At 36.8% G+C, this 72,089-nt stretch overlaps 2 protein-coding genes and 2 pseudogenes across 2 annotated transcripts; 2 read left to right on the forward strand and 2 right to left on the reverse strand.

The window, feature by feature from the left end:
* Positions 1 to 11,709: 11,709 nt before the first annotated feature.
* On the reverse strand, positions 11,710 to 13,342 carry LOC108336793 (bZIP transcription factor 29-like; annotated as a pseudogene).
* Positions 13,343 to 23,294: 9,952 nt separating this feature from the next.
* LOC128193878 (cytochrome P450 76AD1-like) lies at positions 23,295 to 40,891 on the forward strand (annotated as a pseudogene).
* On the forward strand, positions 40,695 to 43,786 carry LOC108337169 (beta-glucosidase 24-like). Its single transcript, XM_052868992.1, has 10 exons — positions 40,695 to 40,962; positions 41,177 to 41,268; positions 41,537 to 41,605; positions 41,699 to 41,760; positions 41,870 to 42,115; positions 42,769 to 42,788; positions 42,882 to 42,940; positions 43,097 to 43,218; positions 43,307 to 43,394; positions 43,517 to 43,786. The coding sequence occupies exons 4-8, from the start codon at positions 41,741 to 41,743 to the stop codon at positions 43,214 to 43,216; spliced, it is 465 nt and encodes a 154-aa protein (XP_052724952.1). The 5' UTR covers positions 40,695 to 40,962; positions 41,177 to 41,268; positions 41,537 to 41,605; positions 41,699 to 41,740; the 3' UTR covers positions 43,217 to 43,218; positions 43,307 to 43,394; positions 43,517 to 43,786.
* Positions 43,787 to 50,535: 6,749 nt separating this feature from the next.
* On the reverse strand, positions 50,536 to 52,874 carry LOC128194139 (cytochrome P450 76T24-like). Its single transcript, XM_052868991.1, has 2 exons — positions 51,905 to 52,874; positions 50,536 to 51,292 (listed from the first exon to the last, which is right to left on the reverse strand). The coding sequence occupies exons 1-2, from the start codon at positions 52,796 to 52,798 to the stop codon at positions 50,690 to 50,692; spliced, it is 1,497 nt and encodes a 498-aa protein (XP_052724951.1). The 5' UTR covers positions 52,799 to 52,874; the 3' UTR covers positions 50,536 to 50,689.
* Positions 52,875 to 72,089: the final 19,215 nt, after the last annotated feature.

A 72,089-nucleotide genomic window follows, 5' to 3' on the forward strand; every position in this document is an offset into this window, starting at 1 on the left:
GTGAGGTTGAAAGGGGTTTCACCAGTGGTACCGTGCGGTGTGCAGCGGTAACCCCAAAGAACCTCTTGCAATTCATCCACCAAAGCTCCTTTGGTGCTTCCTAACCATTTCCTTAGTTCAGCCAATATCACCCATTTGGCTGCTTCCACCTGTCCATTTGTTTACGGGTGCTCCACTGAACTTGTGACATGCTTGATTCCTAAGTTAGCATAGAAATCTGTAAGTTATTTGTCAATGAACTATCACCGGTTATCAATGATGATCGTGCAAGGCAAACCAAACCGACATACGAGTGTGCAGACAAACTTTTGGACTTGTGTGGCTGTTATGGTAGCCAAAGGTTCAGCTTCCACCCACTTGGTGAAATAATCAATGGCTACCAAAAGGAACTTCTTTTGCGACCGACCGACTGGAAGAGGCCTGACAATGTCCATTCACCATTGTGCAAATGGCCAAGGGGATACCAAACTGTGCAATTTTACTGGTGGCAGGTTAAGGTTATTACCATGCTCCTAACACTTTAAACATTTCTACACGAACGTCTTGTAGTCTTTCTCCATGGTCGGCCAGAAGTATCCTGCTCTCAACGCCCTTGTCCTAAGTGCTCGCTTCCCGGTTTGCATTCTGCACACCCTTTCATGCAACTCCCTCATAACATATTTGGCTTCCTCCGATGACACTTCAGAAATGGTTCTGAAAACCTTCGCCTATAAAGGTCGCCACCTATGAACAAGTAATGGGCGATCTTCTTGGCTTCTGCCGCCCGTACATATAAGCCCTCCTCTTGTCTTTTTATCTGCTCTCCAATCTCCTTTCCCCAATCAGGTTGATCAGATACTTCAAAGACCGACAAACACTCCATAGAAGGATTCGTCATTACTTGCCTTATGACTAACGACAACTGACATTTCTCTTTACCACTAGCTAGTTTTGACAAGACATTAGCCCTAGTGTTCTCCTCCTTGGGCACGTGTTTGAACTCCACCGTTCGGAATTGCTTGACCAATTCCTTTGTCTTGTGATAGTAGCGGAGCAATTGGTCCTCTTTGGTGTTAGCAAAATGATGAAGATGAAGTTTTGATGATGTCCAAATCAAGAGAAATCAAGATTCAAGATGTTATGAAGACTTGTATTGCTTTGGAAAGCTTTTGTAATAATTGTAGTTTAGTGTCTAGGACTTAGATCAGAAAAAGAAAAGTGTTTTGTAAAATTACTATAGTAAATCATTGCAACAAAACACTATAGTACTATTCACATGAATAGTAACACTATTCACGTGAATAGTGACGGTTAACGGTAAGAGTATCGCACTTAACACGGACGTGGGAGAAACTAGTCGTTGAAGAAACTAGCCGTTTATGACTATTGAAGAAACTAGCCGTTTATGACCGTTGGACAAACTAGCCGTTTATGACCGTTGGACAAACTAGCCGTTTATGGCCGTTGGAGAAACTAGCCGTTAAGTTTGTCTTTTAGTAAATGGAAGAGCCTTTGGATGAGTCTATAAATAGAATCTCCTTTCCTCTCAAGAAGAACATCCAGAGACACAAAAACTCTTCCCTTGTGCTCAAAATACTCAGAAATTCTTGAGACTTGTGTGTTCTTGTTCGGCTTGTGAAACTCTTGTCTGTGGAGCTGGTGAAGTGCTACTACGGTGACAGAGGAAATAGCCGGTTCATCCTTGGTGTGTCTAAGGAGGTGTTCCGAAGAGAATCATCCTTCGTGAAGTATTCGGAGGAGGTGTTCATCCTTCGTGAAGTATTCGGAGGAGGTGTTCATCCTTTGTGAAGACTCAAAGGAGGTGTAGTTTCATCTCTTGTGGTATCAAGAGAGGTGTTTTCTAAACTCTTACAAATTGTATCTTTGTGATTGTAGTTTGTAATTGTTTTGTGTTAGTAAAAAGGTTTATCTTGTTTGAGATAAACGACTGGACGTAGGATTGGTAAGATCCGAACCAGGATAAAATCATCTGTGCAAATTTCTCTCAACCTTACTCTTGCTTTATTTGTCTTTGTTAATTGCTAAGTAAGTTTAATTGAGTAGAAATTAAAAGGCACACATTAGTATTAAAAACCCTCTTGGTTTGTTATTCCATGCTAACCATTCCGCTGCAGCCGCTCCTGACATTTGGTTTGAAAGCTACCTTCCAACTGTCCAACCACCAACTACGAGTCTGTCCGGCTATCAACGGAAGCCAGACCCAAGTCCTTAGCCAATTGTAGACCAGCAATTACTGCTTCATTCTCAGCTTTATTATTGCTAATCTTCAACCGGAAGAGAATGGACTATTCAACTAGTAATCCATTCGGGCTTTCCAAGACGACTCCCGCTCCTCCACTTGCCTGGTCGGACGAACCATCTAAAAAGAGTTTCAAAGGCCGCAAAGGCTCCTGTCCTTGTAAAAGTAATTATGCTGCGAAATCAGCTAAGTGTTGCCCGCGCACAGATCCGCGCGGTTCAAACTTCATTCCAAACTCAAACAACTCCACTGACCAACCTTCAATCCTCCCCGCCAAATCTGGTTTGCGCAAAATATTAGCAATCGGGTGGTCAGTTCTCACCACTACTTGATGACCTTGAAAGTAAGGTCTCAGTCACCGTGGGGCTACGACAAGTGCAAAAGCAATTGTCTCTACTTGCTTGACCTTGTTCCCGCATCCTACAGTGTTTTACTAATGAAGTAGATGAGTTTGAATTCAGAATTATCCTATACCAAATCCAAACTGATCCTTTCCTCCAAAATCGCCAAGAACAACTGCAAGTGGTGCTGGTACGACTGTCGCGGTCATACAAATTTTATACAGATTAAAATGCAGTATAGTCTAGGATTTGACTCCTAGGTCGTCTCTCAAAGACCAAACTGTTGGTTCGAGTTTTCAGTCAATTACGAATTGGGGGTTTTGATTGTTTTTGTGTTTTTTTATTCGTAGAAAAATTAAATGATGAAAGCCGTAAATTCACAAACAGTAACACAGAGAATAGTAAAAACGAAATTAAACAATAAAACCAAAATCACAGTGAAAATAGAATGCGAAACAGTAAACGACATAAAACGGTAAACTGATTATGGTGACGGATAAAAATTCAAACATATTTACACGGTGAAATTTTTAACAATAGCAAAACCTTACAGAATACACAATAAACCAAGATTTGAATTAAAATACCAAAAACAATATACGCACAGAAATCATACATTCATTGAAATTCAATTTTTACAGTGCAAATGCTTCCAAAAATCATCTCATGTGCCATGACTGATTTACTTTGGTTTGATTGAAAATAACATTTAGAACTCAGACATCAAAAACCGTGGCATTCAAACATCATATCAAATTCATTTTGCAAAGAATTAAGTGATAACACTCCTACACACTTCTTACCAATTTTGAAAAGAAAAATAAATTATCCAAATGAACACAATTCCAGCCAAGGTACTCTTTCTTAAAACAACAATTGAAAGACAAGATTAATACAAGAAAATGACACACATGGACTAAATGCTAATGAAATTTTAAGAAGAAAGAAGGTTGCTTTTCTTAAGAAAAAAGAAAGAAAGTGATTCACGTAAGTTTTCAACAATTAATTGAAACAAGAAAAACTAAAAAGTTTGACACTGGAAATGGATTGAAAACAACCGAAACTTCACTTGTTACACGTCCAAACAATTCAATTTCTTCTCCTACCAATTTTAATCCCCTTTTTTACTTTTCCTCCTTTTACTCTTAAGATCATTAACAATTATTCCTTACACCCTTAGTTAACCATGAACACACATGCACAAACCATACAATCAAAGTTTCATCAAACAAAAGTAAATGAAGAATGTAAACTAATGTACATTGCAGTGATTTTTTTTCAGCACAAAACAAAACAAAGCAAATATTCCACAATGAAATTAACTTGCACAACAAAGTCTAGATTACAATTTATAAAATACATAAAAGAGTGTAACAACAATTGAACAAAAGCATAAGAGAAAGATAAACAAAACCAGATTGGAATTCAACAAGAGCTCAAACTAGATCATCCTCCATTCCTTCCAGCAGTGTGGTTTCTTCCCTCTGCAGCAGTTGCTCACGGCTCCTCTCATTACTCAGAACCAGCTTTCAACTTCTCGGCCTCTCCTCTCTCTTCCAACTCAGTACAAAAGAAATTTACAAAAGGAAAACCAAAAGAAGCAAAACCCAAAAGAACCGAATAGAAAAAACACTCAAGAACTTGTACTCAAACAAAAGCTCAACTCCAAATTTGAACTACAACTTCAACTCAATAACTTTCCAAAAAAACAAAAAACCAACCCTGCAAAAACCGAAACCCAAAACTCATTCTCCAAAATCAGTATAATAGAAAAATGAAAAACCAAATGAAACCCCAAGAACCCAACTCCAAAACCGAACTACTCTCCCTGGACGTCCGTGACACCTATATCCCCCCCCCCCCTTCACTCCAAAAGATGATTGAAGTTTTGTCATTACTCCGTGTGTGATTGCTCCTTCTTTTCTGCATTATTCTGGTCGTGTGCCCAACTTCTTCCATTCTTCTTCAATCCCAACAAGAAAAGAAGGGTCCTCCATTTTTGGTGTTTTTCTGAATGATGCTTTACCGTGACTGTTTCTTCTTTCCAGCTCAACAAGGTGATGGAAATTCTTGTTGGATTATTGGATGGATGTTTGCTGGTTGGTGAGAAGGTGGTGAAGAATGAATCCGTGAGCTGCTTCCAATAGCCTTTGTTGACTTTACTCCAATGACAAACAACTTTTGGTGTGCTAGGACATGTGTATCTTTCTTTTAATAATGTCCACTTACATACTCCCTTTTTGTAATTTGTCAGCATTTATTTTGGTTTGAACGTGTCCCATTCTCCAATTGCTTAACCTTATTTTTTTAAAGAAACCTAATTCCTTTTGACTTGCTGACCATACTTCCCTTGCACTCCCACGTGAAACTTTAGTGTACCATGATCTTAGTGCTTTAACTTAGTGTCTGGACAGCCCACTTCTTCTTTTACTCCATTATGTATGTTTCTTCACGTGGTAGCACCAATTAATCTTCTATATGCTGATCAAAATACTGCATCCACTTACACGCCTTTGCTGCTGCTGTCCATCACGTGTGCACACATTCTCTAAACATTCCACTCATTTTTGGACACATCCTTTGCTTCTGACCAAAGCTGGTGGTTGAACGTTGAAGCTCCTGGACTGGACGGTGGCGGGTTGCTGCTGGACTGGATTGATGGAGTTGTTTCCAGCCATGAAATCTCTCAAGCTGGATGTGAAGAGCTGCTAGACGTTACTGCAAAGTGCTGGACCATGTTGAACGGTGATGTGCGTGATGGTGGTCTGCATGCATGGAGCTGCTGGACTTTAAAGAGCTGGAGCGTGAAGTGTTGGAGTTGGTGGACGTGTGTTCTGCTGGACCTTCCAAAAGAAATTAATCTACAAATTTTATCCAATAATTCCCTAATACAAATAATTACTTAAAATAATTCAAATTACTAAAAATAAAAATTACTGGTTAAATTAAACACAATTGTGAAAATCAGGAAAATATTGGACAGTTAAACATAATTCCCTGATTATTTCTAGCACAATAAGATAAGTGTAGTGAATAAAATATTCACTCATCAAAATAGACCACACTTAGTCTTTTGCACTCCTAGGCAAAATCAAAAACACAGATCAGGGAATAGTTCAAAAAGGTTTGAAGGAATTGACTCAATTTCAACACACAGATAAACAAAAATTCACAAAGAAACACATTATTTTACACAGTTCTCGAGAAATCTGGACAAGTTAAAAGTAGTAGACAATATCTAACACAGAGTCAAAGAAAACAGATACTCACAGAATTATTCAAGTAGTTCAAACATGGTAAAACGATTAATCAGATTAAAGAGGTGAATCAAAAATGACAGAACCTCACAGATGCACTTATCAGTGTTTCTCTCAAGTGTATGGGGTAAGAAATGTCAACTCGATATTCTCAAGAAAACAAACACAATTAGACTTGGCAAGCCTCTAAAATTAATTCTTAGAAACATGCATGTTTAAAGAGCTGGAGTGTGAAGTGCTGGAGTTGGTGGACGTGTGTTCTGCTGGACCTTCCAAAAGAAATTAATCTACAAATTTTATCCAATAATTCCCTAATACAAATAATTACTTAAAATAATTCAAATTACTAAAAATAAAAATTACTGGTTAAATTAAACACAATTGTGAAAATCAGGAAAATATTGGACAGTTAAACATAATTCCCTGATTATTTCTAGCACAATAAGATAAGTGTAGTGAATAAAATATTCACTCATCAGGTGCTTTGGATCAGGTCGACCCATAATGGGCGGGCTAGCCAGTATACCCTTTACCTCATTGAAGGCCTCTTCGCACCTATTGTCCTAGTTTGTCTTGACATTCTTCTTCATTATCTTTACAATCGATTTTATGCGTTCTGTCAGTTCTGGAATAAAACGAGATAATGAAGTTACTCGTCCCACCAAGCGTTGCACCTTCTTAAGATTTTGTTGGCTTCTCATTTCAAGCACCACCTTGCACTTGTCAAGATTTGCTTATATTCCCTTAGCCGTTAGCAAAAATCCTAGAAATTTTACAACCGGCACCCCGAAGGTACACTTTGTCGGATTTAGACGCATCCCATACTTGCTCACCTGGTCGTACACTTCTGCAAGATCTTTTACATCATCCTCCACCGAACAGTTGTGCACAACCATGTCGTCCACATAAATCTCCATGCATCGCCGAATTTCATGACAAAAGACTTTGTCCATCAAACGCTGATATGTAGCCCCTGCATTCTTCAATCCGAACGACATTACTTCATAGTAGTAATTGGACCGCTCAGTAATGAAAGTTGTTTTATCACTATCAAGGGGGTACATGGGAATCTGATTATACCCCGAGTAAGCATCCAAAAAGTTGAACACTTGAAACCCTGACGCCCCATCTACTAAAGCACCAATGCTCGATAGAGGATAAGAGTCTTTGGACAAGCTTTGTTCAAGTAAGTGAAGTATGTGCACATCCTCCATTGCCCATTTGACTTCTTCACCATAACAACATTCGCCAGCCAGGTGGTATACTTGACTTCACGAATGAAGTTTGTCTCCAGGAGCTTCTTTACCTCGACATCTACCATCAACCTTTTCTCCTCCCCGAGCCTCCTCTTCTTCTGCGCCACCGGACAGGCTTCCTAGAACAAAGCAAACTTATGTGACATGACTTTTGGGTGAATTCCCGGCATGTCGGTTGTGGTCCAAGAAAACAATTCTCTATTTTTCTTCAGCTCCTTGCCTATTAGCTTGGCATACTCTTCCCCCAACTCATTCCCAATGGAAGCTACCCGGTCCTTCTTGCACCCGAGACCGAACGGTCTGGTTTCTCCCAGTGGCTATATCTAGTCATCAGTATTGGCCCTTGGATCTAAGTCAACCATTATTATTTTCGACCGTTTAACCTTACGTCACGAGGTTGAAGGATCAACCCTTAGTCTTGCAATATAACATTCCCGAGCGATTCTCTAATCCGCCCGGACAGTGCAAATGGTCTCCTTGTCAGAAGGAAGCTTATGGGTTAGATGAGGCACCGAGGCGATTGACCCAAGAGCTTTTAGGCATGGCCTGCCTATTAGCACATTATATGGAGTGCTAGCTTCTACCAGTAAAAACCTAGTCTTCAGCTGCTTAGCACCCCGGCCGGTCCCTAGGCACATTCTCAAGTCTATGTATTGGGTATCTACTCTTTCTCTAGCAAACTCTATAATCTGCTCGTTGTAGGGCACGATCAAATCCTCCGACAAATCCATCTGCTAGAAAACCTTCTAGTATAGGATACTGACTGAACTACCTTCATTGATCAATACTTTGCCAACATTGTACCGAGCGATAACAGCGGTAACCACCATAGGATCGTCTTGCTCGGGATCAGGGGCATGAAAATCCTCATCAGTAAAGGTAATTGGTGGCATCGAGCGTTTCTTTACATCCACCCTATGCACACTCTCCAAATCCCTTAAATTCCTCTTCCTTGCAAATATCGACGATCCTCCTCTAGAAAAACCTTTAGAAATAATGTTAATATAATCGCACAGTTGTCAATCTTGGCTTCGACTTCTACTACGACGGTCCGAACGACGATCATCCCTGCGATCGTACCTTCCAGATCTCTCCCTCCTTAGGGGGCTCCTTCCCCGCTCGGTTTTCAAAAACCTACTCAAATGTACTGCTCTTAACAACTCCTCAACCTTGTCTCTGAGTGTTGTGCAGTCTTCGGTGGTATGCCTCATATTTTGATGATAGAGGCAATGCTTGGTACCGTCCGCATTCTTGGGCATTGATTTTTTCTTCAACGGGGGAAGGAGATGTGCGCTGAGGGCTTCTTAGAGTATTCTAGCCCTTGGTGCATTCAGAGGGGTGTACCGATTAAATTTGGGCCCCTTCAGGCCATCTTTGAACTTTTTCCCCTTCTTCCGTTTGTTTGGGACGAACGTTTTCTTCCCCTCTTTCTTCACTTGTTCTGAGGATGAAGCGTTTTCCTCACGCTGCCTTTTTTGGACAACTCGCATCTCCTCAATTCTGATGAACTCAACCGTTCTATCCTGCAAATCATCCATAGTCATGGTGGCCTTGCGAACAGGTTGTCCGCAAAAGAACAAGGTCACAAAGTAGTAGACAAGGTGCTCATTATGAACTTCTTGCCTAGACCCTTCACTTGTCGAGCGATCCGATTATATCGGTCAATAAAATCCCTCAGGCTTTCGCCCTTCTCCTGATTGTTTTTAGTTAGCTCCATGTATGTAATATTTCGCGTCTTACTAGAGGCAAATTGTCACTCAAACAGGTTTCTCAAGGTCGCAAAGCTGTCAATGGTCTTGGGCCGATGGGAGTGGAACCATGCCAAAGCCTCTCCCTTAACTGATAGGGAAAAGACCCTACACCACACATTCTCGTTAGGTGAGTAGATGGCCATGGCATCTACAAATGACCTCAGATGCTCCTCCGGATCCCCTGATCCATCATATTTTTCGAGAGTTGGGAGTGCCCTATCCGGCATTTGCTCCCCCATGATCGCGGTTGTGAACGGGTAGGACGCCTTGGCCTCAAAGGCATGAGCCGGACGGGCAAGACTCCTCCGGGAACTATTTTCCTCCTGATCATTGTCTTGGTCAGTGTCTTGATCAGTGTCCGCATTAGTCTCAAGGATTTCCACTATGGGCGGGTTCTGGGCACGTGCGGACGACTGTTGATTCGATTGATCCCCTCGCACCGCATTACGCTCCGCTCTTAAAGTTTCAATTTTGGCCTACATGGCTTTCATCCTTCTCTGCATGTCCTACATAAACGCTATCGGGTCCTGAGCCATCCTTATGGTCTTGTAAGGGTGTCTTCAAAAATACTCAGCCCCACGGTGGGCGCCAAAATGTTTCTATTGAAATGGGACGAGGATAGCCGTCTGTCTCCGCCGAACGTTCTCCTTGCTCCTTGCTTTAGATAACCGATCGGTGTAGGCAGGTGACCTGCAAAATACACTCCGACGCTCAAGTCAGAATTTTTCTCTATAGCTCTTTGTAATTAAATTGTGAGTCAAAGTGAGTTTACCTCGAGATTAAACCCTTATTTATAGAGTTTAAAAGAATATGACCAATTAATTTACCTCTTAATGAGCATTAATGCAAACCTTAACTGCTTAACAGTAGCTGTTGTGACATTAGTTACGCCTTAACTCTGCTCAACAGTTGTCGAGACAGGACGATTATGAGATGCTTTCTCGGCATGTCAACTGCTCGGTGCTATCCACTATTTTGCCACCTTATCCGATCGATTAGATATATGCCCATAGTAACAACATCAAACAAGTAGAGGGATCGATGTTTAATGTCTACTGACAAATGTCTTTCGCACTACATTTTTTAATGATTTAAACAAAATTAGACGCCACCCTTAACTATCCAAAGTCTAATGAGGTATAACGTTGACCTCTGGACTTTTCAACGTCATATTGTACAGGAAAAGGTCTTTTTAGTTCATCTTTTTAATGATTTAAACAATATTATACGTGTTAAGACAATATCGTCTAAGCAAACCTAGTTTTGAAATTTCACAAACCGTCCAAACAAAATAGAGTTGAACAACGGGAACCGTTTAGGATAAAAATGAAAGCGCCAAACATTATACATAAAAATTATCTTAAACGTTTTGTGTTACTCAAACAAACATGCGTAAACGCTTACTCATGTATTATGCCTAAATGACTAAGATTGTCTAATGTTTTATTACATTACGTAGTAGTACTCTTTGACCTATTAAAGATATTAAACATTATTTTGAGAAAAGACTTAAAACTCTATCCAACCCCTTCCCCTTTCTAGATTTTTCTTGTGCTACGATACAGTGGCCCCTCCAACCGTCGGACGTCATATGGGTATATGAAAGCTCTTTTCAAGACACATTTTTAATGATTTAAAATCATTAGACATTGACCACTTGACTATTTGACACCTAATGCCTTATGATGTTGATGCCTTGAATTTCCAAAGTCAAACTCTTCAAAAACCTTCTTGAAAGCCTACATCGCATGGGACGATGACAACAAAACAATTTCTGACTTAAGCAATTCTGATGAAGAAGCAAACATCTGTTTAGTGGTGAACAACGACGCTAGAAGCCAAGTAAGTACATCTAGCAATTCTAATAATTATAGTCAATATAGTGAAGATGAATTGCGTGAAACTTATGCTACTTTAATAGTAGAATCCTAAAAAATTAGATAAAACTCATAACAAATTGAAAAAGGATTTTAAAGAATTAAAATTTAACTCTGAAAATCTTTCTGAAGAAAATAAAAATTTAAAATCAGATTTTAAAAATATTCTTGAAGAGAATAAAAATTTTAAAAATAAATTTTTATTTTATGAAAAGGGTAAATTTACTAGTAATGATGAATGTATATCTTGCATAAATATGAATAAATTACAAGAAACAACTCATGCTGAAAGTAGTAAAAATAATTTAAATGTTAAAACGGTTGATAAAAATGTTCCTAAATATAATTATAATTACTACGATTATGATTGTGGTAATAAAATTGAAAATGTTTCTAAATATAATTATAATGATTATAATTATAAAAATAAAATCAAGTATTTTCTAAAATATAATCAAAATTATTATGATTATAATTATAAAAATAGAAGTTATAGGACCCAAATGATGTTACTTGTTTTTAGGGTTAAATATGTTTTTAGTCCCTAAACTATTGGCCGTTTCTGGTTTTAGTCCCTCTTTCAAAATAAGGTACAATTTGGTCCTCATTCTTTTTGAAACTTTGGTTTTAGTCCTCTAAAACTAACACCGTTAAAAATTAGCTGACGTGGCTAACGGTAGACTGGCACACGATTTTTTTTTCAAGTGTTTCTCACCTTTTCTCCCCTTCTCTCTCTTCCTTCCATCTTCCACCAAACTTCATCTTTCACAGCATCCCTAAATGGGTGAAAATGAAGAAGCGACCAATGACATGATGCAGAGGCTTCAATGTTCTTCTTCGTTTTTGAAACAGCCGTTGTGCGACCCCATTTGCTGCTGACGCGTCACCGGGATCTGAGAGTAGGGCGAAATGGGCAGGATCTGGTGCGGGTGCGAAGGTGGTATACCCGCGCGCTTGTTACTGTTCTCAAAAAAGTTAGTTGACGAAGGCTAATGAATGTTGCCCAGGAATACCCTTTAACGAGAGTGACAAGAATGAGACTCCTAACCGCTGGATAGAAAGTTATGGTATCATATCAAGAACCAACTCGCCTAAGAGTTTAAACAGTTAGGTGAAAAGTCGTGATAGATTATTATTTCTTAAAGGTTCATAACATTTTATAAAAATATTACTAACAACAAAACCACTCATCAGAAGAAGTAATAACGGAATGAGATCGTGTAAAGGCCTGGTTTTCATGCATATAATTTACTGGAATAAAATAAAATTGAGTAGCTAACTTAAACTAAAATCCCAAATTAGATTGAGAATAAAATCTACCGCAACAACTTGAAGGAGCTACGCGAACGAGTTCTATACACTACTGTCCATACTTAATACCTTCTCAATCTTAAGTATCATACAAGTAAACAATGGCCATTTTATTGACAATTGCATGTTGTTTCCTCCACTTTACAAGCCATCTGCAGAATTCTTTCACCCCTACTCTTGCACTCTTTCGCAAGAAGTATTCACCATGCACGTTGAGATGAAATATAATCTAAAATGTGAAGACTAGATCAACCAATACTATAAGTGAAAAATTAACTACTGATACCTAGCATAGATCAATAAAACAAAATGGAGAGAAAAAATGAAAAAATACGAATGAAAGGGCACTAATACCATCTCGGAGCTTTGCTTGTTGTTCCATGCATTGAAGGCGAAACTTCAACTCGCTATTCTGGTTAGTAAGTCCAGCAGAATCTCTCTGCGTTCACATAATTAGGACGAATTCAATCAAATTAGAAAGTAAAGCCATGGTGGTCACAGTACTAATCATTAAATTACCAACACAAACAAATTAGGCTCCCACCTATAAAAGAGTAAGTTGTGCAGATAGTGTGGTGGCTTCCGTCTGAAGTGTTTGAACCTTATGCTCTAGCTCTGATATGTACCGCATCTTCCGCTCTTTGGATCGTGCAGCCGATTGCCGGTTGGCCAAAATCCTGAAAATCACCCCAAAACCTAATCAATAAGTCAACTGGTCAAGGTAATCTCAGCAAGTTTTTCATTGGCCATAATTTTCTTCAATTCAGGCCCACTAAACTCCCCATTTCCAAACTCCAAGCTGAAGGCCGATGAATTGCCATCAACTCCACCAGCCAGCGAAATCAAACCAGTTTTCGGCCCCGGCGACGGTGGCAACTTCGGCGACTCATCACCAAAGTTTAACTTCGAAATGAAACTATCCATGGACACACTCCTATAGTGCCTGGTGGTGGGTGCAATCTCCCCACCCGCACTCCTCTTCATCCCTTCCCTCTTCTCACTCCCTCCATGCCTCGCCGCACCATCCTCACTCTCATTAACACTACTCTCAGCTTCATTATCACTGCTGTCACCACCATTAGTCTTGGTCCCACTCGCTCTACTATCCAAATCATCACGATTTTCAGTCCCGTTTTTGTCATCGGTACTAGAAGAGTTCAACGCATCAAAGCTATCTAAATTCATGTAAGCAGAGAAAAGATCATCAAAGCTATACCCGCGCGCTTGTTACTGTTCCCACCGTCGAACTGATGCTGATGCTTGGCGCGCATTTGAGAGGGATTGTACTGCGGGATGCTGAGTTGCTCCATGTTCAACGACTGTTTCAGAAACGAAGAAGAACAGTGAAGCCTCTACATCATGTCATTGGTCGCTTCTTCATTTTCACCCATTCAAGGATGCTGTGAAAGATGAAGTTGGCTGGAAGATGGAAGGAAGAGAGAGAAGGGGTGACAAGGTGAGAAACATTTGAAAAAAAATTGTGTGTCAGTCTACCGTTAGCCACGTCAGCTAATTTTTAACGGTGTTAGTTTTAGAGGACTAAAACCAAAGTTTCGAAAAGAATGAGAACCAAATTGTACGTTATTTTGAAAGAGGGACTAAAACCAGAAACAACCAATAGTTTAGGGACTAAAAACATATTTAACTCCTTGTTTTTATTGCATGAAAAATGGTCATACATCAAATAAATGTGAATAAAACATTATGGTGTTCCAAATGGAATATATGCATGGATTCTAATTATAAATTAATCTGTCTCTAACTTTAAAGGACCCAAATAAGTATTTTTGGGTACCAAATTATTATTTTTCTATTTTGCAAGTTATTTGAAAATTAAGGAAGAAACTTTTTGGGTTTGCACCAAAACTTGGTAAAGTATGATTTGTCAAATTAAGGGGAGTTTTTAACTTGAAAATAAAATTTTGTTAATTTTTTTTAACTACTTCTCTTTCTTCCTTAAAGAATCAAATGCAATTTAATTCTTTTTAAGTTACTCAATAAAGAGAAGTATTTGTTTATCCTATTTTTATTTATTTATTATGATTTCTAAATTTATTGTATTTTTTATAACAGTTGAAAAACTGTTATTTTCATGCTTAAAATTGATATTAAAAGCAACCTTTAGACTTAGAAACTAGCTTGAAATCAATGCTTTTATCTATATTTTCAGAAATAAGAGAGCTGGACAGGTTTATGCTTGATTTGAGTGTTTTTGTGCAGGTTTTGAGGTGAATTTAGTGAAAGAAGTAAAGAAGGAGAGAAGTGGAATTATAAAAGGAAGCAAAGAGTGCAAAAAGAGAAGTCGAAGGCACCGCTCAGCGGCATTTTACCGCTGAGCGGCACTCAGGAGGTTGCGGGAGTCACGCTTAGGGGCAAAATGGCCGCTGAGGGGAAGAAACGTGACGCGCACTCACCGCTGAGCGGCACTTTTTGGGCTTGGGCTTTTGTAATCTTTTGTAACTCTAGAATAGTATATAAGGACTTGCACGTCCTAGGGTTAGGTATCTTTGGCAGAACGTAGGCAAACACTCTCTCTTCCACCCCTTTGAAGGAGGATCTTGGATGCTCAGGCTACCTCTTCACCTTTATTGGGTTTATTCTTTCATCCTTTCATTATTGTTCATCTAGGTTCACCATGAATATGGTGAACTAAACCTTGTATGTTTGTTGGGGAATCAATGCAATCTCTTGAAGCTCTCATATATGGAATGTATGCTTGCATCTTAATCTAAGACTTATGCTTTCATTCATCATTAGTTAGGGTTTTTCCTCTTTGCTCAATGCTTGCATTGTTTAACTCATTCTATTGCATGATTATTGGTTTTGTCGATACGGACACGTACGGGGAAGTCTAGATCCGGGGAATTTCTCCCAATGTTATATTGGTTGTCGTTAAGCTCCTGCACTTATGAACTAATCATTAGGAATGCTAGGAATTGTATGAACTATTTGATTAGGGAGAAGCCATCTAGAATGGTACTTTAGAGAGTGGCATTAACAATGATGATTTGAATGTTGAATTCCTAAAATGTATGAGAGTGGATGAGATGAAATTGACCCCCAACAACATATTCATTCATATATTCCTTTGAAAGTGTTTATCTTTTGTCTTTGCCATTGATCAAACTTCATGCATACATGTTTAGTTTTTCGTCTTGCATATAAACTCCAAATATTTCGTTTGTAAGTCTTAGCTAATCAACAAATCACATAACTAAACTAGGTCGTGAGTCCTTTGGGAAGAACGATACTTGGTCTTACCAAGTTTATTACTTGAACGATTCGGTCATACTTGCCGATTGTGAAACAAGTTTGTGACATCATATTTTGGTGCTTACAAATTTGTCCATCAAGTTTTTGGCGCCATTGCCGGGGACTCGTGGTTTAATTGGTTAATTTGTGTGATTATTGATTATCTTTGACTTTAAATTTGAATTTTTGTTTTTATTTTTTCTGTTTTTATTTTATTTTATTTTTCTATTTTTATTTTATTTTATTTTTCTGTTTTTATTTTATTTTATTTTTCTGTTTTTATTTTATTTTATTTTATTTTCTGTTTTTATTTTTATTTTATTTTATTCTCTGAATCTTATATCTTCTCCTATATCTTTTTGTGCTAACAATTGTTTTTAGGGTTTTGTGCCTAATGTCTGCAGAATGCAATTTGGTCAAGAATTTAACTATATGGGCACTCAATTCTACCAAAGTAATCTCAACCACTGGTGGGAACCTCACTCAAGCATGGATCAAAGCCAATTTTGGCAAGCTGCTGGACAATTTGAGAACCAACCACAACAACAATGGCAGCAACAACCCTTTCTATCAGGAAGTTTGGATAGGTTGGAGGACACCCTTCAACGATTTTTGAAAAATTCCGACTCTACTCAAAAAAGCATTGAAGAATCATTTAAAAGAATGGAGATGCAACTTCATTACATCAGTCAGAGATTGAATGATGAGGTTAATACTGAAGTTAACCTTAAGGAGGAAGGGCAAATCATTATCACCGAAAGTGACAAGATTCTTGATAAGGAAAAATTAGAGGAAGATGAAGAAAGGGTAGAGAGAAAAGAGAAAGAAGAGTTGAGTGAGAAAAATAAAGATGAAGAAAAAGAGAAAGAAGTGGTTGAGAGAGAAGAGAGAAAGAAGATTTGTGTGAAAATAAAGAAGTTGAAAAGAAAAAGAAAAGGGAAGGAAAAAATGAAAGAAAGGAAAAAGAGAAAATTTAGGGAGAGAAAAAGGAAGAAAAAGAAGATGAGAGGAAAGAAGAAGAAATCATATGAAAAATCCCATCCTCATCTAAAGAAGAATCATAGCAAGGAAAATAAATTTAAGTGCTTAATGGAAATCTTCAAGAAATTGGAGATTAAAGTTCCTATGATTGAGACACTGCAACAGGTTCCTGGTTTGATCAAATTTCTGAAGAAGTTCAGTAGAAAGAAGAAAAAGAAGATGGAACATGAACTTTATTGGGTCAAGCTAATGACGTTAAAAGAGCGCTTGTTGGGAGGCAACCCAGTGATTGACAAACTTTTAATTTTGATTTGGTTTAATTTGTGAATATTATTTTGTAAATATTTTGTTGGAGATAGCATCTACTGAAGGATGCTAGGTGGTTAAGTATCTACTGAAGGATACAATGTTGTAACACCTACTGATGGGTGTTGGTAAGAAATTTTGCACCTATTGATGGGTGCTGGTAAGTTTGAAACACCTATTGATGGGTGTTGGTGGATTTTGGGTCAGGCTCGTGACGTTAAACAAGCGCTACCTGGGAGGCAACCTAGTTGATTGATTGTTTTGGTTTGTTTATTTTTAGTTAGGATTTGCATAAGCATTTTTAACATTGAATTGCAGGGAACCTATGAGGGACATGTAGGGAAGGCACGTAGGTCAAGAAAAGAAGGAGGGGAGCACTTCACGAAAGTGCCGCTGAGCGGCAATTACCGCTGAGCGGTACTATCGCAGATGGGCTTAAGTTCCCCTTAGCGGGACCCGAGCCCATTAGGGTATTTTTATACCCCAAGCTGCGTTTTAGGGTTTATTTTCTGGCTTCTCTCTGCACAAACACTTCCACACACATTCTCTTAGGTTTTCCACATCTTTTCACTCTTCCCTCTTTAGAAAATCTCTCTTTCACTCACTTTTTCACTAGTTTTCCATCTAAGTTTGGGGTTGGGAGAGAGCATCATTGAAGGGGCTGATTTCTTCATTATGGTTTACTAATGCTTAACAATGTATCTTTTGGTTTTGTGAATTATGTTTGATGCAGGGATGGCCTCCTCATCGGGCAAAAAGAATCAAGACTAAAAAGATCCAAGAAGAAGGAAGATACAAAGGACAGCTCAGACTGATGAGGAGCTGAGATAACATTTACTGATGAATGCTATCATATGATTATGCTTTTGTGATTTAAGTTTTCTGAACTTATTTGTTTTTGTTTTTAGATTAGGGTTTGATGTACTCTATTGAACACCTGGTTTGGTATGATGGTTTGCTATTAACTGTGATTGTGTGATAAGTACTACTTGATGATGCTTAGTGATTGATTGATGTTGAGATGGATGTGCACATTACAGGTGATTCACAAGCTTTGTGAACAAATGCATGAAATTATGATTGTGGTTGTGAGATTAAGCAGGATGTGTATGTCAAATGTGAATGAGCTTATATGTGAGGTTTTGAGCTCCAGAGTTTTTGGTATGATTGAATGCTATTACTTTGAAAACATGAATGATTTTGCCCAGGTTTTCTATGATTGAATCAATTGCTTGTTTTGCATCATATGATCAAGGCCGTGTTGTTGAAAACCTTTTTATTGGCCAAATACATAAAATTAGCCCACTAAAAGAGAACACTTTGTGTTCTATCCTTTGAACCCTTAGCCTTGAACATACACTGAAAACCCTTGATTGAAAATCTTTACCTTGAGTTAAGTAGAAGATCTTGTATGGTATTGTTAAATGTTCAAGTTTGGGGTTGTTGGGAAAACATGAAAAGAAAAGCATTGAGCTAAGAAGCTAAAAAGTAAGAATATGCAAAGAGAAAAGAAAAAGAAGTAAAGCTCAATGCAAATGCAAAGGTAAAAGAAAGTTGGGAATGAATAAGATAATTGTGTTGTTATGATTCTCTTAACTCAAGGATTTTGCGATCCAGAAAAACCAATTTTCTTGTTAGCCCAGCCACATTATAAGCCATTGAAAAGTCCTTGTGATGATGCATGCTTGTGAATGTTTTTGATTGTGGTAAAATGAAAGGCAAAGTTGATTCATGTGACATTGTGATAGTGGAGTGAAACACCTTACCTCTTATACACTTGTGTGTTGAGTGAAACACTTTACCTAGTGAGGAAAGATTCCATAAGCACATGAACATCCATGCTTAATTGATTGATCATTCATGAAAAATAGCATTTGTTGGAATTTAAATGACTTTGTGAACACTAAAGCATGTGCACATCTTGATTGAACTATTGGTCTTAAGTTTGAGTGAAGTTATTACTTATCTTGAAAAGAGGATTTTGAATGAGTGAATCATCATATGAATTGGTTGGAGATGGAGTTACATTTTGTTTGCTTGAGGACAAGCAAAGTTCTAAGTTTGGGGTTGTGATAACAGTTGAAAAACTGTTATTTTCATGCTTAAAATTGATATTAAAAGCAACCTTTAGACTTAGAAACTAGCTTGAAATCAATGCTTTTATCTATATTTTCAGAAATAAGAGAGCTGGACAGGTTTATGCTTGATTTGAGTGTTTTTGTGCAGGTTTTGAGGTGAATTTAGTGAAAGAAGTAAAGAAGGAGAGAAGTGGAATTATAAAAGGAAGCAAAGAGTGCAAAAAGAGAAGTCGAAGGCACCGCTCAGCGGCATTTTACCGCTGAGCGGCACTCAGGAGGTTGCGGGAGTCACGCTGAGGGGCAAAATGGCCGCTGAGGGGAAGAAACGTGACGCGCACTCACCGCTGAGCGGCACTTTTTGGGCTTGGGCTTTTGTAATCTTTTGTAACTCTAGAATAGTATATAAGGACTTGCACGTCCTAGGGTTAGGTATCTTTGGCAGAACGTAGGCAAACACTCTCTCTTCCACCCCTTTGAAGGAGGATCTTGGATGCTCAGGCTACCTCTTCACCTTTATTGGGTTTATTCTTTCATCCTTTCATTATTGTTCATCTAGGTTCACCATGAATATGGTGAACTAAACCTTGTATGTTTGTTGGGGAATCAATGCAATCTCTTGAAGCTCTCATATATGGAATGTATGCTTGCATCTTAATCTAAGACTTATGCTTTCATTCATCATTAGTTAGGGTTTTTCCTCTTTGCTCAATGCTTGCATTGTTTAACTCATTCTATTGCATGATTATTGGTTTTGTCGATACGGACACGTACGGGGAAGTCTAGATCCGGGGAATTTCTCCCAATGTTATATTGGTTGTCGTTAAGCTCCTGCACTTATGAACTAATCATTAGGAATGCTAGGAATTGTATGAACTATTTGATTAGGGAGAAGCCATCTAGAATGGTACTTTAGAGAGTGGCATTAATAATGATGATTTGAATGTTGAATTCCTAAAATGTATGAGAGTGGATGAGATGAAATTGACCCCCAACAACATATTCATTCATATATTCCTTTGAAAGTGTTTATCTTTTGTCTTTGCCATTGATCAAACTTCATGCATACATGTTTAGTTTTTCGTCTTGCATATAAACTCCAAATATTTCGTTTGTAAGTCTTAGCTAATCAACAAATCACATAACTAAACTAGGCCGTGAGTCCTTTGGGAAGAACGATACTTGGTCTTACCAAGTTTATTACTTGAACGATTCGGTCATACTTGCCGATTGTGAAACAAGTTTGTGACATCATATTTTGGTGCTTACAAATTTGTCCATCAATTTTCTATGTTTTGAATTATGCCTCCTGTTTCCCTTTAATAAAAATTATGATAATTGTTATTTATTTGTTTATGACTTATATTCAACAGGAGTTCTTATATTTAGGGGGAGAAATTTTTTTTATCATACATAGCGCCTTTTTAAAAATGATCAAAAAGGGGAGAAATATGTTTAAAGTCTTAATTATATTTATCTTTTGTCTACTAATCCATCTTCTTTAAGTTATGTATGAGTTACAGATCAGTACAGGTTAAAAAATGCTTTAAACTAAAATATTTTTGATTAACATCAAAAAGGGGGAGATTGTTAGCATAAAGCTAAAGAGCAAAAATTTTGATGATGTCTTAAAGTCAAGTCTTAAGTGCTCTTATTGCAGGAAGATCTTCATGAAGACTTGTTTTTATATTAAAGGTTTTATAATTTAGTAGATTTATGTATAGAATGTGGTTTATATTTGATTCTATGTATTGTTTGTCTTAGGTTGCGTTAAAATTTATTTTAAATTAGAAAACCTCATTTTATACTCAAGATAACTGATCATCAATTTATAATAATCGATTATCAATAATCAATTATAACTTGCCATAATTGATTACAATGAGCAATTATGAGAATTTTTAAGCAAGTTGTTTTACCGTTGTGCATTCATTAAATGCATAATTAATTACCATAATTGGATAATTGATTATCACACGTTAATTAGTGGACAACAAATTTTTGGTGGTATCCTTGAGTGAGATCTCTATAAATCAGATTGAGACTCTCATTCTAAAATACGAAATATAAAATACAAAATAAGTGTATTTTGAAAAATCTTATCTGCAGTGTGCGGTGATAAGTGCTCTAGGGTTTCCCGAACCCTTGTGTTGTGGCTTTGAGAACTTGACGTGTTGGCATAGAGCGAGAACTTTCACAGGGAGTGTGATTGAGTGTTGTTATTGTTGCTGAGTTAAAAGCCTAGCATCCTTCGTGAAGCATTCGGAGGAGGTGTTTTCTGAAGATTTAGAGGAGGTGTTCATCCCTTGTGGGTTACAGGGGAAATGACTTTCATCTCTTGGGGTAACACGAGAGGTGGTTTCTAAATTTTTACAAATTGTTTCTTTGTGATTGTAATTTGTAATTGTTTTGTGAGTAGTGAACTATTTATCTTGATTTGAGATAAGCGACTGGATGTAGGATTGGTAAAATCCGAACCAGGATAAAATTATCTATGCAAATTTCTCTCAACCTTACTCTCTTTATTTGTTATTATTATTTGCTTGGTAAGTTTAATTGAGTAGAAATTAAAAGGCACACATTCATATTAAAAACCCTATTAGTTTGTTATTCCACGCTAACCATTTCGCTGCAGCTGCTCTGACATATATAGACGTCTGACACTATGGATCAGACGTCTAAAACGTTGTCGTATTTGATAAGATCTTTTTCCGCTTGAGACCTCTCGGGTTGCTCCTGGCTCATGGTGATTCGAGTTGACAACTTTATATTTTAGTTGAAAAGAATCTATTGTACGTTTTTTTTTGTATTAGATGGTTTTAAAAACGTAGTGGAGAGAATTGCAGGAGTGCAAAATGCAAGAAATCGCCACCCAAGAATGCCTCCCAAGGACATGAGCAAAACTACACCAAAATCCAACGAAAACGCATTTTAATCGGTTCAAATGAAAGATAATGCATCAAAGAGTGATGTACTCAGAGTAAAATTAATTTAAAACGGTGGAAAAGTGAGAAAACGAACCTGAAGAGCGTAACCTGTAGGGAGAAAACGCGAGGAAGATTATGAACATTAAGTGCGTGTAACTGTTGCCTCGTGTTCGTGGTATTTTAGTGCAACCATATAGAAGTCGGTTCCCCTCACATCAGATGTCTATATGGCTGTAGAAGTCGGATTGGCGGGATCAGACGTCTAAATGGAGTTAAAAAGTGACTTTTTAGATTTAAAAAATGAGTATATAGAAGTCGGTTCCCCCCACACCGAATGTCTATATGGATGTACAAGTCAGATTGGAGGGATCGGACGTCTAAATGGAGTTAAAAAGTGACTTTTTAGATTTCAAAAATGAGCATATAGAAGTCGGTTCCCCCCATATTGGACGTCTATATGGTTGTAGAAGTCGAATTGACGTCTAAATGGAGTTAAAAAGTGACCTTTTAGATTTAAAAAATGAGTATATAGAAGTCTGTTTCCCCACATCAGACGTCTATATGGCTTTAGACGTCTATTCCCTCCAGAACAAACGTCTATATGGTTGTTTTATTTACGAAAAATGCCACCGGTCATTTTTTACGTTGGATATTCGAGGGTCAGACGTCTAAAGGATGATTTTAAAGGCCTTTTCTACACTAGTGTTAAGTCATCACGTGTGAAAAATTATTGATCAGTTGTAAAATTATTTGTATAATCTCCATAACAGACTACATTGATGAAAGAAGAGAAATTTGACATGAAGCTCAAATTTACTTATGAATGCATTAAACCAAAAGTATAATCTTCCATCTTACAATATAAGCGCCTATAACATAATATCTCACCACTCAATACCTAACTAATAATAGTAATAATAATACCTCAACCAATTATTATAAAAAAATTGAAACAAATTATAAACAAAGTAAAAGAAAAAAGCTTTGGAAAAAAATAAAATTGGAAAGTAATAACTGGATTTCGAAATTTTGTTAAGAAAGTCACCAAATTTCGAAATTTGGTTAAAATTTTACTAGATTTCAAAATCTGGTAAACTTTTAACTAGATTTCAAAATTCAAAATTTTTTTAACATGATTTCCAAATTCGGTGTTCACCTTAGTTAGCTTTCGAAATTCGATAATTTTCATAATCAGATTTCAAATTTTAGTAACTACCTAAACCAGATTATTATGAAATTCATTATTCTAACCAGGTTTTAAAATTTAATCAATTTCTTAATTAGAATTCAAAATTGATTGCATTGTAAATCCCCTTTTGACTTCGAAATGCAACAAAAAACAAAATATTAAGCGAACTTATACCTATGAAAAAATGAACAAGACCGCTAACAAAACTTAGGACTAAAAGACAACTAACAAAACTTACCACTAGAGAACCACCAGCAACACGACCAGGGACACGAGAGCAAAGCAACAAAGGAAGAATAATGAAAAATAACAAAGCACAGGAGAACGAAGGAATTGGACTTGAAAGTGCGGGAGTTCAATAAATATAGGCCAAAAATTAAATTACATTTGGTAAGCAATAATTATTGCTTACCTATTTTTTTTCTCATAAAGTGTAAAAGGGTTTACTTGGAAATGTAGGAAGAAGTATTGAAGGTGTAAGGAGTACTCCATCAATCTCTCATTTTCTGGTGCACACAAGAGAAGCAAAACAATGGAGTACTTTTTTCATCTTCTTCTAATCACCATGGTGTGTGCAACAATTCATGTACTCGTCTCAAGCTTCAAACCAATGAAAACCTCAAAATACCCTCTAGGACCTCATTCTTTTCCCATCATAGGAAGCATTTTGGAGGCTAGAAACCTGCCTCATCAAAAACTTGCCAAGCTTTCTCCAATTTATGGTCCTATTATGTGTCTAAAGCTTGGTAGCGTCGCCACCACAGGCATTTCCTCTCCACATGTTGCCAGAGAAGTATTGCAAACAAAAGATCAAATCTTTTCCAACAAGACAATCTCAGATCTGCTCGAGCTCTTGATCATCACTTAATTTCAATTGCATGGATTCCACCTCGGAACAATGGAGGATCCTTAGGAGGGCTTGTGTTGCCAAAGTGTTCTCTTTTAAGCAGCTTGATTCCACACTAGTTTGTCAACAGAGGGAGGTGCAAGAATTTATGGATTTTGTCAAGAAAAGATGTAAAAAAGGTGAAGCCTTGGATATTGGTAACGCTTCCTTCACAATTGTGCCTAATTCATAAATTGTATGCCTAATTCATAAATTGTATCTAACACTTTCTTCTCAATGGATTTTTATCATTCCACTTCTGACAAGTCTCAAGAGTTCAAAGACATCATTTGGGGTATCGATGAAGAAGCTTGATAGGTTTCTAAATAGGAAACCTATCTCAACTTCACTTACAAACTAAACAAACAGAAAAAATAGTAAACTAAGTAATTATGTATTGAATTTTGGTAACTGCATAGCCAAAACCTCCCAAGAGATCTAAGTTCTCCCTCCAAAGGATAAGAATGACCATGTCTATACAAAGTATACAATTCAAAAGTAACTAATACAAGATACATCAGTTCTTTTATATGAGCTTTGTTTCTCGCCCAAACTATTATTACAGTTATAATTCCCTAACGTCTCTCCCCCTCTATACTCCCTTTTCTCTTCCTTTCATAAACTCTCCATATCCTATCATTACTTACCGCTTGATGTGCAACCTTGTCCTCAAGGTTGAAGTCTGAGAATTGTTCTTGGATAGTTAGCATATCCTCCCATGTTGTTACCTCCTTCCCCCCTTCTTGCCATTCAGTAAATTTTTTTTTATTATCTCATCATCCCGTTGTTTCTTTCTCTTGTCAAGAATCCTGAGAGGCCAGAACATTGGGCCATCTGCTTGCAGTTCATCTGGCAAATCCCTCTCAACCTGTTTTATGCCCATTGCTATCTTTAATTGAGACACATGGAATACATAATGTATTCTTGCTGTGTCGGGTAACTTAAGTTTAAAAGCAATCTTTTCCAATCTGTTGTATCACTTTAAAAGGTCGAAAATATGGTGCTAATAATTTGGGATGCAATCTTGTTCACATGGAGGCTTCTCTATGGGGACTAATTTTCATATACACCCAATCATCAACCTTAACCTCTATTGGGTTCCTTTTCTTGTTAGCATATTTGGTCATCAAATCTTGTGCTCTTGTTAAGTGAAATCTAAACTGTTTGAGTGCCTCATCTCTTGTCTGGAGCTTTTGAGCCACTACTTCTACTGTAGTTTCCCTGGGTATGAAATGAGTAAGAGCAGGAAAAGCCCTTCCATAAATTGTCTCCAATGGCATACACTTAGCCACACCTTGATAGCTAGTATTATACCAATACTCATCCCATGGAAGAATTGTTTTCTAGATCTTAGGTTGCTCTAAACAGAAGCACCTCAAATAACCCTCCAATATTTTGTTCAATACTTCAGTTTACTCATCAGATTCTGGATGGTATACAATACTCATTTGCAGCTGGGTGCCCTACAATCTAAATAACTCCTTCCAAAATAAGTTCAAAAATAGAGGATCTCTATCACAGACCACTGATACTGGAACCCCATGTAATCTAACCACCTCTCTAAAAAAAATCTCTACAATGGTCCTAGCAGTATAAGGATGTTTTAAGGGAATAAAGTGACCATACTTGCTCAAGCGATCAACTACTACCAAGATTGCATCATGGCCTTGTGATTTTGGCAACCTTACTATGAAGTCCATGTTTACTTCTTCCCAAATGGCTTGCGGTATTGGCAAAGTTTGTAACAAGCCTTGAGGAAAATATGCCAAGTACTTGTGCTGCTAGCACACCAAGCAACTGGCCACAAAATCAGTAATAGACTTCTTCATCCCTACCCAATATAATGATTGAGCCATCCTACGATATGTCCTATAAACCCTTGAATTCCATCCAGTATTTGTTGTATGGAACTTAGCTAGAAGCTTGGGAATCCATACATTTGGTGGACAGCACCAGCCTCCCCTTCTAGTGAACTCTGTCGTTTTCCAAAGTAAAAGCAGGATGTGAATTGGAATTCGCTCTTACATCCTCCGTTATCTTCTTGAGAACCTCATCCTCCTCAACCTCTCTCAAAACCTCCTGAAAATCATGCCAATAGGGTCTCGCCATAATCCTTATTTCCATTTCCTCCTCCCCCTTGTCTTCTCCTTTTCTTAACAAAGCATCAGCCACTCTATTGGTTACCCCGCATTTGTAAACTATGTCAAAATCATATCCCAACAGCTTTACCAACCAGTTCTGTTGATTTTCAGTGGTTATTCTCTATTCAAGCAAATACCTAAGACTCCTCTTATCCATATGCACCACAAACTTTTGACCTAGTAAGTAGGGTCTCTAGTGCTAGATGGCCATCACCAAAGCCATGAGCTTCTTTTCATAAATCAACTTATATAGGGATCCCTCCGACAATGCCTTGCTAAAGAATGCGATAGGCTTTTTGTTTTCAGTGAGAACAACTCCCACACCACCCCCTGAGCATCACAATCAATGTGGAACTACTACCTGAAATATAGTAACGCTAGAACTGATGTAGTGGTAATGGCTTCCTTCAATCTTGCCATTGCTTTTCTTGCTTGGGCGGACCAGATAAACCGGGCTTTCTTCAACAATTTTGTCAAAGGCTTTGCTATCTTCCCATAATCCCTCACAAACCTCCTGTAATATCTTGTGAGACCCAAAAAACCCCCTCAAGGCTTTAAATGGGGATCTAAATGGGGATCCATGAAGGGAGCATCAACTTAAGATAAGGCTAGAAGATTGGAAGAAGAAGAAGGACTTTCAAGCTTATTCTTGCTTTCCCTTAAGCCTTAGAAGACATTGGACCTGTAATAGAGAGCCATGGTAAAAGAAGATGGAAGAAGAAGATGGAGCTTGAAGGATTCTACTCTTGTGGAGGGTCACATTTTAGTCTTCTTCTTTATCTTGAAACACCTTTTGTAAATATGTAAAATATTTGTTTAGCTTTGTTTAAGAAGCTTAATAGCTTTTAAAGTAAAGTAGTGCACCATAAACCTTGATGTAGGTGAATATGTGCCTAAAATGGGTCATAGGAAGCCTTTGGAACATGTCAACATCAAGGAAGGCTCCTAGACATTGAACTTGGACGGTAGTTACGGGGGAAGGCTCTAAGACATTAAACTTGGATGGTAGTTAGGGGGGAAGGCTTCGATTCCTCCCCTCTTGCCAAAGGAAGCGTTCCTTTCTAGTGCATTAAATGCTAGCCTACTGCTTCACCTATAAAGAGAGAGGTAACCTTGTATAATTTCTTAGAACTATTTTGAATGCTAGAGTTTCTTTGCCAAAGTTGCAAGTCTCCTTCTCTTTAGTTCTCACTCTAAGAAATGTCTTTCTCTAGACTTCAAGGTTGGCCTCACCTCCTAGAAGAACTTCTACCTAGACGAATGCAACACCATCAATGATACATCCTAGGAGATGTAGAGAAGTAGAGCTGTGAGATTGGAGATGCACGGAGACTTGGAAGACAGCTGAAACCAAGGTAGCAGTGGCGGTAGCAGCTGCAGATTGTTGTGCAGACTTGAAATTTCTGGATGGGATCTTTGGAGGTGTGGCAGCGGATTGTTGGTGCTTATGGTGAATGGAGATGGAGGCTAGCTTGGAGAGATGATTAACAACTCAGACGGCTTCCTAGAGTGGAAGAAAGTTGCAATGGAGATCAAGCTAAGAAGTGACTCTTGGAGAAGGAATTTGCTAGACATTTCAGCAGAAATTCTTTACTACAATCCAAAAGTAATCTACAAGCTTTGCCTATGAGATTTTATAGATCAATCTCAAGGCTTAAGCAAGCAATTTTCACGTTGCAGATCTGGACCCATGTGCTACATGTTTAGCTTCTAAAACACGTGAAAATTGAGTTTTATGTGAAGAAAAACAATTACTAATGCAGCCCCCATAGAAGGATAAGTACACCCCTTCTTGTATAGAAATGTCCTTTTTACCCTTCTCCATGTTTTGGCAGATTTCGCATATCTTCTTGTTCTCCAATTTTCCATCCAAAGATAGCAAATAGTACTTGACCTTGAGGAGAATATTCATCTTGGAGCTTTTTGGCCATTCCTCTTGTGATGGGTCCTATGGTGTTAGACCTTCTTGTATCATCCCCTCCCTCTTGAGAAGGATTTGCCCTCAAATCCAAAAGATCTTCATCTTCACTATCAAATCCTGCAAAAGGTTTAAGATCAGATATATTGAAGGTAGCATGAACACCATATTCAGGAGGAAGATCAAGTTGATATGCATTGTTATTAATCCTCCTGATCACTCTAAAGGGTCCATCTCCTCTAGGATTGAGTTTGGATTTTCTTAGTTGAGGAAATCTTTCCTTTCTAAGATGAATCCAAACTAAATCTCCTTCATTGAAGATTAACTCTTTCTTGCCCTTATTATGTTTCTTGGCATATTTCTCATTTTGTTGTTGAATTTGAATTTTAACCCTTTGATGTAAATCTTTGATAAATTTAGATTTAGATACCCCATCTTGATGAAGAAAATCAATAGAATTTGGAAGGGGTATTAAATCCATGGGTGTCAAAGGATAAAAACCGTAAAAAACTTCAAAAGGAGACAATTTAGTAGTTCCATGAACTACTCTATTGTAGGCAAACTCAACATGAGGTAGGTACTCATCCCAAGATTTGTGATTCCCTTTAAGAACTACCCTTAGTAAAGTGGAAAGAGATCTATTGACTACTTCAGTTTGACCATCTGTTTGAGGATGTCAAGTAGTAGAAAAAGATAACTTAGTCCCTAATCTAGACCATAAGGTCCGCCAAAAGTGACTAAGAAATTTTGTATCTCTATCCGAAACTATTACCTTAGGTAACCCATGAAGTTTAACCACATCTCTAAAGAATAACTTTGCAATGTTGCTTGCATCATCTACTTTGTGGCAAGGTATAAAATGAGCCATTTTGCTAAATCTATCTACCACCACAAAGATAGAATCAAAACCCCTAGAAGTTTTAGGAAGACCTAACACAAAATCCATACTTATCTCTTCCCAAGGGGTGGAAGCAACATTCAAAGGAGTATACAGTCCATGAGGCATTGATTTAGATTTAGCTTCTAAACAAGTTATACACTTAAAGCAATGCCTTTGAACATCCCTTCTCATGTGAGGCCAAAAGAATTTTTCTTTCAACATGCCAAGGGTCTTTTCTACCCCAAAATGCCCCATTAATCCTCCCTCATGTGTCTCTTTAACAAGGAGTTTTCTATGTGAACCTTGGGGAATGCAAATTTTTCCTTCTTTAAAAAGATACCCCTCTTTCACATAGAATCTTCCTTGAGGCTTATTGAGAAATTCTTCATAGATATGAGCAAAATCAAGATCTTGTGAATATAATTCAAGAATGTTATTAAATCCAAGAATTTGAGCTCCCAATGTGGCTAATAGATTAATTTTTCTTGACAAAGCATCAGCCACCACATTGGATTTTCCTTTCTTGTATTTAATAACATAAGTGAATTGTTCAATGAATTCCAACCACTTAGCATGCCTCTTTTGTAACTTGTGTTGGCTCTTCAAATACTTAAGTGATTCATGATCACTATGAATGATAAACTCCTTGGCAACAAGGTAATGTTCCCAAGTTTGAAGAGCCCTCACAAGTGCATATAGTTCTTTGTCATAGGTGGGGTAATTACAAGAGGCACCATGAAGTTTTTCACTAAAGTATGCAATTGGGTGTCCTTCTTGTAATAATACTACACCTATGCCAAATTCTGAAGCATCACATTCTAGCTCAAAAGTTTTGGAAAAATTTGGCAAAGCTAGAATGGGTGCTTGTATGAGCTTCTCTTTGAGTAGCTCAAAAGCTTTTTGTTGTTTATCCCCCCAATGGAATGTAACATCTTTTTTCACCAACTCATTGAGGGGTGAAGCAAGACTAGAGAAGTTAGGAACAAATCTTCTGTAAAAGCTTGCCAACCCATGGAAGCTCCTTACTTCTCCTACATTCTTTGGAGGAGGCCAATCTTGGATAGCCTTTATTTTTTCTGGGTCCACATGAACCCCATTTTTGGTGACCACAAATCCAAGAAATATGACACTATCAACACAAAAGGTACACTTGTCAAAGTTTGCAAACAATTTGTGTGTTCTAAGAATTGTTAAAACAACTCTCAAATGATTTTCATGAGTTTGCAAATTTTGACTATATACCAAGATGTCATCAAAGTAAACAACTACAAACTTCCCAATGCAATCCCTAAGGACATGATTCATAAGTCTCATGAATGTGCTTGGAGCATTTGTAAGACCTAAAGGCATAACTAGCCATTCATATAATCCAAACTTGGTCTTAAAGGCAGTTTTCCATTCATCACCTTCTTTAATTCTTATTTGGTGATAGCCACTTTTTAAATCTACCTTTGAAAATATTTGTGCTCCATGCAATTCATCCAACATATCATCAAGCCTAGGAATGGGATGTCTATACTTGATTGTGATGTTGTTGATAGCTCTACAATCACAACACATGCGCCACTTCCCATCTTTTTTTGGGACAAGCAACACTGGTACATCACATGGACTTAGACTCTTTTGAACTAAGCCTTTATCTAGCAACTCTTGGACTTGTGTCTCAATCTCCTTAGTTTCTTGGGGGTTTGTCCTATAGGCTGGCCTATTAGGAAGAACTGCCCCTGGAATGAAATCAATTTGATGTTCAATTCCTCTTATAGGTGGAAGCCCTTTTGGAATTTCTTGTGGGAATAGATCATCAAATTCTTTCAAAAGTTTTTGAATGGAAGGAGAAGGAGTTGAAGTCTTTGAATCACTAGATGTGCATGTAAGTGTCCCTTGACAAAGAAGAAGATATGAAGGTTGCTCAACTTGAAGTGTATTGATTAAAGTCTTTTTGTTTAAAATGACTTCATGGTGAGTGACCTTAGGTGGCACACTTGTTGCTATACCCTCCTTTCTTTTTGACTTTTTCTTTTGATCATGTTCTTGCTTTCTTAAAGACTTCATTTGTGCTTGATCCTTAGCCACTTGGGTAGGAGTCAAAGGATGAAGCACAAACTTCTTGTCCTTTTGATGGATAGTGATGGTATTGGTTAGACCATGATGGATAGTTTGATGATCAAATTGCCATGGTCTCCCCAATAACACATGACATGCTTCCATGGGAACTATATCACACAAAACTTCATCTTTGAAGTTCCCAATGGAAAATGCCAACTTCACTTGATTCTTGACTATTATATCCCCATCTTCATTTAGCCAATGAAGTTTATAAGGCTTTGGATGGGGTATAATATCAAGCTTCAACTTCTCAACCAACCTTGTGCTACAACAATTGCAACAAGATCCACTATCAACAATGAGAGAACAATGATTTTCTTGAATTTTACATCTTGTGTGAAAGATGTTCTCTCTTTGTGATATGTGTTCAAGACTTGGTTGGTTGCTAAGTATCCTTCTCACCATGAGCAGTTGCCCATCATCAGCATATATTTCCTCTTCCCTCTCTTCTTCCTCACTCTCACTTGTACTAGTTGGGGTGTCACTTTCACTACTATAAATGTCCTTGCCTTTCAAAATAATGTTTCTTTTTGTAGGACATTGAGTAGCTACATGATCCCTTCCTAGACATTTGTTGCATTTGATTTCACTTGTTCTGGTGTGTGAGGGTGTTTCTTTCTTGGGTCTCTCTTCTATTTTGGCTAGAGGTTTAAATGGCTCTTTTTCTTTAAAAACTTTCTTTTCAAAAGTAGGTTGAACTTGAATTCTTTTAGAAGAAGATTTTCTCAAGTTTTGTTGTTCTACCTTTATACACATTTGAACAAGATCATTCAAATCTCTATAAGGTAGAAGTTCAACCCTATCTCTTATGTCAAAATTGAGCCCACTTAAAAATCTAGCTAAAGTAATTTCTGGACCCTCCACTATGCCTGCCCTCATCATATACAACTCCATCTTTTGTCTATATTCCTCAACTGTCATAGACCTTTGTTGTAACCTTTGGAGTTTATCCATGAGTTCCCTATTGTAGTAGGAGGGAATGTGTCTCCTCCTAAGGGCAGACTTGAGATCATTCCAATAGTGGATGGGAGGGGCTTGATGTCTAAGCCTCTCTTTGACTAAAGCAGTCCACCAGTACATTGCATACCCTTGAAAGCTTAGGGTAGCTAGAGATACCTTCCTCTCTTCACTCACTTGGTGGCATTCAAACAATTGTTCTACCTTCATCTCCCAATCAAGATAAGCCTCTACATTGTCCTTCCCATGGAAGTGAGGCAACACAACATTGACTTCTTTAGGGGGTGGAGGTGCATGCGAATTTCTCCTATGCCTTCTAGAAGTAGAAGGCTGATGAGGGTAATAATCACCCACTTGATGCATCAAGGAGGATGCATAGGAGCAGATCTGTGAGACTGGAGGAAGCAACCAGCTCTGCTACAACTGAAGAATCAATGGAAGAATCAAGAAAAGCTTGGTGCAGTGCTGGATCAGTTATAGCCGAGAAGGCTCTCTGTTTTGGCTGGACTGAGTGAAATGTATGCAGCGGATTGAAGTGATTATGGTGAGGTGAAATGGAAGTTTGCTTGAGGGAATGGTAGACTATCTCAGGCGGCTACCACAATGGAAGAAGATAGCAATGGAAAAGCAAGCAAGTAGAGATGACTTTCGGATGAGAGAAAATTTCAAAGTGCAGAATTCATCTTCTATATATTTCCAAAAGTGAAATACATGCTTATCTCAGTAGCTTATATAGCTAACTCTCAACTCCATGCAATGCAATGTATGTGGGGTAAGGAGATCCACAAAATACGGATCAAGTGCCACCTTACCCACATGTGCAAAATGTGATGGGTTTTCTAGAAGCCTTATTATTCACGTGGCTTATTACATATGCGCATAAGGATTTGAAATAATCTAATACTACCCTTTAGGCTACTATGCGCACACCCCCCTCCCCCCCCCATGTGCCAAAGTCCACTTTTACCCTTCTCCATGTTTTGGCATCTTAAAAGCATCTTCTAGGTCTCCAATTTTCCATCCAAAGATAGCAAAGAGGGTTTGGCCTTTGGGAGAGTACTCATCTTGTAGCTTCTTGATCATCCCTCTTGTGATAGGTCCAATGGTGCTAGGCCTTCTTGTATCATCCCCTCCCTCTTGAGAATTTTCACTCTGACTTCCCCTAGACTTACTTTTCCTTATCATTCTCAACTCATCTTGAATAACAGCATTTTGAAGCTCTCTATTGACTTTTTCTTCATTCATTTCTCTTCTTATTTCCTTGAATTCATTAACTAAAGTTTGAAGAGAAAAATGTTCTTTTTCACTATCACTAATCCTAGGAGAATGCCTTCTAGACATTATGATGGACTTAAATGTTATTCTTGAAGTAAAGACTAGATCTTTTCACTTAAAAGCAATATTCCAGGTAAGGGAGGTGATTCACTAGGAATGCTTAAGTACCAAGCCTTATCCCTGCCAAATATGCTTCTAGTTACTTACTAGAGTCCTTAAATCAAAATCACTCTTAACTCCACTTAAGTCTTAAAGACAACAAAGAAAACACAAAGCAAAGAATAAACACAACCTAACTCTAAATTCGGACCCCTAAGAGAGCTTCCTATTCGCACAAGATATATGTTATCTATGCGAGATTTGGAAAAGCAATTAAAGTGAGGTTTCCTAGGTGAGGCTTAGACTTTGGATCTAAGACACACTCACCGACTACTCAATTTTAGGTTGTGAAACTTCTTTGAGTCTAGTTACAAATGAGGGAAGAGCACTTGTGAACTCTAGCACCTCACTTGCTTGGATTTGGAACTTACAACCAAAGAAACCAAAGGAAATTACAAAAGAAATTTGGTAAATTGTAAGAAAAAAAATGCGAATTGGCTAAGGGAAAGATGTGTGCAGCTTTGGCTTCTCAAAATAAAGAGTGAACTATGCTTAATTCACACCAATCCTCTCAGCTGCAAGTGATCACTCAAGAACACAACTCTGCAGCAACAATTCTGCTGGCTGCTGTTTCAGCACTTGCTGCAGCACATTTTGGAAGTGCAGAATTGTCACGGTTTTTCCATCCCAAGTACCCTCTTCTTGTCTTTGCTCCTCTTCATTGAACCTTCTTTGATGCTTCCAATTGTGATACACCTCCTAAGGTATAAACCACCTACCCAACAAGCCAATTAATCACTGAAAATATCACCTCAAGTGCTGTAATTTTTCACAACCAAAAGACAGCAACACCAGGAAATTTTTCAAATAGTTGGTGTGCAGAATGTAGAAAAATTTGAAAATCAAGCAATGAAAGTGTTTTCAAACACGGTGGCACCTCAAATAGATCCTAAGAAGGGTTCTAGATCAGATTTAAACACAAGAAAAGACTTTAAATCAGAATCACACACGAATTGGCTATGCATTGAAAATTGACAAAACTATTTGATGAAATGCCTGAATGAGTTACACCAGATTTCTGCACTAGTTTTTTTTTTTTTTTTTTTTACAGCAACACTACTATACACTTCAAACTTTCGAAACTGATGATGCAATGGTCCTAAGTGCCTTTTAACATATGTAATATCTCTTTTGAATTGTTATCTTGATATTCTAAATGGACCATGGCTTTTACTGCATCTAAATGTGATGAATCAAGCAAAGTAATACAGTGCAGAAATTGACAAAAACCAGCAGCAAAGTCAATTTTTCAATGCAGTAAAATATACCAAATGAACAGTACTGCACCTAGTTATTTTCCAATGATTCAAACATGTTTTGATGATGAATTATGACTTGTTGGAACTAATTGGATGCATCAAAACTATATAAAACAGAAAATCACTACTGCAGTACTAGATTTCAGCTAAATTTAACAACTAGCATGGTCAAATTCTGATTCAAAAGCAATTCTGATTTGAAAACAGCAAAGAGGAGTTAGAAATGGTATTTGAAAGTTGCACAAATGCAGAAATTCAGTGTTGAGGATGGTTAGCAATGATCTAATACTAACCACACATAATTAGGCAGAATTTACTCAAGGAAAACACATGCATTTCGGCTAAATGCTTGGACACTCTTGCCACATGACAAACTATTTGGAGTCAACTCATTTCATCTTCCAAATGGTTCAGACAATGGATCAATCAACTGTTGTTCAATAGAACAGTAAATGACCATAAAAACAGTGGCAATGCAGCACAAAAGAAAACAGAAACTGAAATGCTGTCAGATTTGAACAACCTGCACAGATTTAAGTTTGAATGGTAGATCTAAACACCTGAGCTCATTTCTGAAGTATTCATTGCTCTTAATTGGTGTAGTCACATTCAAACAACTCAGATTTTTGGTAAAACTTGGTTGAAAACCAGATTTGATAACAAAAATAGCAAAGTAACTAACAAGACTTAAGACAAAACCATAAATGATGTTTAAATAGTAAAATAGACTCAAACAACCAATAACAGCCGAATAAAATGAAGGAACACTCAAGCAAAGACAGCTAGTATCCAATGAAAGTAAGAGTAGATCCTAGACACAACAATGATTGATGAAAACAGTGCAGAATTTTCAGAAAACATCAAGAACAACTAGGAAATTTTTGACAGCAAAGAAATGGAAGAAATCTGGACTTATCTCACGGTTCTAACTTGAACCAAGGCTCATGATACCACTTGATACATCCTAGGAGATGTAGAGAAGCAGAGCCGTGAGATTGGAGATGCAGGGAGACTTGGAAGACAGCTGAAACCAAGGTAGCAGTGGCGGTAGCAGCTGCAGATTGTTGTGCAGACTTGAAATTTCTGGATGGGATCTTTGGAGGTGTGGCAGCGGATTGTTGGTTCTTATGGTGAATGGAGATGGAGGCTTGCTTGGAGAAATGATTAACAACTCAGACGGCTTCCTAGAGTGGAAGAAAGTTGCAATGGAGATCAAGCTAAGAAGTGACTCTTGGAGAAGTTACCCTTCTCCATGTTTTGGCAGATTTCGCATATCTTCTTGTTCTCCAATTTTCCATCCAAAGATAGCAAATAGTACTTGACCTTGAGGAGAATATTCATCTTGGAGCTTTTTGGCCATTCCTCTTGTGATGGGTCCTATGGTGTTAGACCTTCTTGTATCAATTAACCATGTCTCTTCATCTTGAAAAGCTTCTGCAACATTCATCATCTCACATGGAGTCCATCCTTTGAAGAGCTTCATCAACACACCTTGGAGAGAATCTCTTGTTGAAGAATGCATCACAATCAATGTGGAACTACTGCCTGAAATTTGGTAACGCTAGAACTGATGCAGTGGTAATGGCTTCCTTCAATCTTGCCATTTCTTTTCTTTCTTGGGCGGACCAGACAAATTGGACTTTATTTAACAATTTTTTCAAGGGCTTTGCTATCTTCCCATAATCCCTCACAAACCTCCTGTAATATCCTGTGAGACCCAAATCCCCCTCAAGGCTTTAAGGGTCCTTGGTTCTGGCCACTCTTCCACTGCCACCACCTTTTCTTTATCCATCTTTACCCCTTTTTTTCTGAAATTAAATGCCTCAAGTACCTGATTTGCCTCCTCCCGAACTCACACTTCTTCCTATTTGCTACCCATTGGTGTTGTCTTAAAGTGTTCAACACTTTTCCACGGTGTTCCAAATGCTCCTCCCACGCTTGACTATATATTAGGATATCATCAAAGAATACCAGCACAAACCTTCTCATGTATGTTCTGAACAAATCGTTCATTGTACTCTGAAAAGTGGCTGGCGCGCTGGTGAGTCCAAAAGGCATAACAAGGAACTCGTAATGTCCTTGGTGTGTCCTAAAGGTTGTTTTTTGGACATCTTCCTCCCTTATTCGAATCTGGTGATATCCAACCTTTAAATCCACCGAGAAGTATCTCGCCCCCCTCAACTCATCCAATAACTCCTCTATGACCGGTAATGGGAATTTATCTAGGATAGTGGTGTGATTCAGTGCTCTATAATCAATATAGAAGTGCCAACTGCCATCCTTTTTCTTAACCAATATCATAGGACTCAAATAAGGACCCGTGCTTGGTCGTGTGATCCTTGATAACAATTGAAAAACTGTTATTTTCATGCTTAAAATTGATAATAAAAGCAATCTTTAACACTTAGAAACTAGCTTGAAATCATGCTTTTGGTCATATTTTTAGAAATAAGAGAGCTGGACAGGTTTATGCTTGATTTTAGTGTTTTATGCAGGTTTTTAGGTGAATTTGGTGAAAGAAGTGAAGAAGGATAGAGATGGAATCAGAAAAGACATCAAAAACTGTAAAAGGAGAAGTCGCAACTACCGCTCAGCGGTAGTTTACCGCTGAGCGGCACTCAGAAACTCATGTTGGATCCGCTGAGGGGTGAAAATGCCGCTGAGGGGAAGAATCAACTGACGCACTTACCGCTGAGCGGTAGTTTACCGCTGAGCGGCACTATTTTGGGCCTGGGCCTAATTTTCTGTATTATTACGAATAATATATAAGCTTTAGGTCTTCCTAGGGTTTGTATATTTGGCTGGAGACGAAGGAAACACACACCTTTCCACCCCTTGGAGGAAGATCTTGGATGCTAAGGCTACCTTCTCATCGTTCTAGGGTTTTATCTTCCATTCTTTCATTATTGTTCATCTAGTTTCACCATGAATATGGTGAACTAAACCTTGTATTGTTGTTGGGGAATCAATGTAGTCTTGTGAAACTCTCATATATGGAATTAGTGTTTAAACATCTTATTTGAGATACATGCTTTCTTTCATCATTAGTTAGGGTTTTTCCTTTTTGCTCAAAGCATGCATTGTTTAACTCATTCGATGTCATGATTATTGATTTTGTCGATATGGGAACGTACGGGGAAATCTAGATCCGGGGAATTTCTCCCAATAGCATATTGCCTAGACATAGGAATATGAGGGTTGGTTGCCGTTAAGCTTCTACACTTCAGAATTAATTATTAGGGATGCTAGGAATTGTATGAACTCGTAATTAAGGATAGGCCTTCTTGCAAGGTGATTTAGAGAGTGGCATTAACATTGATGAAAAAAATGATGAATTCCTAAAGTATATGAGAGTGGATAAGATGAAATTGATAACCCCAACAACATACTCATCCATCTAATTCATTAAAGTGTTTGATTACCTCTTCTCCATTGATCAAATTCATGCATACATGTTTAATTATTGTCTTTTGCATTAAAAACCTACAATCAATCGTTCACAAGTCTTAAATAATCAACAAATCAGATAACTAACTAGGCCGTGAGTCATTTGGGAGAACAATACTTGGTCTTACCGAGTTTTATTACTTGATATGATTCGGTCACACTTGCCGAGGGTTAAACAAGTTTGTGGCTCCGTTTTTGGTGTTCATAAATTTGTCATCAATGATCCTTGCCTTCAACATCTCGGTAATCTGATTCTCTATCTCCTCCTTCATCAAATGAGGATATCTATAAGGGCGGACATTGAAGGGATCAGTCCCCCCTTGAGCATGATCCGGTGAGCCACATTGCGAATTGGGGGTAGGCCCCTAGGTTCACTAAACACATCTCCAAACTCTACTAAAACCCGTTGCAAATCCTCTGTCTGGCTCCGTGTTAGCCCTTGATTGGTTTCTTTGTCCTCTGGATTTATCTCTATCTTCCGCAAACTCCAAACCAACGTAACCTTTTCCTCCTCTCTCATTTTCAACAAAGCTTTTGGTTCTACTATTTTTCTTGCTAGCGTGGGGTCCCCTTTATCATCACTACTTTCTCTCCCTGCTTATAGACCATTGTTAATTCCCCCTAATTGATGGTTACTTCTCCTAGTTTAGCCAGTCATTCCATCCCCAAAATAAGGTCAACTCCTCTCAATTCAAACAAGTAAAAAGGCTCCACTACCTCCGTGTCACCAATATTCATTGAGATGTCCCTACAACACCCTCACGTTTGTTTCTTTCTGTCGTCCCCCAAACTCACCTGATATGGCTGGGTATCGTCCACTATCAAGTTCAGCTCCTCCACCAAGTCTTTTTGCTATAAGGTTGTGACTAACACCATTGTCAATGAGGATCATCACTCTTTTCCCCCTGATCCAACCTTGTAGCTTCATGGTCTTGTGTTGAGTAAGTCCTCCAGCAGAAAACGATGACAATTCCATCTATTTCTGCTCCTCTTCCTCCACACATTCCTCCTCTTCTTCACCTTCGACTTCGTCTTCCCCCAAGATCTCCACCCGCAATCTTCTCTTAGCGATGCCTTGGGCTATAACGGCCGCCATAGTGGAAACACCGCCCTTCTTCCCTCCTTTTGATGTGCCCGTATTCCCTCAAATCTCGTGCGACTTTCATTGCCGTCAACAAATCTCGTGGGTTATGAGGCCGGATTTGACTCCTTATTTTCCCTTTCAAGCTCGTGAAAAAATGTCCAAGGAGTTGGTCCTCCGTCACGCCCTTTGTATGAGCCACTAACATCTCAAACTCCTGGATGTATTCATCTATGGTGCCTTTTTGCTTGACCACTGCCAACCTCTCGAACATCGTCCCCCTGTCACAACCTCCAAATCACCTCACCAGGACTTCCCTCAATCCTTCCCATGATGGCGTCTATGCTTTCTCTTTCAGAAATGGAACCAGTAACTTGCGGTTCCCTCCATGCATACGTAAGCCAGCCTGAGTTTCTCTCCCTCCGTCATGTTCTGAATCTCGAAGAATTTTTTCCTCTTGTGAAACCCATCCTAATGGATCGATACCTTCGAAGGTGGGTAAATCGATCCTCTTCACCCAATTAGGTTGAGCGTCGCTCCGATCGAAACCCAATTCATCACTGGCGCTCTCTCTTCTTCCTCCTCTGTTTTATTTCACCGAATGTTGACTTCCCTCCTGATGGATATCAACGTTTCGCACTCGCCCTCCAAGAATTCACGTAATAAGTTCCCTGATTTCTTGGCATAACCCCATTGTCTCCGCTTTAAACCCATCCACCGTCGTTTCAATTGCCTCCATTCAACCCTCCAACATGTTCATCCTTCCCTCTATTCTTCCTTCTAACGCATTCTCAATTTCTCTCCATCTCACTCCTGTCTCTCGATGATCCGACAAGTAGACCAAATTGATAAGTTTCTGAATAGGAAACCTATCTCAATTTCACTCACACACCAAATAAATAGAAAAGATAGTAAATTGAGTAATTCTCTATTGAATTTTGGTAACTACACGACCAAAACCTCCCAAGAGAGCCAAGTTCTCTTTCCACATGATAAGAATGATCTTGTGTATACAAAGTATACAATTCAAAAGTAACTAATACAAGATACATAAGTTCTTTTATATAAGCTTTGTTTCCGGTCCAAACGATTATAATAGGTATAACTTGCTAATGCCTCTCCCCTCTTTATTTCCTTTTCTATTCCTTTCATAAACTCTCTGTATCCTATCAAAGCTGGAAGACTTAATGTGGTTGACTTTATTTTCAAATCTTTCGCCTGCTTGATCCACAAGGTGCATGGAGAAGAATGAAAAGTTACTTGCAATTTTTAATGGACTCAGAGAAGAAAGGTTGCGTTTAAGGACATTAAATCACGTCATGGCATGCGAGGACGTGTTGGATTCTTTGTTGGAACTTATGCTTGAAGACACCCCACAACTGACTCGTCCAAACGTTCTGCACCTGGTTCTAGTAAGTATATATATATATATATATATATATATATATATATATATATATATATATATATATATATATATATATATATATATATATATACATATATATTGACGCTTTCATTTTTCTCTTACAGTTCAACTTACTACTTCATATATTATTATTTTATTATAATATTCTATTTATGTTTATTTTTAGGTTTAATAGGTTCGGAGGTTCCTATACACTACAAGAAAATTGCATTTTATATACTGATTATTATATACGGATTTGAATCCGTATATAATAAAAATGTTACATACGGATATTATATACGGATTCGTTATATACAGATATTATATACGGATTTATTATATACGGATTTTATATACGGATTTATAATTAATTAATAAATAAATAAAATTAAGTTATTTTAAGTCGTCAACCCTTTCTTTTTTTTCTCACTCGCGATGCAACCATTTCTTGTTTGGAAAAAGGGTCGAGGCACTCCCACCACCAAACCTATTCTTCTTTCTCTTTCACTTCAACCCTTCCTAAATCAGTGTTCTGGTCGTGGTTCTCTCTCGTCGAGCCCTCCTTCCCCTTCTGTGGAGCCTCGGTTCTCTTTCGTTGAGCTTTTGTAGGTCGCGCATTGAAACCCTAATTTTCCCTCATTCGAACCATGATTGTGCGGCCTTGGTACCATGGTTAATTGGTAAGTAATGTTTAATTCTCATTGAGCTAAATTTTTGAATTGCAAAAACCCTAATCCTCTTTTTCTCTCATCCATTTTCGATTTATGCAATTCCTCGCGTTATAAGGTTCTATTTCTTCCCCGCAAAGCTATTTTGCACGAATTTCTTTTTTCTACATTTATTTCCTCTTGTTAATCACCCAAGATTTAAAGCTTTTGTTGCACTAAAAAATAGATACTTTTCGTGCTTGCGTTTTGATTTTCGCAATGGCCTCCAAAGCTCCTAGATCGAGGATTGGTCACAAGAGTAGAGCCAAACTGCAAAAGGTTAGTTTGCGTGTTCATCTTCTTCATAGTCGTCTCTCGGCTTTTTAATTTGTTTTTGTTTTTTGTTTGGATAATTCCGGCTTTGAATGATACTGCTGTTACTGGTTGAGAAATTAAAAAGAAACTTATTAATAATTATTTAAATAACACTTGTGGTGATTGAAATTGACTAATAAGAAAAAGAACGGTAACAGAAAGAATAGTAAATATTTTATTCTTTTTCTATGAAATCTATTTTCAAGTTTTTTGTCCTTTTCATTTGGCACAGAAAGAAGCAAGACATAATCGACAGGCACTGTAGAAGATTGTAGTTACAGACATGCCGGCTTGAGCATTGGTATTCTTAGTAATGAATAGGAAACCATAATTTGTGGAATTCATATTCAGAGCTCAAAGATATGCATAAATAACAACTTGGTAACCATAACAGGTTTGTAATAAGCTGCATATCAGTTCATAGTTGAAACTGAAGATGGGGGAAGCTACAGAAAGGTATTCTTGCTTTTTCTCTCACAAGTTTGAGATACCAATTATATTGTTGTATTCAAAATATACATTTTCTGAGTCCCTTTGACCTTTGGGATGTGGTTGAGTTGATCAGGTATGCAGTGGTGACAGGAGCAAATAAAAGGATTGGATTAGAGATAGTAAGGCAGTTAGCTTCAGAAGGAATAAAGGTGGTACTCACTGCAACGAATGAAGAGAGGGGTCTTCAAGCATTGGAGACACTCAAAGCCTCTGGTCTTTCTCATCTACTATTGTTTCATCAGCTAGATGTGGCTCATGCTGCAAGTGTAGCTGCTTTTGCAGCTTTATCAAATCCAAATTTGGTAAACTTGATATTCTGGTAAAATCAGACTTTCATGCTTCTCTCTTTTGTTTGTTCTAAGTTCAAGTTTGTCTCATAAATCTTCCGTGCTTAAGCTTCACTGAATGAAAACTTTAAAGACAAAATTATTTTATTATAGTTTTTAAGATGGTATCAGTATAATCTAAAACTTGTTTTGTCGTGCCTCTCTTATCTTCTGCTATCATATTACTCACTAATATCAAGAAGTATGCTTGAGATCTTATATTTATTAGAGATAAAATAAATTTATTATATATAAATGGAAACAAATCAAATTTTTCCAAGTTTGTTTCATTAAGACGTTTGAATATTTCTTATTATTTCTCTTTCTAACTTTTCATGAAAATCTCATCTCCAACCAAAGTCTTCTGTTTTTTGCTCATTTGTTAAACGAATTCATTGGGTTTGTATAAAAATTGTTCAAACCTGTTGGTGTGTGCATTAACCATTACTTTTAATGATACTTTTAAGACAGTAGAGGCACTAGAGGTTAAAAAGAGATTTCATTGAATCAATTTGACAGATTCCTTTTACATCTAGTCATCATTTGATTAAGATAAATTTTTGTAATGGCTTGAAGGGAATCAATTCTTTACAAATGGTAACCTTTTGTTTTAGCATGTTTCAATATGAAATGTTGTTCTATGCAGGTTAACAACATTTACAAATGGTATATATTTTGTTTCCCAGATATATTTATCTATGGTTTGGTTAATATCTTAAAAGGAGTTATATAATTTACAATGTGTGAATTGACTTGCAGATAAGATACTGGACAAAAGCAATGGAGATGTGGCTATAGATACATATCACCGTTATAAGGTATATGATTTCTTCAAAGTAGTATTTTATTAAGTCATTCTTAAGATATGATAAATTAATTCTTACTATATCTTGAGTATTGTGTTTGTTTTTAGTTTATTCTATTTTAATCGTTGATGCAATATAATAACATTTACATTATACATAAATTTACAGGAAGATGCTAAATTTATGAAGAATATGAACTTGGATTCATACAGATTCTCGATTTCTTGGTCCAGGATTCTACCAAGTAAGTCAAATGCTGAACAATGTCATCAACGAACTATTGGCTAATGGTAAGGTTCAAACTCAGATTTCTTTTATCTCATCACATTCTTCTGTTATCAATGGTGGTATATGACAATTAAATATGAACATTTGTAGGTATAAAACCACTGGTAACTCTTTTCCATTGGGATCTTCCCCAAACTTTAGAAGATGAATACGGTGGCTTCCTAAGTCCTCTCATAATGTGAGTTTTGATTCCAAAGTATTAATTACTTTACTCTTGGAAAATTCAATAGCTAGTTTTGTTGATCAAACACCTGTATCATACTGGATTGAACTTCATTAAACTTTTCTTTGTCATTGCAGGTTGGAAAAGCTATAACAAAAGATGATAAAGCTCAAACATAATTGTTCTGGTTGTGATTACAAGTTGCTAAATTAGTATTGAAGTCCAAAGTGTTATTACTACAGAGAGGTATATGATTCAAATGCTACATAAATATTTTATTGTATTAGTTGGTTAAAATCTTGTTTAATATATATTTGTATAGTGTGGATGCAGGGCATATATATTTATTGTATGGGATGTTAGTCATGATTGATATATTGTTATATATATTACATTTATTACACCTCTAACAGTAGAAGTACAACTAACAATGGAAATTCAAAATCAAATGCAGACAGTTTAGATGCATTGAGAAAGGATCCTGAAGCTGTCACCTCTAACAATAGAAGTACACAATTCCTTTTTTTGATGTTTTGGTCACTCAATTGTATGGAACTAGTAATTAGAGGAAAAAAATTAATAAGAGTAAATGCATATTGTTGCAGTGACTGCAAAACTGTTTGTCCACTTGATTAGTATGCCAGAATCAATTGATGTCTGATTCACAAGAAATGAAAAACTTGTCAATTTCCAAATTCAAAACGATAGAATTTATAAACACACCCTAATGCCTATTATTTCGAAATTATAAAAAACTAATCAATCAATTTGTGGAAATTAGTTAATTCAGATGTTAAAACGTTTTTAACTTCTACATCTAACTTTTACTGCATGACATCACTAAAATGATAGCATTCTGTTTTTCAAGAGTTGAAATATTACTTGTACTTTTAATGTTTTTTCATTTCACAATTTAAGGGGGCTAAAATCCATTGGTTTGGAGAAGTTTGTTGCTTGTTAATATAATAAAAGAACTCCATCGATACAGTTTTTGATTGGGTTATACCTTTTAGTATTAAATAAAAAAAATCATGGTGGGTTATTACTTCTATAAGTTTTGCCACATGTACCTGTTTGTATGTTGAATTGGAGACTGATGCAAGCTGATTGAAATTGGAAGTAATTTAACATGTTGTTATTTATACTAATTGTTGTTTTGTTTTTCAAACAAGAGTACATAATATCAACTATAAAACCTAGACCCTGCTGTTACACATTTTTACTATATTAAATGAAAGTGTTTCATTTACTCTTGGAAACTGTTGCCAAAACTTCCTTTTACTTCATACACAATATATTCTGAGTGGTTTTTGTGGAGGTTAACAATGTAAACTAAGAATGTAAACTAAGAATGTAAACTAAGAATGTAAACTAAATGAAAGTGTTTTATGGAGGTTAACAATGTAAACTAAGAATGATTTGTCGGATAATATATATTCTGAGTGGTTTTTGCAATTTTCCTATGCAATGATTAAAAAGTAATTGGTGACAGTAGATTCTTCAAAGTATGTTGTTGTGGAGGGAGAGGAAGGTCCTGTAGAAGGGCACTTTGATAGTTAATATTTGGTTTAGAAAGTGTAATATGAATAGTACGTAGAAATGCATATGCAAGTGGCTGAAACTCTGTTTATAAAGGAAAGTTTATAAACACCTTAATCAATTTATGTGCCCAAACCACCTTAATCAATTTTCTACTACTCTCTTGTTAATCTGTCATACAGAAATCTCTTTTTATATATAATAGTTCTATATTAGCATTCTCATTTTTGTTTCTTTTACTTTTCTCTCATGCTGTTTTCAACATTCACTAGTGAGAAGCATAGTAGTATGATAAAACTCGCTGTTGAGTTTGGAATATCATGCAATTACAAATAACCCCATATGTCTTTCTCCATTATATGTCATCCTCATGGATCCTGTGTGACTTCGTTGTTGATTTCTCCATCCTTTTGTAATATAAACTGATCAACTTGTGGAATGCCATGTCCCATTTTTCCTACTTAAGCGAAAACACTTTTTTTCCAAAGTCTATCTCCAAAGTTCAAGTTTAAAGTTAATGTAGGATTTGTTGAATATGTAAAAGCAGTAAAAAGGTTCTCTATTTATAATGATCAAGAATGCAAAATAAGGAAACAAAATAAAGGGTAATAAGGGATATAATCATATAATCCCTGATCTCGAGCTATATATCTAACCATATCTTGAATATTAGCCATGCATACTTTTCTAGTTATACAGTATCATATCTATAACATTCCCCCTCTAGATGGAGTATATATCATGAAACTTATAATAGGGTATCATATCTTTAGCACTCCTCTCTTAAATTTCAATTTGATTATTCCTTGTTCTCCTTGGTCAAGTTCCAATGACCATTGAGGAAATAAAAGTGTAGTTCTTTAACAGTTACAATGATATGGCATATAAAATGACCGAATCAATTAATCATGCATTGCACTGCATACATAATGTTTCAACATTGAAGATTTGGTTTACAATAGTTTGCCATGTTATTTAACATCTCTCATCTGTACAATCAAAATTTAAATTCAAATTGACCTTATGAACTCGGGTAAATGCCTATTGAAAGCTGCCATGCCATTTACTTGCTGTAAGAAAAAGAAGTTTGTGCAATCCTAGATGCATTATTTTCTTAAATTTAATTTTGGTCAGTGCTCATCCTTTTTTTGGTTCTATGAATTTGTTTTATAAAATTATAAAACAATTTTTAATGTGTACATCTATGGGAAATAAGCATTTCATATTTCCCAACTTTAAAGCTTAGGCCCTTACAATATGGTTTCATAGGTGCTATAAACATCTATTACTGGAAAGATGATGAGTGTTAATCTATCTTTCATGAGCGTCTTGCAAATTATTGACTGATTCTTGCTACAAAAATGCTTGAGAGGGAGAAAAGTTGTCAGAACAGAACAGTCTAAACTACGAGAGAAATTTCTTAGCATCTATGGGGAGAACTGTCAGAATTTAGACAGGTGAAATTGGATTGTTTACTCTGAATTGTTGCATGACATCTATTTGCTTCCTTTCACTCGGTTTCTCTAAAAATTATTTATTTATTTAGTGTAGTCTGACCCAAACTCTGCACTATTAAAACTGAAGTTAATGCCACTTTATTTGCATTCAGGAATGCTTTTGGTCCAGATTCAGATTTCCTCCGTCAGTTCCTCTATTTCTTTAATGCAGTGGCAAAAATAGCAGTGGTGCTGCTATCCAGGAGCTGGATTTGTCCAGCAACTTTTTCAACGGGACACTTCCAAATTCTTTGCTCGAGAACTTGGCAGCAGCTGCTGCAGTTGGAGGAAGTTTGGTGTCTTTGAATGTTAGTAATAACAGCTTCATAGGTCATATTCATACTAAATTTGATAGGAAGTGTTATGTTCTATTTAATTTATCCTTCACTAATAATTTATTTCAAAAGTCATATATATGTTGATTAATAGTGTTGGTGAATATGCATTAGGGATAAGTTGTATTATAGTGTATATACTGTAAGGTCTGCTTGTATATTGTGCATGGGAAACTGCTATAAACAGGGTATTTATTTAGCTCTTCTGAAACCATTATATACGGATTTATCCGTATATAAGTTATATACGGATGAATCCGTATATAATTTCCATATATAAGTTATATACGGATTTATCCGTATATAACTTATATACGGATAAATCCGTATATAATTTCTGTATATACGTTATATACGGATTTATCCGTATATAAATCTAGCTACGACAGTATTATATACGGATTTTTGTTCGTATATAATCCGTATATAAACACGTATTATATACGGATTTCGGGTCTTATATACGGATTTTTGCTGTATGTAATACGATTTTTTCTTGTAGTGATATTTGTGTGTTCGTTTCAATTGGGTCTTCCAATTTTGAAATTGATCAATTGGGTCCCTAATTTGGTCAATTTGATTCAATAATAGCCTTTTCGTTAAATACAGTTAACGACGTTAACCTTTTTTATTAGGCGCCACGTCATAATTAAAATAAAATAAATTATATCCCTATGCGCCACGTCATAATTAATTGATTCGTCAGCATGCCACGATACATTAAATTTAACGCCGTCCACTAAAATTAACGGTAAGGGCATTATTGGTTCAGTTTTACCAAATTAGGGATCCAATTGATCACTTCCAAAATTGGAGGACCCAATTGAAACAAACACACAAATATTTGTTGACCTCGAGTGTCATGTGCCATTGTATATTGCTTTAAATGATGCACTGGAGGTAGTTGGTGGAGAAAGAATGGTGAACATTCCATGCAGACAACTATGATGCATGTAAGTTTTTTAATTGTTATTTCACTTTTTGAATATTAGTATTATTAATTTTTAATAAATATACTTAACTTTATTGTTATAGGTACATGGACACCATCATAGTGGAACAAGGTCGGGCAACAATGTTTGACTTTCTTGAACCTCAGACCATTCAACCATCTAGAATACATTAGATTCGAGACAATCACATATGCAAACATGGATGACTGAGTCTAAAAGAGAGTTGTATATCGCACCATACATTGATGGGTATGTGTTACTCAATATTGTCAACTTTTATAAAAATTTAATTAATAGACTCTCTAGTTGTTGGTACATGTTAGGGGCCATTGGCAAATGATGGTGATCATTCCAAAAAAAGCATAAGTTGTATAGTTTTGTTCTCTTCAAATGAAGATGAAATCGGATTTGAAGTTCTTGTTATAAACGTAAGTATTACATTCATTCATATCAATTTATTATGATATTAATATATTAATTTATCATTCTAATGTTTCAAATGTTTCAAATTTGTTTAGAGTTGTGGGTAGGCCTAGAGCACAACAGATTGAAATTATATATCCTAAGGTTGGAATTCGTTGATCTTTAACTTATTAATTTTCATAGTCAAATTTAAACCATTACATTTGACTATATTCTTTCACATGTTTAATGTAACAAGTAGATAGATTCTTGAGCATGTGGCTACTACATCATGTCATGGATGAAGACAATCATCCGACCAAGAATTAGAGTAGATTGGACTGAGGTAAAAACTTACATTTGAAATCTTACAAATCTGAATAAACTGTTCAACATTTAGAATGAATATAATAATAAAGGTTTTCCTTGATTTTGTAGCAGTTCAACAATTCCTCTTCATTGACAGATGTCGTAATAGGGAGGGTTAGACAAAAATAGGCAGGATATTTGAATCAACATTTTCATTAGCTTTAGCTTTAGGTTTTTCCATTAAGTTCTTTTTGTTTTGATCATAGTATTAGCTTTAGCTTTAACTTTTAGTTTTACTTTTGATATGATTTAAACTATGAATTGATGAATTTTGTGCATATATGAATTGGAAAAATGATTTATGTATTTCAGGTTTGGTTAAATGAGCGAAAACGAAACAATTTAAAAAAAAACCTTTTAAGTTCTTTTTGTTTTGACGATAGCATTAGGTTTAACTTTAACTTTTAGTTTTACTATTGATATGGTTTAAACTGTGAATTGATTAATTCTACGAATATATGAATTGGAAAATTGGTTTGTATATTTCAGGTATGGTTAAATGAGAAAAAACGAACCAATTTTTTTTTTAAAAAAACAGAATTTAACGTCGGCCTATACACTGAACGACCTTAATATATGTATGTTGACGTTGTCCTATACACTGAACGACGTTAAACCCCTTTCAGTGGCCAACCATGGAAAAGCACCGATGGACGAGCTCCTCTGTGGCTCAGTGAGGTTGACGTCGGCCCCGTTAGCTATATTCGACGTCAATGTTACGTCTCACCCCCTTCAGTGGACGCCAAATCCTCCTTTACATCCAACTGAGCAGTGTGGATATACATATTGTGGTCTCGTGGGGATAAACTCGACATCAGTTTTACATCTCACCCCCTTCTGAATTGACGTCAAATCCACCTTTACATCCAACTGAGCATTGTTCATTTAGTCACATATTAGACGTCGACTTCTGTATTGGCCAACGTGTTCAGTAAACAGTTGATGTTAGCCTCTATAATTTGATGTTACCTTAACGTCTTCCGATATGACGTCGACCTCGAGTTTGCTATTAAAAGCCCAAAAGCACCGTTTTATGCGGTTTTTGTACTAGTGAAGAGATTCTCTTCGCCATGAAAATAGGCTTCCCATAGATTTTGTAAAACATGAAAAGATAGACTAGTTTTCAAGGTGTTGTTGTTTGGTGACTATGCAGTGGGGAGCGCAGATTGTAACGAGGTTTGCGAGGAATGAATTTAGCTTGACTCCATGTCCACCATCGATCACAAGATCGTTAAAGCTCAAATCTAGGACATTGCTGACCAAGGTTTGTTCTTGGGTTTTATCTTTCCTGAATGGTGTTTGAGTGGATGGGTGTGAGTTTTTCATGGGTAGTGATTGAACCTTAGTCCCGATTTGCATCCTCTGAATATCAGATTGGCGCACGTGCTCATTGGGACGAGTGTATATGAATGTGTACTAACTGATTTTGGTTGAGGTTTTCTTTTGGATGATAATCTTTTCATAGTACCATTGGTTTCCCTCTACCAAAGCTCTCCCATCTTTTCACATTTTGTACCTCTCTTATCCTAGTTTGGATTGGCTTGTCAGGGAAATCATCTCTTAAGATTGTGAACTAGTACAGGCGCCAACTTTGCAAGCATTAAGTCATCAACATATATCTTCTACTTTGTAATTAGTCGACATCCCTTTGTATTACATCCAATCATCAGAAATAGGTGGGGAAAAGTTGTTTCTGCTGACCTTTTGCATGTGTAACAGTCCTAGAAATCTGCAGAGCTACTACTTGATTGAAAGTGAGTTCCATAATTAACAGTCCTAATAAACCCTCTATTTAATATTTAAAAAGTGAAAAGTAGTGTTTATATAATATAATTATAATTATAATTGAAATTTATGTAATAAATTTACAAATTTATGACATTATTATTATGTTGGAGTCAGGTCAAAGAAAAAAAAAGTTTTTCAAATTAGACACTTTATCTATATGTATTGAGTGTCGGTATTTGATATATCAGACATAAAACACATCATTTATGAGGTGTGTCCAAGCTTTATAGAGTGCGACAATGGTGGATTTTGAGTTGTGGAGAAGAAAAGAATGGTGAAGGCAATCATAACAACTTAGATTATCATATAAGAGAAGAGAGAATAGACGAAAGAAAGAAAAGATAGGGAAGTAACACTCAAAGATAACTGAAGAATAGATTGGAACAAATTCAGTTTATAATAATACTTATTATATAATGTTCTTGATCTTATGCTTGGATGGGAATGATCAAGAGAGGTTGAGCCTTGTGCGAGATCAACCCAGATTTCTCTTGCATATCCATTTTCTCATATTTTTCTCCATCCTTGAGCTTCCAATCATAATTGCATAGAAGAGAGGCCAACACAATGTGAATAGTTCTAAAAGCCAATGGTAACCCAGGACAGATCCTTCTTCCAGCTCCAAAAGGTATCAGCTCAAAATCCTTCCCTTTAAAATCAATGTTACTTTCAAAGAATCTTTCGGGTCTAAATTCATTTGGGTTTGTCCAAATCCTTGAATCCCTTCCCATGGCCCATGCATTGATAAGAATTTGTGCACTTCTAGGCACCATGAAGCTACCTATTTCAACATCAACTTCTGGCTTGTGTGGCACTAACATTGGGGCGGTTGGATGTAGACGAAAGGTTTCCTTAACCATTGCTTGCAAGTAAGGAAGCTTTAAGATATCTGATTCTTTTAGTTGTTCACCTTTGCCAAGAGTTTGAATCTCTTTTCTAACTTTCTCTAGTTTTTCTGGATTATGGAGCAACTCAGCCATCGCCCATTCTATTGAGCTTGACGTTGTGTCTATCCCAGCCGCAAATAAATCCTGACATCAATAAGTCAAGTCATATAGGATAAGAGATATGTAATTTACAAGATTTAAGACATTTTTTATTAACCCGCACAGACTCTATTATATAACTTACGAATGGTTGAACTTCTCACGTTGCATAAAAATAAAAATAAGAAAAATTTATGTATATAAGTAAATTGAAATTAAATCTTGCAAGTTGAATTGAATTTAAATTTTATTTTTTAGATGGTATCAAAAAGAATCCAAAACCTATTTTACTAAATTTATTATTAGTCTGGTCTATTGTATCTTTATATCGAACCATGATTAATGTGAAATATATATATATATATATATATATATATATATGTCTTAACGTGAAATTTATATATTAAAATTCTCATATTGAATAAAATTAAAAATAAGGTGAATTTATAAATTGAATTTCTAGAGTTGATTAAGGGTTAAAATTCACTTTAGTAAGATTTAAGAAATATTTTCAAAATGTTATTAATTAGGTTGAGTTGATTGAAAATATAGCTTAATAATCTTTTATGACATTTAACTTCAAACGTACATCATGAATTTTATTAAAGCCTAAGAGTGTCAAAATAGCATTTATTGTAAAAATATACATATACTTACTACAAACAGGTGCAGAACATGGGAACGAGTCAGTTTTGAGTTGTCTTCAAGCATGAGTTCCAACACAGAATCCAACACGTCCTTGCATGCCTTGTCTTCATTTTCTAATGCCCTTAAACGCAATCTTTCTTCTATGAGTCCATCAAAAAACGCAATTAACTTTTCAAGGTAACCATTCATTCTTCTCCGAGCACCCTGTGGATCAAGCATGCGAAAGATTGGAAAAAAGTCAACAACATTAGGCCTTCCAGCTTCTTCCATGATGCCCCAAATGATGTCCTTGAACTCTTGAGACTTGTCAGAATCGTAATGAGCAAAATCCATTGAGAAGAAAGTGTTAGATATGGAATTAAGCACAGTTGTGAAGGAAACCTCACCAATATCCAAGGCTTCACCTTTCTCACATTTTTCCTTGACATAATTCATCAACTCTTTCACCTTACTTTGGCGAATAGCTTCTGTAGAATCAAGCTGCTTAGAAGAGAACACTTTGGCAACACAAGCCCTCCTCAGGATCCTCCATTTTTCTGAAGGTGGAAGCCATGCAATTGAAATTGAGTGATGATCAAGAGCTCGAGCAGCATCTGGGATTGTCCTGTTGGAAAAGATTTGATCTTTTGTTTGCAGTACTTCTCTGGCAAGATGTGGAGAGGAAATGACTATGGTGGTAATGCTACCAAGCTTGAGACTCATTATAGGACCATAAATTTGGGAAAGCTTGGCAAGTTTTTGGTGTGGCAGGTTTCGAAGCTCCAAGATGTTTCCTATGATGGGAAAAGGGTAAGGCCCTGGAGGGTACTTTGAGGTTTTCATCGGTTTGAAGGTTGAGATGAGTACATGAATGGTTACACACAGTATGGTGATTAGAAGAAGAAGTGGAAGAAGGTACTCCATTGTTTTGCTTCTCTTGTGTGCACTGGAAAATGATACTGATTCTTAGAGACACCGAGTTATTCAAAACTTAAATTCACCTAACAAAATATATACTGAAATACATGTGGAAACGTGTCCTGCTATTTGACAAAAAAAATGATTACTGTTCAGAATTCGCTTTACTTTATGAGATTCATTTTATGCAACAATTCCGTCACGATAAAGGAAAATGACACCGGTTAATTTTGCTTATAAGTAACGATTCTGCAACCGAGACATATAGAGACGAGGTAAAAAGAATAAGTTTAATACCTCGGTTGTGAACTGAGTCAAAAAGAGTTTGGTTTTTGTCTCGATCCTCTTTTGAACCGAGACCGTATCTTAGAAAATTTTAATAAAAAAAATCAAAAAAGTGTTGAACCTGGGTCCTTTTCCTCTAACCTTTAATAGTTTAGAAAATCACTCCAGGATTCAATATAGAACATCAAAGTTCAAATACATACATTACAAAGCATATAACAAAAGCCAGTGGGATGAAAGAATCAATGTTCATATAACAAATGGAAAAAAAATCAGAAAATAGAATCCGAAAATCATTATAGAGTATCAAAGTTCAGATACATCAGAACATCAGAAAATCATACTTCAAATACATTACAGAGCTGGAAAAAAAAATCAAAGAAACCACTGGCACCCGACGGCAACCGGGAAGCGGGAAGCGACTCCCGACAGCAAGCGGCTCCCGACGGCAAGCGGCTCTCGACGGCAAGCGGCAAGCGGGTGCTAGGCTAGCGACTCCACCAAGCGGTCCACGAACAGCACCATCTGAGAAACAAAAAGAAAAGGGAGAGAAAGGGGATCGCGATCTGGATCTGGATCTAAAAGCCGCACTCGAAGCCGTCGCACACGACGAGGTGGTGGTGGCTCCCGATGGCGGCGAGGCGAAAGGTGGCATGGAGAAGGAAGAAAAAATCTATCGATGCGTGGTCAGGGCCTCCATGGAGTTTGGATGAGAACGAAGGCGTTGTGGTGGCGGCTTGCGGGTTTGCGCGTGGTGGCCGGCGGCGTGGTTGAACGGCAGTGGTTGCGGCGACCGTAATGGATGGTGATGGTGGCGGTCTGATGATGGGGTTTGGTGGAGAGAAGAAATCGTGACGGAGGGAGGGAGGCACAAATAGCGAGAGATAAGAGCGCGAGAGATGAGAGCGAGAGTCTGCGAGAGGGTTTTTGATTTTAACCTAAGGGTATATGCCTCAGTTATATTTAAAACTGGTGCCTAAACCCCTTAAGTACATCAGTTACACAGCAAACCGGTGTCTAAACCATTTAAAATTTATATTATATGCTTCGGTTGGCCTTCTACTCGAGATAGTAACATCTATAGACATCGGTTCAAATATAACCGAGACATATAACTGCTCAATATTTACCGAAATGCCACTGCACTTTTATATGCTTCGATTTCAGTAGAACCGAGGCATATATACCGCATTAAAAGAGCTTTTTTTACTAGTGCGTAATAAAATTAGGAGCCCTTCAGGAAAAAAAGAGTGGAAGTTTGAGAAGGATTTACTTTCAATTTAGTTTATATAAAAAGTTACTATCATTATAAGGTTTATATAAAAATCTTATTTATTTACATAAACTTTATTCACATACGTGCATTTAACCATCGATTTCCTTTCAGACATAGAAAATCAAAATCTTAAAATTTGTATTACCTCAAAGTGCTACACAGATTCAATCCGAACATTCATCCTTTAAACATCATTTTCACAAAGTCCTTTTCAAAACCAGAGAGATGTTGTAGACTATCTTAGTCTTTCTCTTAGACAATCTTGTCTTAACATTTCTAAACCTTGAGGAAGGAATAGTTGATTTTCCTCTGCAGTTTGTACAAGGACACTCTGGGGATCACTCCGCTCCCATGAGGCCTAAGCTCTAAGACATAAGGCTACCTCCTCATCCCTTCGCAGTACACTGGCCTTGTGTTTATGTCATTACTCTTTTCTCCATTTTTCTTTCTTCTTCTCAATTTTGTTTGGAGTTTATATTTGTGTAGGTTTGGAGATTGAGAGTTATTGTCATTTTGCAACCTCTAGAGTATGTAAACGTAAAACTCAAAATTTGGTGACATTTCGATGAAGTTAATCTTGAAAATTAATGGTTAAAATCTGATGTTCTGATAAGTTCTTTGTCAGCATTTGTCTTTGCCATTCCCTTTATTTTCACGTACTTATTATCTTACAATGATGCCACATTAAGACTGACAATGATATCCCTTTAAAACTGACTAGTTGGGATCTTATTTCCCATTTAGCAATGTCACAAGAAATTAAAAGAGGCTATACAAAAGTAACAAAAAGAAGTTGCATAAGAAACATGATCTGTCTATTGTTTAAATGTTTTCCCTTTCCTGTTTCGCTTGCCCTCTTTTGAGTAGAGGAATTAATCTTTTGTTGTTTCTATTTGTGATATACGAAAATAATCTTTTGTTAAAAATGACAACTCAGTTTGAGCACTAGTGATTGAAGTTTGTCTAGTAACTTTTTTAGGTTGAACCGTTGCTTGCTTTTAACTTGTTACCATGTTCAACCTTTAGGTTATTCCTTCTTACTAATTTTGTTAACAAAAAGAAAATAGCTATTTTGTAATAGATATATGAAGTATCTAACAATCATAACTACCAGGAATATTTGAGATTAAAAGCAAGTGTAGAAGTCTTGCAACGTTCACAAAGGTAATTAACATGAGAAGAGATTTCATGACATTAATGCACCTTGTCAGTACCAGCACTAGTACACTAAGAGGATACTGCACCAGTTACTTTTGCTTTTAGGCACCGATTTTACAACCGAGGCATATATCGACGAGGTAAAAAGGGGTAGGTTTTATGCCTCGGTCGTGAACTGAGTTAAAAAGAATAGGATTTATGCCTCGGTTTTTAAGCTTTAGGATGTTGTTGATGTTTGTTCTTATGCATCACCCATCTTCCACTGCCATCACCCATCTTCCACTGCCACCAGCATGATTTCCCACTACCAACACAACAACGCAATTCCACATTTTTAGTGAAACAAGAATGATTCAGCTCTGCCGCCACTCAAAAACTCCAATCAAAAATCCAAAAATTGAAACTCCAATCAAAAATCCAATGAAAAACTCAAGCAGAAACTCCAATCAAAAATCCAAAAATTGAAATCGGAACCCTAGACAAATCGGAACGACCAATGCGCCCCGCCACAGATCGCCGCAGTCCGTCCACAGATCGCTGCACCGGAGCAACGAAACCAGACCGGGCACCGCACCAGACTCGCCAATCAGGGCACCGCTGCTCCTACGTCCGCTCTGTTCTTCGCCAACAGCCTCAGCTTCGCCGTCGTCGATCGCTTCACCGCCACCAACGAAGAATGCAGTCCGTCGACGCAGATCTGCCCTCCGTGCGCCCAGATCTGCCTTCCGTCGTCGCTGCGTCTCGTCGCCGCTGCGTTCTCGGTGTCGCGTCCTCACTGTCGCCGTTGCGTCCATCGTCGTCGCACATCGCACATCGTGGAGGAAGGGAGCGAGGCGGAGAAGACGCAGAGAAGAGGCAGAGAAGAAGAAGAGGAGAGGTGCTTCGGGGGAAATGAGCAGGGAAGCGTGATTTAAAGCCTAATATGCCTCGGGTGTATGCCAACTGAGGCCGATTTAGAGTCCAATATGCCTCGGGTTCATGCCAACCGAGGTCGTATCTTTGCTGCGTTAGGATTATGCCTCGGTTCACTCTGATAACCGAATTAGTATTACTTTTAGACACCGGTTGCTTAACAACCGAGGCATACAATGCTTTTAAAATTACGAGACTGCCACCGCGTTTTGATATGTTTTGGTTCAGTAAAAACCGAGTCATAATGTACGAGTTAAAAACGTCATTTTTTACTAGTGGAGTGTATTTAGTCTTAAATCTCATATTGAATCTATTATTTTTTTCTTTCAGCTCTTTTTGTTGTCATTACTTTTTTTCACTTTCCAATGTGTCTCTCTTCAAATCGTCAGTAAAAATTAATCTTTCATTTTCCGCACTCCAACTCAGGTGAGAAGACAAGTTTTTCTCATCCTATATGGAGAATAGGTTTTATAACTAAGCATATAAGCAAACTCCCATTTGCTAAAAACTCAATATACATGTACCTGTAATCAAATCATATGACCAAACACAACCTTAAAATTATCAATGCCATCACTTGATTTGTTCATGCCTCCAGTTGTCACTTCAACGAATCATTTCTTCAATGCACCAAAATATTTAATTTCTATATTTCCAAGTATGATGAGATATTATTATTTGAAATACATTACTTTTTATAAAAAGAAAGAATAATAACATCAAAATCCAAAGATAATTCAAAATAATAAAAAAAAAGTTGGTAGTGGTGAATAATGAGACATAATACTATTTTGTTTGGCTTGCAGAGTCTCTTCTCTCTCTCTCTGATATATTATTGGTCTCATCAGAGCACTGACAGCCCTTCTCATTATAGCCTTTGTTCCCTTCCTACCGTTCATTATCTTTATCATGGCCACGCAAATCAACCACTTCTTTCTCTTTTAGATTGCAACACAAATTCTTATAGATTTATTCCTATTGTGCTCCCCCTATCAACAGTTACATAACAACAAACCAGATTCTAACGGTGATCCACGATGAACTACAATGTCATATGGAAGATGTTATCGAAGTTGAGGTGAAAGACTCGATCAGTCTCGCTGACAGTAGGAATTACATAGGGATAAAATATTGTTCTTGGCCTCCAATAGGTTTGAAACTTGCTTCCCTGTCACCCAACGTGCGGCTCGAAGTCTATCTTCATCATAATTTTACAATAGATGTCTCCTTTCCATTTTAGGGAAGTGCTGATGAATCCAACTTTACAAAAAATTAATAATTATAGGTATGTGAACAATGAAAAAATAAAGGAAATTAAAGTGTAAGATTCAGATATCAATGTGTACCTATAAAAGATTCGGATATCTAGCCATTCTTTTTTGAAAGCTGGCATCTTTGAGTTCTAACTGGATCAGGGCAACAACTCCTCAAACTCCTCAATCATATCTGTCACATGCATAGAAGTCTCTAAGGTGCTCCAAGTAGGCTACACAGATCAAGATGGCGTTCTTATCGATGAAAATAGTACATCCAACTAGATGCAACAAGTAGGCTACACTCATCATAAACATCTTATAACCAACTGAGCTTAACTTTGGGATCATGTGCTTGTGTCATCTCAGCTTCAACTCTCGTACAGTCCATGCCCAAAAACTCCATGATAGCAGACTGAACTTGGTCAAATTTCAAATTGCACAAAATCAAAACAAAGCTAGATTTCCCACTAATGAAGTATAGGGATAACTTAGATATGAAACTTTGGACTCGATACAATTAAGTTTAAAGTGTTTGGTTAATTTTTACTTTTATTCTATTTAGTAACTACTAAACAAGTGGGGACAATTAATATGGGGACAATTAATATGAATTAAACTAAAAAGGACAAGAAAAATCTAAACTAAAATATGTTTAAAAGAAAAAAGAAATTGAAATGCAATAAAAGAAAATAAAATAAAAGTCTAAACTACTCAAAACAAAAATACAACCTAATTACTATAACTACCTAAAACTAAAATAGAAACATACATAATACAATCTAAACAGAACTCAAGTTCTAAATGAATTAATCAAAAAAATAGAAAAAAGAAAATCTTTGAAACTTAAATACATAACAGAAGAAAAATCTAAGTCTAAAAATATACACTAACAATCAAGAGAGCTTCTTAAACTAAACATCAAATCTGAATGAGAATGGAAAACATAAAAGCTAAAGTGAATCATCAAATCCTAAAGTAATGTTATTCGAAATACATTACTTTTGATGAAAAGAAAGAATAATAACACAAAATAATGAGACAAATATTATTTTGTTTGGCTTGCAGAGTCTCTTCTCTCTCTCTGACATACTGGTCTGATCAGAGCTGGCAGCCCTTCTCATTATAGCCTTTGTTCCCTTCCTACCGTTCATTATCTTTATCATGGCCACGCAAATCAACCACTTTTTCTATTTTTGGATTGCAACACAAATTCTTATAGATTAATTCCTTTTTAGGAGGATATTGGAATCATGAAGTACATGAATTTGGATGCTTATAGATTTTCCATGTTTTAGTCTAGGATTTTGTCCACAGTAAGTTAACTTTTATTTATATTCCACACAAATCATTTATTTCTCTAATTTATCTATCATATTATTAACTTCTTATAACTAATTGTCTGCATAAGGAAGACATAAGTAAAGTTACTAGCTATTCTTTTTTTAGAACAAAATTTTATTGAAATACTTATCTAATCTTATACTTAATTTCTCGTAAGTAATCTTTTATATTTCATTTTTCAAATGTTTTGTTTAGATAAAATAGTTTAAAATTTCATAAATTTTAGTTTTTTATTTATATAAAGTATTTCAATTATCACTATCAAAAAATGTATTTAAATAAATGATTGTTAAAAATAAAAATTTTAATATTGATAATGTTTTGTAGTTGTTGTTATAATTGATGTTATTATTTTTTTCGAAGTTCTTTAAGTTTTTTTATTATATTATATTTGTGAAACTTTTTTTTTAATTTACAATAGTGAGATTTTTTTCAAGTTATAAAATACTAGATTCGACATACTTGAGTAAGATAGTAATTGGTCGAGTTAGACCTACGTAAGGTTGAACTGAATCATCCTAGATTATTGTTATTACCAAATCGAGTAGACTAGGTTGAGGTTAATATTAATTGTCGTTGGTAATTTTTGGCAGATTATGTCTGTCAATAATTGTTTCTGACAAGGAAATTACCTACGAGTCTTAGCCCATTGGTAATCCACCGAAAAAGTTAAATACCAACAAATTTTTGACATTATCGACTATATTTATCCACTAGTAATACAAGTTTTTTTGTACTAATTTGATCAAGACCAGATTTAGCCTATCCCGATCAAGACCAAGTCAAATCAAGTTAAATCGAGACTTAGTTTGGACATGAGTAAATCGACCTAAGTTAGCCAAGTGGAGCCAAGTCTTCCTGAAATTAAATTAAGTTAAGTTAGAGAAGGTCCACATTCATTCAAGTTGAGATCAACCCAAGTTCAACCAAGTTAGGTTTGAATGAAATGGGTCCTAGTTCGATCAAAAACAAGGTCAAGCCTAGCTTAATCAAGACCAAATCAAGCCATGTGATAACGATTGAAAATGTTATTATTTGTGATGTAATTTTGATACTAAATGCATCATTTTCTACTTAGAAACTTTCTTGGAATCATGTTTTTCTGTTAAGTTGTGTGAATAAGAGAGTTGAGGTTGAATTTGTTAGCAAAATGATGAAGATGAAGTTTTGATGATGTCCAAATCAAGAGAAATCAAGATTCAAGATGTTATGAAGACTTGTATTGCTTTGGAAAGCTTTTGTAATAATTGTAGTTTAGTGTCTAGGACTTAGATCAGAAAAAGAAAAGTGTTTTGTAAAATTACTATAGTAAATCATTGCAACAAAACACTATAGTACTATTCACATGAATAGTAACACTATTCACGTGAATAGTGACGGTTAACGGTAAGAGTATCGCACTTAACACGGACGTGGGAGAAACTAGTCGTTGAAGAAACTAGCCGTTTATGACTATTGAAGAAACTAGCCGTTTATGACCGTTGGACAAACTAGCCGTTTATGACCGTTGGACAAACTAGCCGTTTATGGCCGTTGGACAAACTAGCCGTTAAGTTTGTCTTTTAGTAAATGGAAGAGCCTTTGGATGAGTCTATAAATAGACTCTCATTTTCTCTCAAGAAAAACAACCAGAGACACAGAAACTCTTCCCTTGTGCTCAAAATACTCAGAAATTCTTGAGACTTGTGTGTTCTTGTTCGGCTTGTGAAACTCTTGTCTGTGGAGCTGGTGAAGTGCTGCTACGGTGACAGAGGAAATAGCCGGTTCATCCTTGGTGTGTCTAAGGAGGTGTTCGGAAGAGAATCATCCTTCGTGAAGTATTCGGAGGAGGTGTTCATCCTTCGTGAAGTATTCGGAGGAGGTGTTCATCTTTCGTTAAGTATTCGGAGGAGGTGTTCATCCTTTGTGAAGACTCAAAGGAGGTGTAGTTTCATCTCTTGTGGCATCAAGAGAGGTGTTTTCTAAACTTTTACAAATTGTATCTGTGTGATTGTAGTTTGTAATTGTTTTGTGATTAGTGAAGTGTTTATCTTGTTTTGAGATAAGCGACTGGACGTAGGATTGGTAAGATCCGAACCAGGATAAAATCATCTGTGCAAATTTCTCTCAACCTTACTCTATTTTATTGTCTTTATTATCTGCTAAGTAAGTTTAATTGAGTAGAAATTTTTAAGGCACACGCTTTTAGTAAGAACCAATTCACCCCCCTCTTGGTTTGTTATTCCACGCTAACCATTCTGCTGCAGCCGCTCTGACAATTGGTATCAGAGCTTGCTTTGATAGTCATTCAAATGGCAGGATCACATCAAACCTTTGCAGAGGGTGCTTCTATCAATAGACCACCACTATTCACAGGTGAAAATTACGCATTCTGGAAGGTAAGAATGCAAATTTTTATGGAATCTATTGATTTAGATATTTGGGATGCTGTTGCATTTGGTCCTTTTGTTCCAACTAACAATATGCAGGAACCAAAGCCCCGTGACCAATGGACTGCTCAAGATAAGAAAAAATTTGGTAATGATGTAAAAGCTCGTAATATTATTTCATCTGCTTTAACTGTTGATGAGTTTTACAGGATTTCTGTTTGTAAAACTGCACAAGAAATGTGGGAAGTACTAAGAGTAACCCATGAAGGTACAGATGATGTTAAGAGAGCTAGAAAGAATACCTTAATCCAGGAATACGAGATGTTCAGGATGAAGCAAGGGGAAACAATAGTAGATGTTCAAAAACGCTTCACCAACATTGTCAATCATCTCATTGGACTAGGTAAATCTTTCGATACTGATGAGCTTAATATAAAAATTCTGAAATCTTTAGACAGGTCTTGGCAACCAAAAGTGACTGCAATTTCTGAGTCACAAAATCTCAACACAATGACTATGGCGGCATTATTTGGAAAGTTGAGAGAGCATGAACTTGACCTCGGAAGACTTGATGAAGAAGAAGCAAAAGCCAAAAACAACAAGAAGAGTTTGGCGTTAAAGTCGGAGGTTGAAAGAAGTAAAGGTAAATCGGAAGATGAAGACTCAGACGAAGAAGAAGAATTGAGACTCATGATAAAAAGGCTCAACAGGTTCATGAAGTCTAAAGGTAAAGGAAAATTTAGATACGATAAGAAAGATAATCCAGTATCTTCCTCATATTACCGATGCTACGGTTGCGGAGAAAAGGGACATTTAAAAGCAGACTGCCCAAATCAAAAGAAGGGTGAAGAAAAGAAATTCTTCAAGAAAAAGAAGGCATACATTGCATGGGAAGACGACAATGAGACCATTTCAGATTCAAGCTACTCAGATGAAGAAGCAAACATCTGTTTAGTGGTGAACGACGACGCTGGAAGTCAAGTAAGTACATCTAGCGATTCTGATAATTCTAGTCAAATTAGCGAAAATGAATTGCATGAAATTTATGCTGCTATAATAGTAGAATCTGAAAAATTAGATAAAGCCCATCAGAAATTGAAAAAGGATTTCAAAAATTTAAAGTTAAATTTTGAAAATATTTCTGAAGAAAATAAAAATTTGAAATCAGACTTTGAAAATATTCTTGAAGAAAATAAGAATTTAAAATTAAATTTTGAAAATATTTTTGAAGAAAATAAAATTTTGAAAAATAAAATTTTATTTTGTGAAAAAGGTAAATATACTAGTAGTGATGAATGTGCATCTTGTGTTAATTATAAGAAACTACTAGATGAAACAACCTTAGGAGAATGTAGTAAAAATAATGAAAATAAGGTTGTTAAAAATAAGTATGTTCCTAGAATTAAAAATAAACACAATCATAGAACCCGTAGAACTTGGGTAGAAAAAGGAACAACTTATAGGAACACAAATGTTGTATCATGCTTTTATTGTATGAAAAATGGTCATACATCTAACAAATGTAAAATTAAGCATTATGGTGTTCCAAGTGGTAGATATATTTGGGTTATAAAATGATTTCTTTTTTCTAAATCTAACCCAAAGGACCCATACAAAATAGTTGGGTACCAAATGTTTCATATTTAAGAATTTTTTTTAAAAAAAAAAATGTTTTTGCTTTAAAACATTTGAAATAGAAGAATGTGTGCATGTTGTCTTTGATGAAATTGTAGACCTTGAGGCAAAACCTCTTGAGTCAGTTGAATTACATGCAGGCTAAGACGAAGATTTTTAGAAGACAACAAATGAAGCAAAGATTGATGACAATCCTCAAGATGAAGATCTCAACAATGTTTTTATAAGCTCTTTCTCCTAAAAATATTTGCTTTAAATATCCTATTGTGCATGCTTGAATGAATCTTTAAATTTGAAATATTTTTAGCTCATATGAATACATGCTTTTATTAAGGGGGAGTATTATCTTAGGGGGAGAACATCAACACAACTTTTTAATTATGATCAAAAAGGGGGAGAAAAGGTTTAAAGCTTATTTGCCTATTTGTGTTATTTGTGCTTATTCACTAATGCACCTTTTCTTTCTTAAGTTGTGTTTTAAATACAGATTATTACCAAAAGCTTTAAATCAAAGGAGTTTTTGATCATCATCAAAAAGGAGGAGATTGTTAGAAAAATGATGAAGATGAAGTTTTGATGATGTCCAAATCAAGAGAAATCAAGATTCAAGATGTTATGAAGACTTGTATTGCTTTGGAAAGCTTTTGTAATAATTTTAGTTTAGTGACTAGGACTTAGATCAGAAAAAGAAAAGTGTTTTGTAAAATTACTATAGTAAATCATTGCAACAAAACACTATAGTACTATTCACATGAATAGTAACACTATTCACGTGAATAGTGACGGTTAACGGTAAGAGTATCGCACTTAACACGGACGTGGGAGAAACTAGTCGTTGAAGAAACTAGCCGTTTATGACTATTGAAGAAACTAGCCGTTTATGACTATTGAAGAAACTAGCCATTTATGACCGTTGGACAAACTAGCCGTTTATGACCGTTGGACAAACTAGCCGTTTATGGCCGTTGGAGAAACTAGCCGTTAAGTTTGTCTTTTAGTAAATGGAAGAGCCTTTGGATGAGTCTATAAATAGACTCTCATTTTCTCTCAAGAAAAACAACCAGAGACACAGAAACTCTTCCCTTGTGCTCAAAATACTCAGAAATTCTTGAGACTTGTGTGTTCTTGTTCGGCTTGTGAAACTCTTGTCTGTGGAGCTGGTGAAGTGCTGCTACGGTGACAGAGGAAATAGCCGGTTCATCCTTGGTGTGTCTAAGGAGGTGTTCGGAAGAGAATCATCCTTCGTGAAGTATTCGGAGGAGGTGTTCATCCTTCGTGAAGTATTCGGAGGAGGTGTTCATCTTTCGTTAAGTATTCGGAGGAGGTGTTCATCCTTTGTGAAGACTCAAAGGAGGTGTAGTTTCATCTCTTTTGGCATCAAGAGAGGTGTTTTCTAAACTTTTACAAATTGTATCTGTGTGATTGTAGTTTGTAATTGTTTTGTGATTAGTGAAGTGTTTCTCTTGTTTTGAGATAAGCGACTGGACGTAGGATTGGTAAGATCCGAACCAGGATAAAATCATCTGTGCAAATTTCTCTCAACCTTACTCTATTTTATTGTCTTTATTATCTGCTAAGTAAGTTTAATTGAGTAGAAATTTTTAAGGCACACTCTTTTAGTAAGAACCAATTCACCCCCCCTCTTGGTTTGTTATTCCACGCTAACCATTCCGCTGCAGCCGCTCTGACAGAATTTGATGATTTTAAGACTAATTTCCCTTGTTTTGGCAGGAAATGAGATAATATGGAAAGCAGAGATGAAGTGCCAAGAAGATGGAGCTCAGAAAGGCTTGGAAAAGAACCAAAAGAGAGGAATGCTCGAGGCTTGAGCGCAGAAGAGAGTCGCTCACCGCCCGGGCGCCCCTTTTTGGGCCCTTTAGAGCCAGGAGCTCGAAGCTTGGGCGTCTTCTGAGAGGCTTAAGCGTGGAAGACCACCACTCACTGCTCGGTGACACGGGCTTGGGCTTGTTTTTGTTTTGTCTTTGCTCTATTTAAACGAACAAGCGTCCTAGGGTTCGTATCTCTGGCCAAAGCAACACAACAACACACTCTTCCACTTTCTAAAGGCGGATTTGGAGGCGGAAGCTTCCATCCTCTACTTTTAGGGTTTTGCTATCTCATGCTTTTCCATTATTCATCTAGTTTCACCATGTCCACAGTGACCTAAACTCTATTTGTTGTTGGGGGATGATTTAACCTTGTGAACTCTCATGTATTTGAATTGATTCTTAATAACACATGATTTTTTCATTAATTCTTAGAGTAATTGATGGCGGACCATCTAGGCTCAACATAGGACCTCTAACTAGAGCCATGGCTAGAAGAATCCAAGAAGAAGAGGGAGCACTCACTACTTTACTCTTATGGAGTATTACTTATTAAAACTCTCTTCTCCTTAACTAAATCCATTTACATTGTTTTGTAGGACAATAATAAGGCTGGAAAGTATGCCTACATATCCTAGGAAGCTTACCAAGCAAGGGAGCACAAAGGAAATAGAGGAAAAATCCATTTTCAGCCAAGCCGTGCAACTTCTTCCCTTTGAAGCACATTTTAAACATTTTCCACGTGCAACACAATCAACCGTGGATCTTCTTTACTTTGTAGCACATTTTAAATACTTCCCATGTAAAACACACCTAGTTGGTACCTTCATGCACGTTGTAGTTTGCTAAGCCGAGCTTCTCTTACTCTATAAAAGAGAGCTTCTTCTTCTTGTAAGATAACTTGAGTGATATAGTGAATTGCTGCCAAATTGGATTTCCAGCCACTTCTCTCAAGTTCATTGCTTTGTGCCACTTTAGCACACTCATTCTCTAGCTTCCTTCTCTCTTGGAAGGCTTCCTGAGTTAGACCAACTACATACACACTGCCAAACCTCACTAAACATTTTCATAAACACCTTCCATGCATTGTCCTCACCAGCCAACTCTTCACTCCACTACCACCTTCTGCTTCGAGGAGCAGTCCAGTTTTGAAGATTGGAGACGGTTCTATCATTTGGCATCAAGAGCCAGCACATCCACGCTTGTTTGCAAGAGCTAAGCCACCCTTCTTTTCATTTTCTTCACTGTGGTGTTGTACTGTTCCATTGCCACTGCTTTGATTTTTTTTTTCCAGTTCTGTTCGTTTGATTTACGTTTTTTCTGTGGATTTTATTTCATTCACTGTTCCATGGCATTTTTTATTCATTTTAATCGGTGCATTTCTTTTATTTGAGTTCAATTCAGCTTGCAATCCAGTTTTTCCAGTTTGTCAACGTCATGTGTTGTATGTCCAATTTTACTTCTGTCATGAGGTTTTGAATTTGTTCTAGCTTTGCATTTTCGTTTTGATTATGTCCAGTGCATTTGCTAGCTATATGTTGATCATATAAAGCAATGGCATCACGTCCAACTTTGATCATTTGAGCTATTAGCAGTGCAAACTTTGTTTCCAGTTGCAAAATCTAAATCAAAATTCATTTCTGGTTTGATATGGTGCAAACTATTTCTGACCAGATTTTTTGTGTCTCTGAACCTTGGTGCAAGTTTATTTGAAGTTTCTAAACATGTTTCAAGTTGTACCAACTCAGATTAACCACTGATTTGTGAAAAACATAATTGAGTTGATTCAAAATTCACTAAAATAGTGATGTCACCGTTTTTTCCAAGGTTTTTGTCCAGATTTGCCGTGTCTAAAGCTTTGCACAAGTTTGTTTAATGTTTTAAAACATGTCTCAAATGATAGCACCTCATGTTAGTCCTAGAAATGCAAAGTGAGTGTTTGAGTTGCTCCAAAATCTGAATTCCAAAACTGTCACAATTTTAAATCAAGTGTTTGCACCGTGCTTGTTGTCCTTGTTTGAGTTTAGGTCCTTTAAATTCTGCTAGCTCATACTCTACAGCTAGATCTAGTCATTTAGGACTTTCTTTAGCTTTGCTTGAACCAGCCAGCTTTGCATCCACTGTTTTATTAAATCTGCAATAGTTTTCAATGCATTTTTCTGCATTTTAAGCAAGTTCTACTGTCAATTGTTGCTTCTGTGTGTTTCTGTGTTGTTTAAACGTTTGTGCACATGTATCTTACCATTTGAAAGTTGTGTGCATTGTTCAAATGGTCATTAAGAAGCCTATATGCAGAATTCCCCTTTAAACCACCAAATTTTGCTACATTTTTGGCTACAACGACTGTGATTTGATGAATCAGATTGTTTCAGTGCATTCTTACCATTTGTGCAAGTTTATTTTACCATTTCAAAGTTGTTTGCACTGTTCATTTGGTCATTTTCCAGTCTATGTGCAAAATCACCATTTAAACCATTAACTTTGCTTGAAATGGGGAACTGGACCAATGATTTTCTGTAGTGGTCATATTCCTTGCTGTTTGAGTGATTGCACACACTAAAAATGATGTTGTTTGCACTGTTCTCACATACACTGCCTTCATTTTTCCACTGCAACACCACTTTAAGTGCCATTTTCTGGTGCAATTTTCTTATTGTTTTGTGCTGTTATATTTCCAATCTTTAAATTTCATTTCTGGATTGGCAAAAGTTGGGTTTACTTTTCCAAATACATTTCCATGCTTGTACAAGTGTAAATCAATCATAAAAAGCAAATAACCCCTTCAATCCAGTTTGGAAGAATAAAAAACCAGAAAATTGCATCTCTTTGTGGCATTTCATCAAATAGTTTTGTATTTCCATCAAATAGTTTCATTGCACATGGTTTCCTCACTGTTTTTGAGTTTTTCTTGCTTGTGTGATATGTTCTAGACCCTCTCTTACGTTCCTTTTGCGTGCCACCTTTTCTTCCAGCCTAAAAAACATTAGAATTCAACTTTATTTGGCTTCCCATTGTGTTGTCAAGCTAGTTTTTCAGATTCCTTGCTCCAAGGGGGTAGCATCTTAGGACGTGGATGAGGTGTTAAAAGGGCTACAAGCTTGCAACTCAAAGTGCAAAGTTTTATTGCTGGTCCAGCAGCATTTTTACAGCAAACACAACACACTTGCTCACCTTTTTGGACCTGCACAACCCAGAAACAATAGCCTTCATTTTATTTTGTTCTCTTCTAAACACATTTTCATGTATTGTTGAATCATAGTATCACGAAACCTTTGTAGTTTCATTAAATTTTGTCTCTCATTTCCAATTTAAAGTGACTTGGGAAAACGCTTTTCAAGCAATTCCAAGAGCACCATTGAACATTGTAATAGTCTAGTCTACGTATCTTAGTGTGAAAATGTGTCAAGGGGCTCCAAGTATCACTTGCACTTCATTCATTTCCATTTACTTTACTTTACTTTGCTTGTTTGACTTTTATGTTTTAGGTCTCTGTGGTACTTAGGAGCGCGTTTCATTTAGATAAACCTTCATTTGGTTTTTAGGAGCATCTCATTTTTACATTCAAAAAAGCTTTTGAAAGATTTCTACCTAAAAACTAGGTAAGAAACGACCAGAGAAACTCTAGCTAAGGAAGGACAAGGTTCTTAAGCCTGTCCATTGTGACTCACCTCTCCTTCTTGGGAGCTATTCGATTTCTTTTACTTCTAGAATCTTTCTAGAAATCTTTCACCAAAAATCTAAACAAATTTTTTCAAAAGTTTTTTGACTCTACACTTGTGCAAGCCTTTCAAACTCCTGTGAAAACCTTTTCTCTACTTCACAAGTATGAGTCACTCTAGTATTCAAGGTACCATTCATAATGATCAGGAAAATATTCAATTGAGAGAGGAAATTAGTAGAACTCAAGCTCAACTTAACAGGACTGAATCTGAGCTTAATCGAACTTGAGCTGAGTTCAATGAACTCTGACAGATGGTTATTAACCTCACTCTCAATCAGAGAGGTCAAAACCATGATGAGAACTCTCATAGGCAAAACCATGATCATGGTGAACCTTCCCACCATAGTGATCAACATAGTATTCACCCTTATGATCACTATCAATGTCCTCCTAGGAGATACCACAATCATAAATAACATCATGTGGAACCAAAGCTTGACCTTCCTCCCTTTTATGGTAGAGATAATGTAGAGGAATACTTTGAGTGGGAAATGAAGGTTGAACAAATTTTTAATGTTACCACATCGATGATAGGAGGATAGTGACCCTGGCCACCTTAACCTTTCAAGGTGCAGCTCTCTATTGGTGGACCTCTATCATTTGAGATCAAAAGATGCATGGCGACTACACCATCCAATACTGGAATGAGTTAAAGGAAGCCTTGCATCGCAAACATGTTCCAACATACTATGCAAGGGAGGTCATGGACAAGCTCCATCGACTTCAACAAAGAAACATGTGTGTTGAGGAATATCGAAAAAAGTTGGAACTACCAATGTTAAGAGCTGGAATCAAAGAAGCAGAGCGATTCACCATAGCTAGGTTCCAGAGCGGCCTTAACTATGAGATCAGAGATAAGGTAGAACTTTTACCTTATTTAGATCTCAATGACTTTGTGCAACTATGTGTGAGAGTGGAAGAGCGAAATCGGAGAAAAGCTTCCACCAAGAGGGCCTACCCTACTGCCTCCACATATAGGAAAGATCCTAAGAGGGAGGGTAGTTACTTGAAGTATGAGGACATTAGAGAGCGAGAAAAAGAAAAAGTCCAGGGCAAAGAAAGAGAGTTGAGAAGGGAAAAAAAATAATGGAAAAGAGAAAGATAAGACTCACAAAGAGCTCACCCGTGATTCAAAGGGTAGGGAGACTAGGTGTTTTAAGTGTGGGGCAAAGGGACACTACTCTACTGAGTGTCGAGTTAAGAGGTCAACTTATCTCCTTGAGCATGAGAGTAATAGTGAGGAATCTTCCTCTAGTGAATCTAAGCTCTTTACGTCTGACGAGGAACATGAGGCTCCACCTTGTGATGGAGAATTACTTATGGTCAGACGACTCCTAAAAGCAAAGCATGTTGAGCTAGAACAAACTCAACGAGAAAACCTATTCCACACATGCTGTAAAGTTTTTGATAAAACTTGTTCTATGATTGTGGATAGTGGTTCTTGTTGCAATTGTTGTAGTTCTAGAATGGTGGAAAAGCTAGGCTTAACTACTACTCCTCATCCCAACCCTTACAAACTTCAATGGATAAAAGAGGATGAAGGAATAGTAGTAAAGGAAAGTAAGTGTGCCTATTTCCATTGGAAGTTGGTCACATTTTACTTGGGCGAACCCTGGCAATTTGACAAAAAAGCTTTGCATGATGGGATCACTAATAAAATCACCATCCAACATCAGGGTAAAAAGATTATCTTGAGCCCTCTTACACCTTCCCAAGTGTGAGAGGATCAAATAATACGTAAGAAAAAGTTGGATGGGAAAAAAATTCAAAATAAAAAAGAGTCAAAAGAGAAGAATTTGAGTTTGGTAGGTCTTGCCTCGACCAAAGATGTTGTTCATTCAAAACACTCTAAAAATCTTTTACTTGGACAACCTCACTTTCTTCTCTACTACAAAGAGGCACTTGTCTCCATAAATCATCAACTTGATTCTCTACCTAAAGGGTTACAAAAACTTTTAAAAGAATTTTATGATTTATTTCTCACAGAGGTTCCAAGTGGTTTGCCACCTCTCCAAGGAATAGAACATCAAATTGACTTAATTCCTGGAGCTAGCCTTCCCAATAGGCCAACTTAGGACTAACCCTACAAAGACAAAAGAAATAGAGAAACAAGTCAATGATTTATTGAACAAGGGGTGGATCCAGAAAAGTCTTAGTCCTTGTGCGGTGCTAGTGTTGTTAGTCCCAAGAAAGATGGGTCATGGTGAATGTGTACTGATTGTCGGGCTATAAACAACATTACTGTTAAGTATAGGCACCTTATTCCTTGATTGGACGACATGTTAGATGAGCTACATGGAGCAAACAGGTTTACTAAAATTGATCTTAAAAGCGGATATCACCAAATCCATATTAAGGAAGGCGATGAATGGAAAACTGCTTTTAAGACCAAGTTTGGTTTATATGAATGGTTAGTCATGCCTTTTGGCTTAACCAATGCTCCTAGTACTTTCATGCGTCTAATGAATCATGTCCTTCAGGAATACATAGGAAGATTTGTTGTGGTTTACTTCGATGAGATTTTAATCTATAGCAAAGGTCTTAAAGAACATCTTCTCCATGTGTTGAAAGTTTTTGATTTTGCTTAGACAACATCACTTATTTGCCAACTTTTCCAAATGTACTTTTTGTCAAGAAAGCGTAATGTTTCTGGGATTCAAAGTTAGGAAAGATGGTGTTCATGTTGATCCCGACAAAATCAAAGCTATCTAAGAATGGCCTGTTTTGAAAATAGTGGGAGATGTGCAAAGTTTTCTAGGTCTAGCAGGTTTCTATAAACGTTTTGCTGAAAACTTCTCTACCCCCGCTCCCCTTAATGAGCTTGTAAAGAAGGATGTGCCATTCAAATGGGGTGATAAACAAAGTTTAGCCTTTGAGACCTTAAAGCATAAGTTAACACATGCACCCATTCTACACTTACCTGATTTTTCCAAAGCCGTTCAAGTAGAATATGATGCTTCAGGAGTAGGAATAGGAGTGTTTCTCATACAAGAAGGTCATCCTATAGCTTACTTTAATGAAAATCTTAGGGGACCAACATTAAACTATCCTACCTATGATAAATAGTTATATGCTCTTATTCGTGCATTAAAGACTTAGGAACATTATTTGGTATCCAGAGAATTTATTATTAACACTGACCATGAATCTCTCAAGTATCTTAAGGGGCAGGGAAAATTGAACAAAAGACATGCAAAGTGGATTGAATTCCTCGAGCAGTTTCCATACGTCATCAAACATAACAAGGGGAGTACTAATGTTGTTGCGGATGCTTTATCTAGGCGTCATGCATTATTACTCACTCTAGGATCACAAATCTTGGGTTTTGAAGACATTAAACAACTTTATGAAACTGATCCTACACTTGCATCTACTTATGCATCTTGTCTTAAGAAGCCATTTGATGGATTCTATTTATCTGAGGGGTATCTTTATAACAAAGGAAAACTTTGCATACCCCAAGGATCCATTAGAAAGCTCCTTATAAAAGAAAGTCATGGCGGAGGACTCAGGGGCCA

Source organism: Vigna angularis, chromosome 9 (genome assembly GCF_016808095.1).
Source record: "Vigna angularis cultivar LongXiaoDou No.4 chromosome 9, ASM1680809v1, whole genome shotgun sequence".
Lineage (NCBI taxonomy): Eukaryota > Viridiplantae > Streptophyta > Magnoliopsida > Fabales > Fabaceae > Vigna > Vigna angularis.

Bases quoted from the DNA above. Each gene is read 5' to 3' on its own strand.
- LOC128194139 (XM_052868991.1), bottom strand. From the start codon at position 52,798: ATGGAGTACCTTCTTCCACTTCTTCTTCTAATCACCATACTGTGTGTA. The intron at 51,293-51,904 runs GTAAGTATATGT...TATTGATGTCAG, and splicing joins ATGTTCTGCACCTGTTTGTA to GATTTATTTGCGGCTGGGAT.
- LOC108337169 (XM_052868992.1), top strand. From the start codon at position 41,741: ATGGGGGAAGCTACAGAAAG. The intron at 41,761-41,869 runs GTATTCTTGCTT...TGAGTTGATCAG, and splicing joins ATGGGGGAAGCTACAGAAAG to GTATGCAGTGGTGACAGGAG. The intron at 42,116-42,768 runs GTAAAATCAGAC...TGTTCTATGCAG, and splicing joins TTGGTAAACTTGATATTCTG to GTTAACAACATTTACAAATG.